At 34.4% G+C, this 72,089-nt stretch overlaps 2 protein-coding genes across 2 annotated transcripts; both read left to right on the top strand.

Moving 5' to 3' along the window:
- The first annotated feature begins 17,692 nt into the window (after nt 1–17,692).
- LOC131856107 (uncharacterized) lies at nt 17,693–24,855 on the top strand. Its single transcript, XM_059207419.1, has 12 exons — nt 17,693–17,896; nt 18,055–18,255; nt 22,334–22,414; nt 22,525–22,613; nt 22,778–22,852; nt 22,998–23,059; nt 23,164–23,226; nt 23,328–23,543; nt 23,664–23,780; nt 23,970–24,035; nt 24,124–24,219; nt 24,406–24,855. Exons 2-12 carry the CDS (start codon nt 18,133–18,135, stop codon nt 24,447–24,449), a joined length of 1,032 nt encoding a protein of 343 aa, XP_059063402.1. The 5' UTR covers nt 17,693–17,896; nt 18,055–18,132; the 3' UTR covers nt 24,450–24,855.
- A 26,460-nt stretch (nt 24,856–51,315) lies between these two features.
- Nucleotides 51,316–58,478, top strand: LOC131051012 (uncharacterized). Its single transcript, XM_057985350.2, has 12 exons — nt 51,316–51,519; nt 51,678–51,878; nt 55,957–56,037; nt 56,148–56,236; nt 56,401–56,475; nt 56,621–56,682; nt 56,787–56,849; nt 56,951–57,166; nt 57,287–57,403; nt 57,593–57,658; nt 57,747–57,842; nt 58,029–58,478. Exons 2-12 carry the CDS (start codon nt 51,756–51,758, stop codon nt 58,070–58,072), a joined length of 1,032 nt encoding a protein of 343 aa, XP_057841333.1. The 5' UTR covers nt 51,316–51,519; nt 51,678–51,755; the 3' UTR covers nt 58,073–58,478.
- The last annotated feature ends 13,611 nt before the right edge of the window (nt 58,479–72,089 follow it).

Here is a 72,089-nt window from a genome sequence, read left to right as displayed (position 1 = left end):
AGGGAGTTGGTTTTCTTATTTGCATAAGGAGGAAAACATACATGAGATACACTATAGGCAAAATTCAAGCTAGGCAACCTCCATCATCATTATCAAGCATTAAAGTCTTCTTCATTCATCCATTGGAGCAATATTACAACATTAATTTGCAAGCATGTGTGTGTGTTAGGGTTTTGTCATGTTACATGCCATTTAATGCAACACTTGTGATTACATTCAAGAAGCAAAGCAATCATCATCGACAAATTACAGATCTACAAGGTATACAATTCCATTATTTACATTTCAGCATTTGCAATTACTTTCTTTCAAGGTTGATTCCTCAACTAGGGTTTGACTAAGGCAAACCCCTATCCACAACCCTTCTCCCCTTCTTTTTTGTGTGTAGGTTGCAGGTGTGCAACTGTATTTTTTAGATTTGGACTCCACTTACAGAGGTGGAAAACCCCTTTTTCATTTCGCAAATTTTTCAGAGGACCATGCACACTTTCACTATAGTCCCAATGACTTTTCTCCAAATTTGCAGGGTAGATTCTTATTAATCTAATTAGATCAGATCCAAAGTTACAACGCGATCCCAAACTGGTAGCTCCTCATTTCACTCATTTTATCTCTTTGTTCCACATAGTCAACAAGTCAACTTTCCTATTTACAAAAGAGGGCATAACACACTTCAACCCTTGCATTCCACTTAGAATTCACATCCTTGCCTCCCTTGGATTTGGATCTAGTGGATTCAAGCCCCTCTTTTGAATGTAAAGTTTCCCCCAAGTAAAAATCATCCTAGTCACTTGCTTTCTCTCTCCTAGGTGGGGAGTCATTAGGGTTCAATTTTCTACTTTACAGACTCGGTCTCCTTCCTACACCCAATATTCCTCTTTTATATGGTGTAGTTCCACCTCCTTGCTCTTATTGAGAGAAGAGGCTTGCCTCTCCTCTTGTCCAACCTAAAAGACCTCAACCAAAACCTTCAACTATAAAAGAGGATATTGTTCCTCCTTTCATAAATATTTATATTCCTTCTCAATCTTCTACTAAGACTCAACAAAATCATTGTGCGAGAGACCACCAACAAAGGCATCATGCTTGAGCTCATGAAGTTGTTCCTCAAACCATTCAATATCCCAAGACACCAACAATTGATATGATTCCATTTTCTCCTAAGCAAGATGTTTAACCTACATCTCCAAATCATAAGTTGCACAAAACATGTGATGGTTTTACTCATATTCGTGTTTGTGCTCCTCTTTCTATAAATATTGATGAAGACATGAGTGAAAATGTTATTCATGATGGAAATACAACTCCTAATGCTTCTGATAGTGACTATGAATATGTTGATGTGGACAAGCATTTATCAACTGAATTTTCAAACACCCTAATCCTAGCTTCTAGAATTGAACAAAGAGATTTAGCCCATGAGATTAGTCCTTGTTTGGATCTTCTGTTAGCTCCATCTATGGTGCTTGATGTCGCTCCTCTGGTGTGTTGCTTGCCTTCCTGAAATAGCGATCAACAAGATTAAGAGGTGGATGTCATGCTAGATTAGTAATATTAGCAGTGTAGATCTTCTCCTTCGCTCCTCCCTTGATCTTTGTGACTATTCTTCTATGTGTATCCTTGCTCCTCTATTTTTCCCTTAATGTCTACTTGAGGACGATACAAAACATTGAGATCTCCTTTGGCCTCTTTTCATGTTGACTCAAAAGACACCCTTATATTCCCTTTCTTCCAAGGTAGAGTCTTTTCCTTGGGGAATATCGATTATTATATGCACATACATATATGATACACATGATTTACCATACAACATACTGACCCCAAGGAAAGAAAAACTACCTTGTGTTTTGCGTTCATTATCCTTGGGTTTATTCCTCGCCTGGGAGCTAAATCCTTGTGATAATGTTCTCCCTCTCTTCTATCTCTCTTGAGTGTATCCTATCTTAAAGAAAATCCCTCCCAATAACGCATGCACGGTCACTTTAATGTGGGGGCATACACTTTACTCGTATTTTCCTTCTTGATACTTAAAGTTATTTAGAGAACTGGGCTTTGCTTCATAATTTTGGTATCTTTGCTTTTCATGACTCATAGTGGGGGAACCTTGCTACTTGCAGTCATGGTTTTCCTTTCTTGATCTTCCCTTTTACTTTATCAATTGATGTCGTAAGATCCTTAGTCCACTGGGGGGCTTGGTGCATCTTGCCTCCTTGACGTGGTAGAAGTCTTTCAATCTTGTTTCCTCGTACTTTATCCATAGTATTGGCGTACACTTATACTCTCACTAAAGTGGGGGCTAAATGTAGTGTCATAAAATTGTGACCCTTTCAATTTGCGACCACATTAGGGTATTCATGTTGGCGATTCGAATCCCCAAGCCTGATTGGAGACCTGAGACTTTCTCATCCCCGAAAACTGCACTTTTTCTACCCTCTGCACTACCTAAACCTGCTTCTTGTCCTAAGACAAGGGGAGGACAGGGACATGGGTAGGGGAGTAGCGCCCTTGTCCTTGCCCTATTTTGGGGCCCCCTCTATCCTATCTTTGCATTGGACTTTGCATAAAGCGGGAAAACTTTCCCTATGTCAGCCTGTTACGAAAAATTAGTCAATTAACCCTAATTGACGAGTATATAAGTCACATTTTCCCTCTCATTTGCAAGAAATTTCAACAAGCGATAAGTTGGATAAATGATGAGGTGGGTATAAGTTCAAGCATTCCTTTCCAGCATTGAGCATTCTCAAGTCTCCCTTCAAGGCTAGGTGTTGCATTCAAGTCAAGGATTCAACCATTGAAGAGGAGATCCCTTTCAACATTCAATTCAATACAAGAAAATCTACCTTCATTCTATCTACAACCTCCCTTGAGGTGAATTAAATTTTAGCCTTTCATTTACATTTACTTGCAAGTACTTTCTTTCATCATTTGGTTAATTCCAAAAATGGGGCTTGACTTGAAGGAAAACCCCCAATCCCAACCCCTTTTCCTCTCTTTTATGTGTGTAGGTTGCAAGTGCGCAACTGTGTTTGTAGATTCATACTCCATTTGCATAGGCAAAAAAACCCTTTTCGTTTCGTAGATTTTTCGAAGGACCATGGACACTTTCAGCACGGTCCCAACAACTTTTCCTCAAATTCGCAGGGCATCTTCGTCTTAACATATTATAGCCAAATCTAGGTGCACAACTTCATCTCACACTTCTATCTCAAGTTATAATCAGTTTTTTGCTACTTTTACACTTAATCTTACAACACATAATTCAATCATTTTCCATTCTAAAAGAGGGGCTAGCTGGTCATTTCTATCTCATTATCAGTTCATACTAGTATTCAATCTCTTTTCCAAGAGATTGGACCTATTCAATTTCCCCCCTCTTTTAAAATGTAATGGGGATAAAGTGTTTGAAGGGAAATCCGTAGTGAAACTTTCATCTCTCCTCAGAGGGAAGAAAATATTTCCTCTTGATCTTTCCATCATTCACCATTACATGCCTTTATTGTCCTAGTTCCCAAAAAACAATCAATTGCATCCTTTGATTATATTCGGCCAATCTCATTGTGCAATACCATTTATAAAATCATTTCCAAAGTGATTGCTAACAGATTGAAATTGGTGTTTTAAGTCTGTTATTTCAGAGGAGTAGAGTGGATTTTCACCTAATAGGTCCATTGTTGAAGGCATCATTGTGGCACATGAGGCCATCCATTCGATTTGGGTTGCAAGAATGGTTAAAATGCTAGTTAAACTTGATATACAAAAATCTTATGACAAGGTATGCTGGAACTTTTTGTTTGCAACTCTTCGAAAGTTTGGTTTTTGTGAGGAATGGATTGCTTGGTTCAAAAGTTGTGTTTGTACTCCAAGTTTATTTGTCTTGCTAAATTCTAGTCCTTAGGGTTTTTTTGAAGTTTCTAGAGGCTTAAGACATGGTGATCCTTTGTCACCATTCCTATTTATTATCATGGCATAATTTTTAAGCTGATTGATCACAAAGAAATGGGATGAGGGTGTTTGAAAGGGTGTAAAAATTGCACAGGGGGTAAGGGTTGTCTCTCACCTCCAATTTGTTGATGACACTCTCTTATTTGGAGAGACGACACTAAGAGAAGCAAGGGCTTTGAGATGTACTCTAGATAACTATTCTAAATGGTCTGGTCAAAAGATAAACTAGCAAAAATTTGAAATTTTCTTTTTTAACACCCCTATGAGGAAGCAACTGGAGATCTCAAGTATTATGGGAATGCAAGTGGGCAGCTTACCAAGTAAATACTTGGGTATCCCTTTGTTGGGGGTGCAAGTAGGTCTGCTATATGGAAGAATTTAGTTGACTCTTGTATTTAGAGGATGGATGGCTGGAAAAGCAAATGGCTGACATCGGTGGGTCGTATCATGATGTTAAAAATGGTAATCTCCACAATTCCACTTTTCTCTATGATGTGTTTACAAATTCCTCAAAAGATTGTGAAGGTGATTGAGCTGAAAATGAGAAAGTTTTTTTGGAATGGAGCTCAGGAGGAGGATAAAATTTTGTTGCTGGCTTGGGAAAAAATATGTAGACCAAAGCAACAGGGGGGCAGGTCTACGTAATTGGAAGAAAATGAATGATGCTATGGGAGAAAAGTTAGTATGGGCTATATATAACAATCCACATGAATTATGGGTTCAAATCTTGCGGGCCAAGTATTTGGACCAGTCGGATGATTGGAGAATTTTCACAATTGCAAATCCACCGCGTGGGTCAGGTATTTGGAATTTTATTGTTTCATGCAAGAAGGTAAACTGATTATTTATCATGGTATATTGGTGATGGAAGGAATGCACGCTTCTAGTTAGATTCATGGGATGGTCATCAGGTTTTGTATAGTAATGAGAATATGATGGGGGCAGAAGATTATTGAAGGAAGTTTGGGGCACCAAAGTAAGGGATTATTTGGAACTCAGAAGAGTTTATGGGAGGAATGTATGGGGATGGAAATTGGTAAGAGAGGTATTACAAAACCCAGATCATATCAGAATTATGGAGAAAAATTTTTAAAATAGAAAAGTTTTTATATCTGATGGAAAAGATGTAGTAAAATGGCATGGAATACAATATGGTAATTATTCGGTCAAGATTGGATATCAACTCTTAGATAATAGAGAAGCGAGGGAAGAATGGAAAATGAGTTTATGATGGGGAAAAGAATGTCTCCCTAAGGTAGGTGCATTCACTTGGCTTGCAATTAGAGGTAGAATTTTAACTGGTGAGAGGAGGAAACAATTAGGGATGGTGGGGCCAAAGGAATGTGTAATGTGTGGTAAGTATGAAGAAGAGGTAGATCACCTTCTTTTGAAGTGTGATTTGGCTTATGCTTGTTGGAGGATGGTACAAGGAAAACTAGCATGGCATGGTCCTCTTCTTGGGGCTTTAAAGGATGCTTTTTTGTGCTGGTGGTATAAGGGTAGAAAATCTATTTTTTATTTTGTGTGGAAAATTAATCCATTAGTGATAGTGTGGAAGATTTGGAAAGAGTAAAACCGAAGAATTTTTTACGATAAAGGGAAATCAATTGAGAGGATTGTGGCCAAAATTGACACATCAATCGAAGAAGTGGTGGGAGCTGCAACATCTTAGCTAAGTGTGAAGAATGTAGTTCTATCAAAGGAGGATTCATGTCTTCAAAATTGTTGGCCAGGAATTAAATTCAAGCCCATTCACGGGCCTATGCGAGATGATCTATCATATTGCGATCCTCTAGAGCAGTTAAGTGAAAAATGGATTCCACCAAAGGAAGGGTGGATCAAGGCAAAATTTGATGGGGCATCCAACGGTAATCTAGGTGAGTCTAGTGCAGGGGTGGTGTTTTAGGATTGAAAGGGCAACATTGTTGCGTGGGGCACCAAGCGACTGGAAAGGGGTATGAATAATGCAGTTGAGGTGCAAGCAGCATCCTTAGTAGTTGAGTGGGGTTTGAAACTTGTCTTTAATAAATTACACCTAGAAGATGATTCATTGATTATTATAAATGCAATCACAAAGGGGGAAATGCAGGTCTAGATGCTAAATAAGTTTGTTCAAAAAATAACTCATGACATGAAGTATTTCAAAAATTTCAAGATATCCCATGTGTCCAGAGATGAAAATAGAGAAGTAGATGTATTGTCTAAATGGGCTAGTCTTCTCACTTGGAAGTACACAAATATCATCTGGAAGATATTCATAATCTTTTGATTGATGACATGAATGTAGTTACAACGCATTTGGCAACCACAGAAAATTTGGAGGATCAAAGTGGTAGTTGAAGGACATGGCAATAAACACGATCCTGAGATGTAGTTAATACCAGATTGTGTGGAAAGGCTGATAAGATATATTCTGATAGAGCATTTATGGAAATGTGGTGTTGAAACAGGTTTTTGGCAGCGATGAAGGTTGGCTTTCAACAGGTAGTTTGAATGCAAATCAAATTGAAATAAGGATTATGAGGGAGAGACATTATTATCATGCTATAGTGGTTTTATAGCTCTCATTAGCAGAAGAGCTGGTTTTTAGATTTGGAGGTGGCGACGCAGTAGATTTGAGGTAATGGAAGCAAACTTTACTTTCAAACGGAAAAGAAACTTGTGCCTTTTGTGGGAAAGGTGCTAAATAGACATATACATGGGTTATTCCTTTATAAAGATGAGAGGTTGTTGGAGGTGGTGAAGTTAATGTTGAGTGAGGATATTGTGCATATCAGACATAGGTATCAAACCAATATGGAAATCTACCCACTAATTATGGCGTGGGGGTTAGAATTTGAAGATACTGTTGACAAGGTTCAACGAATATTGAAGGAGTTAATTGCAGAGGAGTATTTGGTTGGATTGGAGTCTATTCTTGAATTGATCATTATGGGGGTTGGAATTGATGTTTCTGAAGGCATGGAGGAGCATGAGAACCCCATGCCTTTTGTGTGTTGGCTAGAGGATGAATTAAAAGAAAGATGTAGAGCAATGACATGGCATGGATGGGAAGCCTTCAAGACATTTGCAGGGCTTATGAGGGTGGAGGAAGCTCTTCATGCGGTACACAAGCTGGAAAGGGTGGAGATGCGACCTGAACTGCAACTGTAGGCATGCATAGAGGAAGCACGACAAATATTAGCCAAGTTCAATTAGGAGAATCTGCATGAGAGATAGTTGTTCAGATTTTATATTGTTTGGTCAACTCTAGAGGGGATTAGGTGGATATAGGGTATAGACTTCTTGCTCTCTTAGATGTTTGGAAGTAATGGTGCTTGGTAGACTAGTTCATTTTTCTTATCAAGTTTTGTAGTGTTTAATGGTGGATTTGGTGGGTTGAGTGTTGTATAAGTTTTTTTTCCTGTTGTTTATTTGAACAATGTATACTTTGATTTTTCTTATTAATATAAATATAAATTATTACTGACCAAAAAAAAAATACAATTGGAATCTAATGTTAAATAACCAAACCAATTCAGTTGCCACTTGATTCTTGCAGACCTCCTCAAGGTCAAGGTTGAGGTTCTTCATCTTTTTTCTAAACTCACAGAGCTGCTAGAGCTCTCCTTATCATTAGGTCCATTAGGAGCTCATAGTTCTTATTTCTTGGGGTAGAAGGAATATGATCTACCTCTTTACTCCATTTCTCTTCTTTCTCTAGTTGCAACTCAATAATGGATGGTTTCATCTATCTGAAAAAAGACACTTCTAATATAGAGAACCTTCTCTATCGCTAGATTGCAAAGCTTCTATCCTTTTACACTGGCAATATAGCTAATAAATATACACTCAACAACCTTGTTATTCAACTTAGATCTTTTTTCACTTGAAACATGAGCACAAGATTTGCAACCAAATACTTTGAGATGTCTCATCGAAGGCTTCTTTTCTAACCACACCTTCATAGGTGTCTTATCAACAAGTGTGGATGTAGGAGATCTACTTTCCAGATAGTAGTCAATGGCTATAGATTTGACCCAATTTTTTTGTTTGAATCCAAAACCACTATCCCTCTCCATCAACGTCCTATTCATCCTCTCTACAACTCCATTCTATTGAGGAGTGTATGGATTATTCTTTTTCTCTCTCAATCCGATGCTCCTTACAAAACCTATCAAATTTGTTGAATAAAAATCACTGTCATTGTCAGTCCTCAAACACTTATTCTTTCTACAAGTCTAATTCTCAACAAGAGCCTTAAACTCCTTAAACTAACTAAAGACTTCATATTTTCTTCTAATAAAATAAACAAACATCCTTATATTGTATTCGTCAATGAATGACATAAAATACATAGATTTAGAAATTGAAGGAACACTAACAAGACCTAAAACATCAGAATGTATCAACTCCAACAACCAAAAAGATTTGTGAGAACTAAAGTAAAATTAAGCATGGTTTTTCTTGCCATAAATGTAGTATTTACAAAAATAAAACTCAAGATTACAATCATCAAGCACCTAAATGAGGCGTTTATTATTTAGGGTTTTGAGACCCTTCTCATCAATGCTTGGTGCCATAACATTTTCTTCTCCAAGTGGAAGTTTTATCTCAAAAGAATTGACACACTTAGGCACCTAGAAAGCATGACCATCAGATGTAGAAATAATAAACCTCTTCATAACTCAATTTTATGTTGAGGATGAAGAATATAGAGCCCTTTTCTTTGGCTCCACAAAAGTACTATTGCACTATACCATGCATGAATCCAACTTATACAATGTGCCAATCCAAAAACCCTTAGTAAGCACCATTGAACCTCTAGTCATCTTATATCCACCTTGCGAGAAAACAACCTACACAACCACATCACTTAGTTTACTTACAAAAAGTAGCTTCTATGCCAAACCTAGGATATGAAAGACACAATTGATCCCATTCACTATTCTATCAAGGAATCTAATCTTGCCTCTCCCATGGCAAAAAATCTTTAAATGAGAGTCATCATCAAGATACACCTTCCCACTATAATATTCTTCATACTTTATAAACCAACCCCAATGTGAGATCATATGGAAATATGCACTCAAATATATCAACCATACATCTTCTAATGCATGCATTACTAAGGTTACGACAGAGGCTTCATCATCATCCTATGAAGATTTATCGAAATCTAACTCTTCTTTTTATTTTTCTCATCACATTCTTTATGGAAGTGACCAATTTTCCGCAATTCCAACACTTTGCCTTGCAATTTCTAAGAGACTTAAATCTCTCATGAGATTTGGATCTGTTTCTTTTATCTTTCTTGTCCTTCTTCTTATCTTTATCTTTTGATCTACCAAAAACTACAAGAGCCTCCCTAGCTTACTTAGAATTCTTACTCTACTTCTCTTCAAAAATTAATGATGTCACTACCTCACACATATTGAACTTGGTGGTTGTACTCTTGATATTTTTAACAAGGTGGTCCCATGAGTTTGGCAAAGAATTCAACAAAATCATGCACCTATCCTCCTCCTCAATCTTATCACCAATAGAACCCAACTGAGCAAATATCATATTGAATGTATTGAGATGATTAAAAATAGATCCTCCACCTTCCATCTTTAGAAAATATAGTTTTTTTGTAGGAAAGGCTTGTTTAGCATGGATTTAGCTTGATAAACATATCCAAGCTTCTTCCAAATATCTTTCACAATCTTCTCTTTGTAGACATTTAATAGGATAAAGTCTACCAAATAGAGCCTTATGAGGCCTTTAACTTTTTGATCTATCATATCCCAAACATCATGTGGTGTAGTTTGAGGCTTTATTCTAGACATTGCAACCCATAGATGTTGATCTATGAGCACATCTTCCATATTCAACTTCTATAGTTTGAAGTTAATGTCATTAAACTTTTCCATCTCAGTTGTTTAAGATGTGCTTCTGTCTTCTTCCTACACCAATATTTTTAAAATAATTTACAAAATCTCCCACTCAAACTAAGATTAGTATAAAAAAACTTGCTACCCAACAATGGAACCAAAATTGGCCAAGCTTTGATACCAACTAAAAGGAAGTAGTTGTGCAAAAAAATCTTCCTAACACTAATCCAGTGGGAGAGATAATACAAATTTTCTTACAAATCTCAAATTATTATAGGACGAGAAACACATGTAGGGAGAGATACACAACATGTAAATAGATAAACACAATAAACATAAGATATACATGGGGAAAATCCTTTTAGGAGAAAAACCCCGCACTCCAAAATCATAGTCTTTGTATTTCTAGTAAACTAATCATTTGTAACACAATATCAACACTAAGCTTCTTCAATAAGAGTATACAACCAACAACCCACAATCTAGATTGATTCTCGCATCATAACACTTCACCTACAAAATATAACATACATAATTCTCTCCTTTACAACCTTGTGTAGAGAAATACAACAAATTAGAAAGCTTCTCGATGGAGACAGAAGAGGGGGTCATGCAAAACACTTGGAACACTTTTCAACCACCTATAAGCATGCATGTGCACATCATACTTTTACTCCTCATCTAAGCCTCCTAAGTTGGGCACCCAAAATTTACTAAATTTAGGTGCAATATATTCTCTTACACATCTTACAATTATCATAAAAATAATCATGAGTGACAACACTTACAACTATAAGAGAATCCATCATAACTAACTAACAATAGTAGATTCTCTTACAACTTATCCTTGCCCAACTTGGATTCCCACCTTCTTCATGCAAATTTGTCTCTTAACACTTGTCCATTCTATCATAAAGTTGTCATAGGTAGGTGTGTCATAATAATTGTCATAAATTTATCATTACATGACACTAGTCACCCACCACACAAGAATCCAAGATCCTCTAAGTGGGATGCATACTTCCATATAAGGAAAAAATACTCTGTGTCACCTTTCTAATAGGATGACCAATCAACATGCCAACTCCCACTAGATGATGAAAGAGCATGTACAAACAAAATTGTCTACTAGGCTAGTGAAATTAAACCAAATGTTAAATAAATAAATCCAAATACCAATATTCAGACTTGCAACGGTTGAGACACCTTAATCCCAACACTATTTGATAATGATTCTGGGTACATATTATTGAATATCATGCTATTTTGATTTGAATACATTTGAGTTCCAAAATAAATGCCATGTTGCTTGCCATATAATGAGTTAATATGTAGTTTACCCACCAATGTGCTTCTTATTATCTGCATATTATTTCCTTCAAACTAAGACAAAATCTCCCTAATTTGACGAACCTATATAAAATCACTGCTAGGATATAACCATGCTATATCGATAAATGCATTGCATCTCTTATGTTCATCCATGCAATGAAATTGAGTGCTTATTTTATCCAAGTGTAGGGTATGCCAAACCTATTAGGAACAATGATATAATTATCTATTTTATCATAAAATTGAAAACCTCTTCCTACATTACAATTACCTCTTAAATTCCAATTGGGTACACCTATATTTGTAGATTCTTATGCATTCTCTTTGATTGAATTAGATCTCCACCAACGATAGGAGAAATTAACATAATCAAACTCAATGAGATCATATGATTCCATGGTCTTCTATTTTTTCATTACATACTCACCACAAATCTATGAACCCAATACATATCCTTGATTTTCATTAGTGATAACCATTGTGATAGTAGCATGTTTCATCCTCTGCCAAGAGGAGTTACAAAAATGCCTTGGTTACCAAGATCCCACTTCTTGGTGCATAGCTAGTTTTGAATTTTAGTAAAAGGATCTATGCGTCCTTTATTACACATGTTCTTAATTATTTTCCCATTTTTGGAGATTTTTCTTGGATGATAAGGGACACCAATCTGGTCCATTGCTATTTTGACTGGCGGAAATACAGTGTCAAGTGTGTACATGCTCTCATTTAAATATTAAATGGTACTCATGAGAGTGATTACAATGCTTGCATTTTTCCTCCTTAGTGAAATTAAGTGGACTAACCTATTTTTTAATTCTTGGGGAAGAGAAGGATAAACCATTCCATCTTGCAAACTTGAAACTACATGCTTTTTATTGGCAATGTGATGATCTAAATCATTGGAAATAAAAAAGTTATATTTTCTAACATTAGGCTCCATATCTCTCATTTGATTTTTACACTCTTGCAACCTTGGATCATCTTTAATATGCTTACTAGTAGTTTTAGACATGTAATGGATTTAAATACACATTTCCAAGGATAATTTCAATTACTATTTCTACATCTGGGATACAAGTTGTTATATCCCCATATAAGGAATTTTTTTATTTCTTATTGAAAGTGACGACTTCATTTTCTTTCATAATATATTGTTATTTATTCTATGATTTGTGATCCCCATTTTCTTCTTTGATTTAATCTTTGTTCTTCTCTTTTAGATCTTCACAAGATTTACCTCTTCTTTTTCTTCCTTATCAGGTACTTGGCATTGCGTATTCACAGTTACTTCTAGCTCATTTAAGTTATAGTCTTTATTATACTACCTCTATGAAGATCAATCATTCCTTAATAATGCATCCATGATCATTTGTGATTTCTTGTAAGAAAAATAATGCCCTTATCTTCTATGCTCATCACTAGTAACACACTTTTAACATCAAGGGATCTCTTATTCAACTCATGGCTATGAGGCAATAACTATTCAAGGATTGTTTCTCACTTGATGGTTTTGTGAGGTATCAATTTTAACTATTCTTCATCCTTTTAGCCTATTGAATATTTGTTGAATACTTAGCAATTCTTGCGAGGTTGTTTATGTTGAAATCCTCTTGATGGATCCTCATTTCCAAGTAACATTATTATGCAAAAAGAGATTTGTTTTTGAATATCAACATCAAGGCTTTTATGCCTTTCATGAAAGGCTTTGATGTCTTCAATTATCTAACTTTCTCTCCCATGCTTTCTTTTCTAAATTGGCCTTTACTCTTGTCACTATTGGCTCCTAAAGAGCTCATACCACCATACATTAGGTATTTAAAGAATCCTCCTATGAATCACATGAAGGATAGACAACTAGATATGATGCCACTGTAATATCTTGAAACAAAATAATAATACAAATCCAAGTTTTAACCTTTCACAAACACTTATTATTTGAATAATGACACTATTCGATCTTATTATTAAATCAGATCTTAGATGTCTCAAATTAACATTGTTATTTAAGCATTAACAATATCATTACATTATCAACAAAAAATGATAGACATACATCCTAATCTTCTTGTTATAATGAACAAACAAAGAAGGTGTAACTCTTAATCCTTTTTGTTTTCTGCTGGTTTTCTTGTGGTTTTGTTCTTTTCTGTTTCTCTTAGCTTTGCTGTTTAATTTCTGCTTGTAAAGGGTTTCGAGGCCCCTTCAAAACCTACTTTTTCCTTAATCAAAAACTCTTAATCCTTTCTCTCTTATAATGATATCTAAAAATATATGTAAAATAGACTGTAACTCTAATATATATGATATGAATAAACTATCATGAGCATACCCATGACAAACTATTAAAAAACATCAATACAATATAGTTAAATCTATGAACAATAAAGGTCACGTGTGATATTTGAGTGAGATTGTCCTCCAACAAAAGGGTGGCATCCTCCAATATTTGATACATCTATAAGTTTTCATCCTCAATTCCATACACTTGAGCTACATAAGTGCTTCAAATAGATTTTGAAGTGAACTTGGTTAAGTGGAGATGATGCCCCTTGAAAGGATGCATTCACCCCTCTATTCTTGTCATAATAATAATGGGTCAACCATAATGCAAATCAATAACTCTAAATTAAAAAAATGGTTATGGGTGGGAAAAATTCCCATTTTTGAAAGTTATGGTTCCAAAATTTACTATTAATAATATTATAACATGTGTTGGGGTGTTGTGGGGAGAACACAAATAAAGGCAATAATATTGAGGATCAAGGGTTGAAGATAACACAACTTATACCATAGGTTTGGAAGTCTAATAAATGGAAAGGAAGAGAAAAAGAAGGATAGAAGCCATAATATGATGGAGAATTTTTTAAAGTTTGATGGGGACCAATAAAATGTTGGAACTAGGATAAGAAAGTATGCCTAGATGGGGAATTCTGAAACTTCAAATATTGATAAACACTTAGAAGATTGAGTATGCTTTCTGATTTGAATTTGAATGAGAATTTAGGCTACAATACCTGGTCTTACGAACTTGTAATATTGTGGAATGCAAATGGACAATATGGAAATCTCATGAAAAAAGATGTTTGCCTCAAAAAAGTCACCTTGGTTTGATTTCAAATAAAATATATACATTTGTAAAAACTTGAACAATCATCAGAAGCCAAAATTAATAGTTGGATGTGAGACAAAAATTAACAAAACTGAAATTTCAGAAAAAAAAAAAAAAAAAGTATATTTGACTACTTGAACTTGGCAAGGTCATAAGTTTTTGGTCGATGGACAAAAAATTGAATCCGTTACATCATTAGAAAGATCTCAAAGAAATCTACTTTCATCCTAAAAATCAATGCCTTTGGCTATTAATTTTTACGAACCAATTGTTATAATTCATGATTGTTGAATTCCCACAAGCCCAGATAATCATCTGCAAGAATACCTGTTACATACAAAGGATAAATTGCGCAACAAATGAGAATATTGAAGACAATATCAAGAACTAAATGCTTGATTGAATATTGCTTGTATTGCTTGATTTACAATGAAGGACATGACATCCTTATAAAGAAATCTAATTCTAAAGATAGAAACCCTAAAATTCAATTAATAATTAATAGTGAATTAATTATTAATATAACTAAGGGATGCATGCATATTAAATAATTATTAAATGCCTAAAAAAGCTTCCTGAATTTATCTTAAGTGAAAAAAGAAAAGGTGACTTAATTAATTGAAAAATAAAAAATATCGATAAAATTGGATTTTGAATATTTTTCATCTCTACTTGTTTTGATAGCTCCTAACTGCTTCAAATCACCTTCAAATTCAAAGACTTTGAGGACCTTATAAGACACTAGGAGAAAGAAGAGGAAGAACACACACCCAAAATGGGCCATGGGAGATGTTGCGAATGAGAAATGAGAAATTTGGTCCATAACCTAGATTATTATAAATGAGGGGATATGATAGTTGGAATTGATAGATCTAGGGATACGAGTCGAAGGGCTAGCTATATGTGTAGTAGGTAAAGTTTGAACAACATGAGGGACATGCATGCCATGTGCATAAGCAAAAGGAGACATGCAGGATGGGTTGAAGCTCAAAGGAAAACTTGGAGGGGTAAGCAATGCATAAAACTATGATTTGAATTAGGGGTGGGGGACTCATACCACGAAGAAGATGGATAAAACTCAAAGATTAGGGAAACATGGTTCATTAAATGAGTAGTTTGTGTATCATGAATGATATAACCTATAGCCTTTTATTTCATCCATGCCACATGTTGTTTAGTTGGATGCATCTTGGTAACAACATCAATGATAAATGAAGTGAACTTCATCATCTATGGTAGCTAATTGATTTCACAAGGATTTCATTTTATCAACTCTCTCTTATTTCATTTGATTTCAACATATTTGATGAATATATTGATTATAATATCCCTCTTATTCATTAGAATCCAACATGTGATTATCATAATAATTGCAAGGATTTATGGTAGTCATGGTCATAGGATTAGAGTTTAACCTAACACTTTGATGAAAAGGATCTAATGGTCTTATTAGTATCTTAGACATGCAAAGATACACACAATGACTTGAAAAATAATACATACACATTATGACAAGTTCATAACAGAAAATGCTAGACAAACCAAAACAAGTCTATCCTAAAGGATATGTATGTATTATGTATGTGTGTGTGTGTGTGTGTGTGTGTGTGTGTGTGTGTGTGTGTGTGTGTGTGTGTGTGTGTGTGTGTGTGTGTGTGTGTGTGTGTGTGTGTGTGTGTGTGTGTGTGTGTGTGTATGCACATGTATATGCATGCATGTATGTATGTATGCATGTATGCATGCATGCATGTATGTATGTATGCATGTATGCATGCATGCATGTATGTATGTATGTATGTGTATATATGTATGTACGTATGTACGTACGTATGTATGTATGTATGTATGTACGTATGTATGTATGTACGTACGTATGTATGTATGTATGTGTATGTACGTATGCATATGTATGTGTATGTATGTGTATGTACATACATGTACATACACATACATACATACATACACATACATATGCATACATACATACACATACATATGCATACGTACATACACATACATATGCATACATACATACACATACATATGCATACATACATACACATATATATGCATGCATGTATGCATGTATGTATGTATGTATGTATGTATGTACGTATGTGTATATATGTATGTACGTATGTACATACGTACGTATGTATGTACGTATGTATGTATGTGTATGTATGTATGTATGTATGTATGCATATGTATGTGTATGTACGTACGTACGTACGTACGTATGTATGTATGTGTACATATGCATACATACATACATACATACATACGTACGTACGTACATACATACACATACATACATACATACATACATACATACGTACGTACGTACGTACATACATACACATACATATGCATACATACATACATACACATACATACATAGGGTAATAAAGTAAACCCTTTGTAAATGAATCAAAATATAAAACCTTAGATTCCTAAATGTATTCATAATTATAACTATAATTAAAGGCTTCAAAAATTAAGATTAAGAAACAATATTTTCGAGAAGGATTAAAGAGCTTACTTGTATTTGACATGTTAATGTAACCTTGGATTAGTTGAGACATTAAGATATCATGTTGTAAACTACAAACTAGCATTGGATCAATGATCAAGATCATGATTAGAAAGTTAGGATGCATTAGACTAGGCCACACTTGTGGTTTAGTCTTGAGACACTTTGCTCCTATGTTAGTCTATCCACTTTTGAATATCATTTTTAGATCTACAAGACCCATTTGTGTACACTCATACCTATGCTTAATAAATAGGTGGTTTTGAAACACACCTTTAAGGGCCTACTATAGATGGAGTTCAAAGACCATTAACTTTATTGCTAATAATTAACTTTGTATCCAATGAAGTAAGATTGAATACACACTAAAAAAATATATTGACACTGTCGTTGATGCACTTAAGATTGACATAAGATTAAGACTATCATTAATGTTCTAAACATGGATGAAAGATGCTAATATTTGATAATTGTTCGATGATTAAAATCTTAGAATGATGTTTTTAAATACATGTTCTAGACATACAACTAAGACCTTTAGTACACAAGCCCACATATAATAATTTGACTTGGGAGAGCTAAAGATTTAAGATTTCAAACTAAAAGATCAGATCATACAAACAATATAATCTAAAAACAAAACCCTACATATTTAAAACAACTCTATTTTATAAATAATAAATATAATATAATAAAATATATTTATAATTAAAATCAGCTGAGTAATTTTTTAATAAATTTAAACTCAAAATATAAAATATACACTTCTGTAATTTACATTATCCAATTCCCTCATAATCCCTAGTTTAGCTAAGGTCGACCCAAAACCGAAAGCCATGGGTGCTTTAGGATTTCACAATAGTGTGTAATTACGCGTGGATTTCATATTTGGAAAGGTCCCACTATAAGAGGGGCCCTAACCACACATCCTGGAAGCGGAGGTTGCTTGCATGAGAGGAGTAGTCGGTTTTACGAGCAGCTGCAGCTTTCCCTTCAATTGCTTCTCTCACTCTTAAAAAAATAAAGCAAACCCCACAATCAAAATCTACCAATCCAATCAAGCAAGCAGCTAAGAGCAAACAACTCGATCGAGACTTCTGCATCGGAACAAAAAACCGCAATCCGGTAGGTTTCTCAGTATTTCTCCTAAGTTCTTTGTGTCTGCCTTCAAAATCCAATGGATCTCGAGGCGGGTAGTTTTCTTAGTTGGTTTTTTCAGGTGGGTGTTATGGATTCGTTTGGTTTCATGGTTGTTTAAACTGGGTTGGTATTCCTTTTTGCAGTATTTGATCCGCTGAAGCTGTGGAGCTTGGGGTAGGGTTTAGGGTTTATCTGGAAGCAGAAGTGGAAGCTTTGGAACCATGGACAGATATCACAGAGTGGAGAAGCCTCGCCCCGATGTCCCCATTATGGATAACGAGATTCGTATAACTACCCAGGGGATGCCTAGGAACTATATTACATATGCAACAACTCTACTCAGAGTATGTACTGGGACCTTACTTTTGCTTTATGCTAGGTTATTTGTGGATTTATCATTGTTATGACTTGTCGTTTGTTACAACCAGGATTAGATAGATCATTGTGATTGAAGAATATGCTTTGTTGGTTTAGTTTTGGGTTCTTGTCCGGTCTACTGAAGATAGTTATTGTATTTGTTCCTATTTAATTTGTTGAGCCTGAGTAACTGACTTTTGAAGAAAGGTCATAATGCTCTCGGCTATGTTTCATATGCATTGTGCAGTCCCCTGGTCACGGGTTACATTCCAGTGAAGTATGTGTTTAATGAGAGTTATTTATGGATCGCTTTGGTTGTTGTGATACCACTATTGACTTTTATCGGTCTTCTCTCAGAATAGAGAACCCTGGGAACACTGTATGCTGTTTTTTGAATGGTGCATAAAGTTGTATTCGGGAAGCTTCCCTAATCATTACTGTATGTGTATTGGAAATTTACGTTAGATATCTATATTGCCATTTTGCTACATGCTACTGTTCAATTCATATATTCGCATTGTTTTCTTTGTGGGATTTTGCAATGTGGGTCACTCTGCATTTCTCTAATATCTGCAGTCAGTTTCGTAGATTTTTTGTTGTGTAGCAATCATCTGAATGCAAGCTCTGTACCATCTTTTAATTTAGGCAAGGGCTTTGTCTGGGAAGTTTTCTCAAATATGACCTCATTTGTATTGAAATTGTGTTTTGGACGATTATGAGCACATCGTTCTACTGACCACAATTTAATTTGATTGTTCCATTGCATTTTTTGTGGGTAAGTGCTGTCTTTGAAATTGGGTACAAGGCTGTATTCCTATTGTAGTTGCATGTTAAACGTCTTGTATAATATTTTGCTCTTGGTCGCAACTTAAATTTATCTTTTCATTTCTTTTTTGTGGGTTGCGCCATGGTAAATTTATTAGATCTTTGCTCTTAAGTAGATGATGCAATGTGAATTGTCCACAGTGCTTGGGCGTGGGAACATCAATATCAGTAATCATTCTTGTCCTAAGTGCATTGCATTTTGTAGATTTTGTCTTAGAGGATAGAACTCTCAATGTCAATCGGATTAACATTGTGAGTAACCAAGGCTATGTGACTCTTCACATTGTTGTGATATTTGCATCGGATTATGTAGATTTTCTTATAGAGGAGAGGACCTTCACATTGTTGTGATATTTGCATTGGATTATGTAGATTTTCTTATAGAGGAGAGGACACTTCATTGTGAGGTGGAATAAGTTTTAACTGAAATTCTAAATTAGTACTAAAATAGACTGAACTATGATGATACTAATTAAAATCAGAAACCTGTAATATTAACGATTATCCTTCACATAGGGTTTTTACATATAACTAGGGTTAACTCCTTTACACAGTATTTCCCAATATAACTAAGGGTAATCTCTACAGGCTTCTTTGGTAAGAATCCTATAAAACGCAATGCACAACAGATTGTGATTAGAGGTTACTATTATATTCAGCAAGAAACTCATTCCAAATGCCACATGCTAATGATCCTGATATATGGTACCATACCAAGATGTAACATCTAATATCATCTACTAACCTTTTCCAGCAAATTATAATATGTATATGGGTACACAACGGTATATCTTAGGAACAAAGACAAGAAAGACCGCATATCTTAGGAACAAAGACACAAATGAACATTGGAAGTTTGGCTGATCATGACATTATCCATGATATTGTTGGTCCTATAGGTCAGACTTAGATTTGATCTTTCCATTCCTTCTTTATAGGATATATAATGCAGAATGCCTAAGTCCTTCCTGGCTGTCCCTTTAATTCACTGGTTATCAAGTTGAGATTGTGGTGCATGACATTTGGTTTTAAATATAATGCCATAAAACACAGGCAATTGATTCATGCCTGCTAAATTTGGGATTTGATATAGGATCCCATATTAATATCAGTATTTGTATGGTGTGTGGTGAGATGCATATTCCATCTTAAGCCTGGGTACATCAGTATTTGTTGATTTAGAGATCGGAGTGGTGGAATCCAGTGTTTTATCGATTCAATGATTAATAAAGTGTTTCTCCAAGTTTCCTTTCATGTTTTGAACAAAATGTAAAAAGATTAAATAGACAATTGAAAACTTAGGTGATAACTGATAATTCAATGTCAATTGTCAAATCTTAAATGTTAAAAGATAAGTCAAAATGGTTTATATTATAGTAGTTTTGCTTGGAACAAAATGTATAATAAAATAGAATTTGAGAACACAGCTGATAATTTTGAGAAATCAACATCAATTGTTATATCCTAAATGCTAAAGATAAATCAAAATGGTTTATATCACATTAGCATTTCTTGGATTTGGGTGTGACTTGGCAAACCAAAAGTATGATGGAATTCAGTTTTTTGGGATTTAAATGTAAAAAATTCAGGAAAATTGTTTTTTTTTATCGGACACAACACTAAACAATTTTTAATTTTTGTTGTTTAAAACCAGAGCTGGGGTGTGTGCCCAGTGGGGTCACGTGGGCAGTGCCCTGGATGTGACCCCTATTGTGATACAAGGTGAGGCTGAGGGGCAAAGCCTCTCTTGCTAAGCCCAAATGAAGACCTTCAAGGCCACAGAAGCCCTCATGATGCATGCCATTTTTGGGTGTGAATGTGTAGCCCCATAAAAGGTTAGGGTTTCGATTTTTCTTATAAAATTTTAATTGGTTTTGTATAGTGGGATGTCCTAACTTCCTCTGGGCATCACAAGGATGCTGGGGATGACAGGTCATCTTTAAAACCTTTCAGCAGAAGTGTCCCCATCCTGGTGATGTTTCCCCAGAATTTTGACAGATTGGGGATGGTGAGGGGACATCGCTTAACAGGGACTGGGTAAAAGCCCCAGTTCTCTGGTTTAAGCACTATTGACTGATTTAAATGAACTTTTTACTGTTTGATGCTTTTGCATCTATGAAACAGTGCAGTGCCAACTGATCAAAACATGAAATTTATGTTAAATAATACATGCATATTGGCATTTAAGTTCATGTTTTGATGTAAAATGTAATACAATAATATAAAGAAAATAATTTTCTGCAAAACAAAGATCAATAGGTGAATACGGAGTAGGAGAGGTCAGATACATCAAGTATATCTGCTCCAGTGAAGACCTTCAAGGCCACGGAAGCCCTCATGATGCATGCCATTTTTGGGTGTGAATGTGTAGCCCCACAAAAGGTTAGGGTTTCAATTTTTATTAATAAATTTTAATTGGTTTTGTATAGTGGGATGTCCTAACTTCCTCTGGGCATCACAAGGATGCTGGGAATGACAGGTCATCTTTAAAACCTTTCAGCAGAAGTGTCCCCATACTGGTGATGTTTCCCCAGAATTTTGACAGATTGGGGATGGTGAGGGGACATTGCTTAACAGGGAAATGTGGGTAAAAGCCCCAGTTCTCTGGTTTAAGCACTATTGACTGATTTAAATGAACTTTTTACTGTTTGATGCTTTTGCATCTACGAAACAGTGCAGTGCCAACTGATCAAAACATGAAATTTATGTTAAATAATACATGCATATTGGCATTTAAGTTCATGTTTTGATGTAAAATGTAATACAATAATATAAAGAAAATAATTTGCTGCAAAACAAAGCTCAATAGGTGAATACGGAGTAGGAGGGGTCAGATACATCAAGTATATCTGCTCCAGTTGCTAGAGAGTATGGTTTTAACATTTTGATTTCTGGTATTGTAATGTTGCTTCTCTAGACTGGAAATAACGTTTTTCATGTTTGTGAAAGTAGAAGAATCCTGTATCTCATTTTCAAATTTAGAACTTTGTACGTGAAGGAAAAAGAGCTGGAAACAGCAATTGCAATTTTTCTTAAACTCAAATGTTCCAGTTTCCAATATTTTTGGCCTGGGATATTTTGCAAGTTTAAGAGAAATGCCTTTGATTAATGTGGATGTGATTATGCTCTATGGGGGATCTGGACCCTTGTTCCCCCCACTTCTCCTAGCATGATAGTTCTTATTTTCAATCTGGGCAATCTTATGGAAAGAAGTAATTGAATTTATGGTTTTCCATGCAGGAGAGAGGCGCATCTGAAGTTGTTTTGAAGGCAATGGGAAAAGCAATTAGTAAGACAGTAACAATTGCAGAAATTATAAAGGTATTGTAATATGTCCTTTTAATTTTCTAGCTATTTGTTCAGTTATTACAGATTAGCCTATAATCCGGATGTGTTTTTGAGTTTGCATGTTTGTGTGTCATACACTGCAGAGGAGGATTCCCAATCTTCACCAGAACACAACGATTAGCTCTGCTCCTATAACATATATGTGGGAACCTCTTGAAGAAGGTCTTTTACCGTAAGTCTTTCTAGAAAGTCTATTATTTCTGATCTCAAGTAATTGAGGACAATGAATTTCGTTTGTTCTATTTTAGTTCTAAGAAACTTGCGGCTTAACAATGAATTCCGTTTGTTCCATTCTAGTTCTAAGAAACTTGCGGCTTAATAGCTTTTTTCTTTCAGGTTGGAAACAACAAGGCATGTATCCATGATAACAATCACTTTGTCCACAATACAACTTGACACATCATCTGCAGGGTAAGCTTGATGCTATCCTCTCTTCCCCCAGAAGTATTTGTTTCTTTTTTCTGTACAAGAGGTACTTTTAGCATATGGTTGTTTGGATCCATTACGAAAATTCATTGTGCTTTTAATCTAAATTTAGTATGCAAACTTGTTACAGTTATCAACCACCACTGCCGGCTGATCAAGTCAAGCCTCTACCTGAATACGAATACGAGGGAGGTGAGTTTTCTTGTAATGAATTTATTTCGTTCTTATGAGGTATCTATATTTTCAACAACTTTGTTTATGTTCAACATAACTTACTTAGTAATTGATTTTCTTAGAGGATTCTCTTCAAGATGTGAAAGGCAAAGGTCGTGCACGTGGGAGGGGGACTGGCAGAGGAGGTATAGTATTCATGTTTTAATGTGAAGCTACCATTAACATTATATATTGTTAGCCTTGATTTTAAATGGCTGTATAGTTAATGTGGTTGACTTTGCTATAGGAAATGCTGCCTCCGGAAACTATCAGAATGGTGACACTGGAGCCTATCATGAGTCTCCAGATAATGGATGGAATCAAGGCCGTGGACGTTTTCGTGGCCGTGGTAGAGGTCGAAGTTTCCCTGGTCGTGGTAGAGGCTTTTATGGTGGTGCAGTGCAAGATAATAACTATAATGATTTTGGCATGGGTGGTGGCGATCTCCCCCCTCGAGGTCAAGGTATTTACCATTCTCTCTCTATATATTTGCCAGGAGGAGTCTTCTTCACTCTATACTGATGAATAGATTTCAATGCTCTTTTACCCAAAATAATGTATGCTTTTTGTTGTTGGATGCCAGGACGTGGTAGGGGCAGATCCAGTGGCAATGCACAATATGGCAATGGACAATATGGCAATGGTAATTTTAATGACAATGGTATGGGCACTATGGACTTCGCTCCACGAGGCAGGGGAGGTAATTTCTTTTCTTTTTTGCAACCTCTGTTTGTTGGTGCAGTTTACAACAGTCTATTCCTTTTACAAAATGGGCAGCAAAGTAATTTTATGAGGTTCATGGCTTGATATGGACTGAATATTTTTTCCATCTATTTGTTGTCCTTCACTTTTTAAATAACACTTTTTGACTTGCCTATTACCATGTCAGGCCGTGGCAGGGGCAGGTTTGGTGATGATGGTAATTATAATGACAATAGCTTTCGTAGAGGCCAAGGTGCATTTTTTTTCAGTTTCAATTGTATTTGTGAATTTGAATTGATTATTTTGTTAAGAACTTCTAATTAAGATTTTTAACGTGGCAGGTCGTGGTCGAGGTAGATTTGGTGGTAATGCTCAAGACGGTGGTTATTATAACGACTATGGGATGGCTGGAGGGGAAGTAGCTTCACGGGGCCGAGGTATATTATTTTTGTATCCGTTATAAGTTTATGGTTTTGGCAATGGTTAAAATTGTAATCTTCTGCTTTGTCTTAACTTCCTTTAGAAACACTGACAAAAACATTGAAATGGTTCTGCAGAAGTTTGTCTTGTTTTGTTTCTTGGTCTTGAAATTAACTTAGTTACTATTGTTTGTTGTCTTGTAGGGCGTGGCAGAGGCAGGGCACGAGGAAGGGGTGGCAGGAATTAATCCCCGTGGGCAGACCGAATGAACTATTTGCAAGGGAAAGTTGGATAATGTAGAACTGTGATTTTGATAGTTTGTGAATTTCTGCTGAAGGGGCAGGCAATTTCTTTTTTGCTGAAGCAGTTTCTACTGTAATGAGATTAAGGGACTGATGTACAAGCTTGAATGTGGATAGAATGTGGTTTTTAGGTTTCTTATATAAAGAGAAATGTTTGTATATCTTGCTCGTTTGTAGCACTGTCGGGCCTCTGTGTCAAATTAAGCAAGGTATATATATTTTTTCATTTCCGACTCTTCATTGTTGAAGTGGGTGTCCACCATATGGAAAAAATTTCTAAGTTGTAATTTTTTTTGCTATAACAGAGCATTAGGGCGGCAAAATATATTTGACACATTACCATTTGATTTACAGTGTAATTGTAATTATAGGATCTAATTAATCATTGTAGTTGACAATTATTTCTTTAGGAGGAAGGACGAGTTGTAGATATGTTAACGAATTATTCCTATAAACATTAACAGAAGGGATTCAGAGGCACATGAGATTTACATTCTTGTGCTATTCATGCTATCTCGACTTAATTTCTTTAAACATTCTTTTTTTTGATCGGTATATCTTAAAATAGCCTTACCAATCTGGAGTAAATATGATTTTTCCGAGGCATGTTAAGTTCGCTACTAAATCATTTTGTTAATTTATTTACTTAATTTTTTATTTAGTTTGATTAGAAGCTATATATATTAGTGTCATAATAGCTATGTTATTTGTACGTATAAATATATACAAGAGTGTATATAAACATGTGGATAATCTTTATGTTTTTGATTAATAAAGCTGCGTTAATTAGGGTGTTGATAAGTTCGCTATTAAATCATTTTGTTAATTTATTTAGTTAATTTTTTATTTAGTTTGATGAAGCTATATATATTAGTGTCATAATAGCTATGTTATTTGTACATATAAATATATACAAGAGTGTATATAAACATGTGGATAATCTTTATGTTTTTGATTAATAAAGCTGCGTTAATTAGGGTGTTGATCCTTAACATAGCCAAGACTATCAAATTTACAAAAACAGTAGGCAAGGGTGTTGACCCTTAAAACACATGGTCCAAATGCAGTAAAAGAAACAACAAAACAGGGATAAGTGAAAAAGCCTATCAAACTTGCAACAACCCAAAAACTAGCTCAAATATGGGGAGAATCATTCGAGCCAAGGCAATTTGGGGGGTTGGGGGGTGGGGTGGAGATTTTCCCTTCCACCTGCAATGAGCAATATCTATCATTAAGACTATCAAAAGAAAGATAATCCCTATGTTATGAGTGTAATTAAGTACAAGATTATACACATCTATATAAGTTATGTATAATGATATTGTATTATCAAAGATAGCATATATGATTATATATCAATTATTTAAAATATTTGAAGGAAAAAACTTTCACACTTGTAGTTTAATTTACACAATTCAATAGAAAATGACGAGTTTTTAAAAAATAACAACTTTGAAAGAAAACCTAGATGAAGGCGAGAAAGGTGATTTCCTTGATGGAAGTTAGTGGAGGTTTAGGATTTTATTTGTAGCCTCAATGGTGCCAATGGATTTGGTTGTGGTTGAGGAAACCTATAAGCTTTTGTCGCAAGAGTGAGATTAGGTAAGTGATGACAATTTGTTCTCAATAGAAGATTTTAGAATGGGCATGGAAGAAATTGAAGATGGAATTTCCAAATATTAACTCGCCTAAAAGGAAAATGTGTTGCTCGTTCTTTGATAGGTTAATTAAAAGCTCTTTAAATCTTAGATGGACATAAACTTACATAAATGTTTTGTTAGTGCCTCATCTTTTTTGTCTATTAGATGGTGCATGGATGTGGTATGGATATGGTTGTATGGTTTTACCTTGGAATATTACACTATAAAGGATGTCCTCAAGATATTAGGCATGGTTGGTGAGGTAGGGAAAGTAGAAGTGAATATTCCACCAAAATGGTGTATCTAGGGTAGTAATTTAGAGGGATGGGAATCTACCTCTACCCAAATGTATGCTTAATGTTGTCTTATATTATTGGTTGATTATCTTGTGATTGTTTGATTATGGACAACTCTGTTTGAAAGTAGGTGTTATTTTCAAATGTATAAAATTGAAGTAAAAATGATGATGAAATGTTATGTTGCACATGCCTTGGCTATAGTTTTATGGACTAATCTATTGATGAGACTCGAGTGTGAATGAGGTAGAAGTGTCCTAGCCACCTGACAATGATTAGCATGATGGGAAACCAATGCACACACATGTTGTTGCATACATATTATATTTTGAATGACCTTAGTAAATGTTTATGTTAATATGAAAATGTAGTCTAATTTGAACGTTATGTTTTAAATGATGTTTATTGATATATAAATTTGTTTACATTGTGTTTGTTTTAAATGACTATATATATATATATATATAATTGTTATTTATATAAAAATCAAAAGTTGAAGGTGAGCCACATGGGCCGAAATTCATAAGTTAAACTTGAGCTCCAAAAGAAATGGAAGCACCAAGCATGCCTTAACAAAGGCACCAAAACCTCATTAAAAAAAGGAAGCAATCTTTTAAGGGAGATGCACAACGATAACATTTGATGGATATACACAGCGAAACCAATCTTTTTACCAAGTAAATCCACAAGGAATAGAGGCGCCACTTCAAACGCCAGATTGGGCATTTTGGTTCCACTAATCTGCGCTTTTACAATAGAGATTTTTAACATTCCTATTCCACTTACCAGTATGTATAACTTACTTGGGATTTCTTACCTAAGTCTTTAATTCGGGTGAAAATATGGTGTTTTTTTTAGTGAGTTTCTAGATCTATATATTGTTGCCTTGATGGCTTTTGACATACATATATATATATACACACACAATGTGTATATGTATCATATATATATAAATATAAATATGCTCACTATTTAGAAAAATACAGAAAGAATCTGTTGTTTGCATTCCTCGGCATGAAAAATATTGAAGTATTAGCATCTCTGTTCTGATTTTTAAATTATCATATATAGATATACTTATGTCTGCATGTATATATGTCTGTATATCAATACATATAAGTATATACATACATATATAGTGTGAATATATGATTGAATGTGAAGAATTATTTCTTTTCCAAATCTTTATTTCAGATTATATTATGAGTGTAGCATGAAATCGAATTTCTATTTTAGATTTTATTATGTCTGTACTATGAACTCAGATTTGTTTATGCGCATGAAATCAACAAATTGGTCTTTTTCTATATATGTCTGAAATCTCTTTATTTCTATTACAAAAACATCATGATTATGGTTAGAAAATTACGAATTTAGATAGTATATGTATTTGCATGAAATTCATATCAAGAAATCAATATGCATAAAAGGGTCACGTGGATCTTATTTTTCTTGTGCATAAAATGTAATATATAATCACACATATCTTGTGTGATTTCACAGCAGGAAATGAATACATTTCGTATTATTATGATTATCATTTGCAAATTAACTCCTTCCTTGGGAAATGAGGAGGGAGTCTATAAGGTCAAGTTAGGCTACAAAGTACTTAGAGAGGTGAACAACATTCTTAAGAGGTCTTGGTTAGGTTGATTTGGTGCAATGCAACATCACCTAAGTGCAACTCCTTTGTATGGCTTGCAATTAAATCACTTAAGTGTAACTCTTTGTATGACTTGCAAAATAAAATAAAATATTATTTTAATAATCTAATGAATAGGAGTTTTCATGGTCCATCGAGATGTTTTTTGTTTGAAGAAGAATATGAGACAATGGATCATTTTTTGTTGCATTAGTTTTTTTCTACATAGGCCTCTAAAGAGAAACAAATTCCTACATTTCTCTGAGTATGTTATTCTATTGTCAAACCAACACAAGAAATGCTACTTATGTTCTCAATTATGTAACGAAAGTTATTCAATTTTGGAGAATTTTGAAATCAGATTGGACAATTGTGCAGATGATCAAGCCATCGTGTACTATCATCAACCATTTTTAGGACCTTAGGTTGCCTTTGATAATTTAAACAAAGACTAATAAAACTTGTTTATCATTAACATCCTCTAAGGTTGCGACTATTCAATTTCTCTTCGGTCGGTTCAAAATAACATCCTTTCAATTTTTATAAAGATATAACAACTTCAATATATAAAGAATTAGCTTTTATTAGACTCCACCTAATAAAATCTTAGATATTAAATTTTCTTTTATTAATGGTTTGATTAATAAAATCTGTCTAGGTTTCATATTAATAAGCTTATAATCAATTATGTTATTGGAGTTTAGAATTAATATTTAGAGTTTGTTGTAGATATTTGTAATTCATGCGCTTTTCATCTATTTTTATAAAAATATATGTCATGTCTCTCTATCAATAATGAGCAAATTGCAATTGAAATGATGTTTGATTGAATTTCCATGTCAAATGTTGTGAATTCTATTTTCCTTAACTAAAAAAATTCTACTTTTATAGACACATAAAATTTAATAAAGAGATCAAGACAAACAAAAACCCCCATTTTAAAACCTAATATCAAGCCAAAGAAAATTAAAATTAATTTGATTATTGGAGTCTTACATATCCCTTTAACGAGACACAACACTAAATTTTCTAAAAAACTTGATCTAGTAAGAAAAGCACAATTTCCTTTAGAATTGACACTAAAAAGATCGTGTTAATGTAGTTCTATTATAATAGAACAATATTGAGTTAAATAGATTATGAAATTTAATACTTAAACATCATAAACACCTAGTAATCAAATAGTTAACAATCACAATCCTATGCAATATAAATTTAAAAAAAATAAAATGAAATATTCTTGAAAAATATCACCTACGAAAATGAATAGTTAGAATTTTCTTACTTGGCCTTGATAAATTATTTTAAAACAATAGAAAAGGCACACTAGATAGCAGCAATACATACTTAAAAGCCTAACCTACTTTGATACCATGTTACAAATTAGGATCCTAGGATACTAATAATTATAAACAAGATATAAAATAAGTGCTTTAAGAATCATAATATCATTATTTAACACGTTAAACAATATATAAATGGGGAAAACCCTTCCAGATAAAAAAACCCATAAAACATCGTTTCATTAAAACACTTACAAATGTAGTCTATCATAAAATTGACTAAACCTTGGGACACTCCTTCAATATTTCCACATGGTCAATAATTCTTCTCCATAGTGATACAACTCACTACAAATCTCCAAATTCACACATCTTTCAAGTGAGAGAGAATAGGAAGAAGGATGACTTCACTAGTTATGTCTTTTCAATAACCCATTCACAAATATTCAATAATCTAATAGTTATTAGATTATAACTATTTCAAATTAGATATTTTTATAAAACATATAATATATAAGATTTTATCTTAGAACATTAAGGATATGACTCCTATAACATTATTATCTAATAATTACCCATGTTTCACAAGACAGTAAGTTTCAAACTTAGCTAAGGTGCAATCATTCACGACAACAATAACTATCTCTACCTCTATTTTATCTTGTTGGCCCTTGGCCAGCCTTTATTTGTTAAGGATATTAATGCCCCAAACATTCCATGATATGAGTCTCATGACAAGGAGGACTCCCTTTTCTGATCTCAAAAATGGTGTAATCTTCACCTAACCCTCTGCTTTTCCATCTGCCTCATGCTTTTCTTGATTAGTTTTTCTACCAAGATTTTTTTGTCTCCATAGTCCGGGGATGTTGTTCTGGCTTTTCTCCGATTGATGCCCAATTTCTCAACTGTGGCAATCTTTTAGAACTTCCTTTCTGAGAGGTTTTGAGGAGGCGAATCCATTTATTCAATGTCCATATCTACCTTCTCTTCCTGGTTAAGACATGCTTCATCTTTCATAAACTCCTCCTTAGTTTCTTTCTCTTTGAGGTTTAAACGTTGCTAACCGGGTGTTCCGAAAAGGTCAACTAATAATTCTATTGATCCCTTATCTATGTTTTCTAAACCATTATCAGAACAAGCTTGAATTGATCCAGGGTAAATATTACTGTCGTACTTCTTTCCCTCTATTCCTTGAACCTCCAACTCATTCCCCATACCAGTAGAAATCCTGAGAGGATCAAAAGATAAGTTTCCTTCCGGTAGGGGTCGGGTCTGAGAAAGTGTCTAGGGCTATATCAATGTTGGATCTCTTTGCCATTGATTTTGAAGAACCAGCCTCTGAGGCCGCCCCTGCTAATAACTTGTGGGCTGCCAAAATTCCCCATTGCTAGATTGTTTTTTTATGCTTCCTTAATCAGCGTGTTTTCCATTTCTTTTGAAATCTTCTTCATCTTTACTGCCTTCTCCTTCGAAGTAGCCTCAATCTTGTTTTTGTCTGAGGGATTTTCTTCTTCACGAATCTTCAAATTGCGCATGGGGCTTCATCATCACTTTGCTGTGTTCTAAAACAACCTTATGTTTCCATGAACCTCCTTCAGTAATGATTTCCAGTTCTTCCCACATTTCTTCCTCTGGATCCACTTCCAAATAGATTCAAACGAAAGATCTATCCTCATCTCCATGAATATGATCATCTATTTTGACTAGGGACCCTAATTCTTGGGTGATTGCTTTCAATGCCTCTTCGCTCCAATATCCAACCAAGCCCATTTAGGAGATTTGCCAATCTTTTGATTGATTGGGTTAAAATTTGGCTCCCAATCTTTGATGTAAAATCCTTGGTCTCCTTTGGTGATTTATTCTTTGAACTCCTCAGATCTACATTCTATAAGGAAAAAATCATTGAGCAAGGCCTTTATTGAAATTCGATCACCCCAGTGATCTTTCCACCATTCAATAATCCGATCTTTGGTAGGACCCTGCCCCGTCCATTTAACAAAAAATCCTCGGGCTTTTAAGTATGTATTGCTGTTTTCTATGATTTGCGAGGGTATAATTATTGCCTTGGATCTTGCTGCTCTAAATGCAGGGAGATTCTGGTCTTTGATCTTCGCATGGGTTTTGAATTTTTTTTTGATTCCGCCCATTCCTATGGTTATTTCTCCACTGATTGGGAGGATGGTCTTATGATCGAAAGACATCATTGCTGGGTTAAAACCTTTGCTTCTTGACTTCCCTGCGTCACCTGAATTAGATCTCTTCCCCAGAGGAATGTGATTCAATCATTTGACAAATGAAGGAGCGAAATCCATGCCTTCAGCTCTCCCTTCCTCGCGATGGAGATCCACTTCCAAGCTTTCAAATCAGTTGTAATCTGTTCTTTCTGGTTTGTGAAGATCCTTTGTTCTGAAGTGCAAGAAACCTCTGCACCGTGCCATTTTTTCCATAAGATTTACTACAGTTTTGCTGTTATGGTTTTTTATTAGTAAAGGAGCATTAATTAGGGTGTTGATCTTTCATATTGTCAAAAACCATTAACCGCATATAAACACATAAAAAATCATGATGTTGGCAACAAGAACAACAATCCAAAAAATCATGATGTTAGCAACAAGAACAACAATCCGAAGGCAGTAAACAAAACAAAGTCGGATAGGCCAAAGAGAACCCTATCAAACCGAAAAAAATCCAAAACCCCAATCAAGAAATGGGAGAGACACCCAAACCCGGAAAAAGAGGGGTTTGGGGGAGGGGAGAATACTTCCCCTTCCGCCTACGTGAAACAACTCCAGCGGTGTTGTTATTGTTAACTAAGTACTCCATCACTGAATAAAGGTGATAATTTGATATCGAAATTATATAGGATCCTTCAATTTTTGATGAATATTTTTATTCAATAATAAAGTTAAATTTACTCAAAATGCCATAGTTTCAATAGGACATTAACATTTCTCTATTTTTTTAAAATTAAAAAAATTATATTCTTAAAAGAAGATTCTCTCCTCTAGTGCATCATATATTTTTTAAACAATTTAAATATATTTCAATATTTTCTTGAATTTTTAATTAGGCTCGTGTTTAATTAGAATAATTAACTTACAATAAGTTTTTAAAAATTGTAATAAAACGAATAAAAATATCAAAAGAATGTATTTTTAATCTTAGACATTGAGTTTTACAAAATGGCATTTTCATATTTCTATGAAAATACCATTGGTTGGAGAAATCTTGGTTGAAGTTGATATTTTGTTGAATTGCCCCAAAAGATGGATTAGACTGTCACATGACATACCATATAGATAATTTCAAGTGAAAAAGTCGGTAGAAAATATTTTACCCAAAATTTCTAGTTAAAAAATAGTCATATAAATTGAACATAGCTTGAATTTAAATAATATAATATATCAATTTAATAGTTTCAAGTGAAATATTTTCAACTAGAACTCTATGTCCCAAGTGGTTTTGAGCAAAATAGTTTTCCTAAAATAATTTTTTTTGGCATAAAGTGTGACACATGTCAACAATTTCATCCTTGTCGTAGGACATTCTATATATTCTTTGCACATAATTGCAAATTGTTCATTCACATTGTCATAGAAAATTACAAGAGCATTTCAAAGAAGAACAACCTTTTATTTTAGTGAGTCATTACTCATTGTTAGAATCTTGCATGTTTTGACATTCAATTTATTTCTATATATATTGTGAAAAACATGGGCCTTGATTAAGGCACAAGGAAGAGGTACACTTCAATCCTAGCATAAAATTTTTCAAAAGGTGTTCATTAATGTCATAAAAAATCCAACTTAGGCATTGCAATAGAGGCACACAATTTTAGAGTGGGCAATAGGATTGTATAAATTAAAGAATATAGATTATGAGTTTATAATTGTACCACTAATTTCATCCAACTATGTATTGGGTCTAATAACACATTTTTTTTCTTCCAAAGGAGGCATCTCAAATTTAAATTTATAGTATATAATAGTTAAAGAGATATTGACCAAATTGCACTACATCAACACTTCATCATCATTTTCTCTAAATTTTTCATTTAAAATCAACATTCACCAATCTTAGTTGTGGGGTTCTAAGAAAATAGGAAGAACATAATTATAAAGCTGACTAAAATCATGCATCGACTACCCACACAAGGTGGTAGTAGGCTTAAGTAAGACATAAAATAAAACTAGAAAAAAAGAAGACCAAAATTCATCTTGCAAACTAAGTGACCTTTACCCTCACAAGTGTGTGACTAGTTGAAGCACAACAAGAAACCATATAAAGTGAAATAAAAAAATACCAGAATCTAACACCATTTAACACTAAATTTGGGGAGTTTATGCATCCTTTGATTACCAACTCCTAACATCAAAGTTTTAATTTCACTATTCTATTAAAGAAATTCACAGATCACCATTTTGTTGCTACCACCAACAACTCGAGCTTTGTTGGCATTTGCATGAAGATTGCATTAATGATTTGTTATATTGTCATTGATGTCAATTCACCAGTAATGATGCTGTTGTAATGTTGTTTTGTAACCGGTGGGAAGAGCTAGTGAAAGGAAACTGTAACCGGTAGGTAAGTTTGTGGAGTGAACCAGTATTGCTAAGTATTGGAGAGTTGAACTGGTAAACCCTACCTGTTGTTTCGATAAACCCTAACCGATTAAGTTTGGTGAATTAGTTATATCAGTTTATGATTTGATGATGAGTGGTAATGATTATGACACGTATGCATATTGTATGAAGAGAGTTTCAAAGTGATTTTGGCACGTTGAGCTAATGGTTTTTTGTCTTGGGAATGAGCAAGTATACTGCATGTAATGCAAAGCGTGTAATGAGTTACTAAGTTAGATGAAGCGGTGATCAAGGAGCGGTCGAGGCTTTCTTGAGTGATGTGTAGAGATTGTTATGTAATCCAACGGTCATACTTGAACCGACTTGTTTGTAATCTCTATGAGAATTAGGTTTTTGTTGTGTTACCAACCTAGTTGATTTGTTTATAAGGTCGATGAGTTGTTTAGTTTTAGTGTTGGCAAAGTTGAATTGAGTGTGTGATTGTTGAAACAGATGATGTATTTGCAGTTTGAGTAAAAGGTAGATAGGAGCATGAAAAGGATCTGAACAAGCAAGTGTAGTGCTATTCTAATAGATCAACAAACTCCTGTTGTTTTCTAACAATTACAACAGATTGAAATCCCCTAACCGGGTAAGCTCTAACAAGCTTGGTGTTATTCAAATCCTCTAACAAGGTGATCCATTAGCTTGGATTCTAAATCCTTTACCAAGGTTACTCCTTAGAGGGTATTGCTTCTAACAAGGCATTATAGTCAATCCCTTGACCGGGTGGGCCCTAACAAGATCAATTCTTAATAGGACTTTGTAAAGCTTTAACAGGGTTGGCTCCTAACAGGGTGAACTTCAGAAGAGTTCAAAATTCTTGTGAGTCTCATCTCACTGTGGTTTTTCCCATTTGGGTTTCCACATCAAAAATATTGTGTCAAGTGGTGAATGTTTTATTATGGTTGATTTGCTTAACTACTTAATCCACTTTGATAAGTCATGATAACTGACAACAATATGAAGTTTTACTTATATCAGTAAAAGTATTTGGATGTTTGTATGTTACAAGTTGATTACTATTATCTATTGTAACAGTCAACTGGTTTAGCTTGACAGTGATATTGCATTGATAGTTCTAAGTTTACTTTGAGAGTTTGATTTTGAGATTGGTGAAGTTTTATCAGTTTTTCTATCTACTGATTCACCCCCCCTCTCAGTAGTTGACCGGATCCTTGTGCTTTCATCATACCATCAATTGGTATCAGAGCATCTCAGGTCCTCTAAGGTCTAAGCCTAACAACTTGAGGTAAAGATCTTGTAGATCATGATGAAGAAGGAAGGTCTGAAGTTTAATAGAGAGAACTATAGGATATGGAGTGACAAAATGAAAATTTATATCAAGAGTCTTGGAAATCAATACTGGGAACATGTTAATACTCAATATGTTGCACCTACTGGGATTATGACTGATGATTAGAAGAAAGAGCAAAAAGAAAACAATCAAGTACTGGAGGCTATTATCAGTTCTTTATTTGATGCTGAATATGTTAATGTTCATGGTCTGGAGACTGCACATGAGGTGTGGAAGAAACTTGAAGATATTTATAGCGGTGATGAACATGTGAATATTTCCAATGAAGAGAGTCTAAGAGGGAAGTTTGATGACATACAGACGGCTGGAGGTGAGAATATCCAACAATATGGTTAGAGGATAAAAGAGATAGTTGGTGAGATCAAGAGTGATGGTGGTAAAATGGATGATGCCACAGTGGTTAGTAAGGTATTGATAACCCTGCTACTGGTCTACGCTATCTGAGTTGCAACCATTCAGGAATTGAAATCTATTGACAAAACCAAGGTAACCCTTGACTCCATCATTGGTAAGCTTACTGCTTTTGAATTAAATGGTTATGATGGTAGTATTCAAAAATCTGAATCAACATTTAGAGCTTCTGTTTCTAACCCATCTATGAGAAAAAGTAGAGATGTTAGTCACAATTATGAATCTAGATCCAACAAAGAAGTTGATGAAGAAGACAGTTTGGTTGAGCTTGAAGCATTGTTGGCGAAGCAGTTGCCCAGAGGTACCGACAAATATAGAGGTAAATTACCTTTGAAATGCTTTGCATGCAACAAGATTGGACAAATAGCTGCTAACTGTCCTAATGGTGATAACGAGCACAAGCAAGACAAGTTCAAGAAGTACAAGGGAAAAGGCAAAAGAGATTGTCTTACTGCAGTTGATGGTGGTATCACTGATGAGGAATCTGATGGTAATGCTAATGAAGACATTGTGTTTGTAGCCATTAAAGAAGAACCATCTGATCAGAAAGATTTAGTTTCACGAATGGATAATTCTGATGAATGGACCATTGATAGTGGTTGTTCACATCACATGATCGGTGACCGGAGACAATTTATTTTTTTGAATGAATTTGATGGCGGAGTTGTAAGATTTGGTAATGACTCACCCTGCATGGTTAAAGGTAAGGGAACTATTTCTCTTAATGGAAAGAGCAGTGCAGATGATGTCTACTGGGTTGAAGGTCTAAAGCACAATCTGTTGAGTGTTTCCCAGCTCAATGACAAAGGATATCCACTGGAGTTTAAAAATGGCATGTGCAAAATCTATGGGAGCAAAGGTGAATTGATTGCAACCAACAAACAAACTAAAGGTAACTTGTTTCACCTGAATCCTAAAGTCAACAACTGTTTAATTGCTAAAGTAGATGAAAGTTGGCTTTGGCATACGATATTTTGTCATTTTAATTTTGATAACATTGTTAGTGAGCAAGTCAAAGATAGTGAGAGGTTTTCCTCAATTGGACAAACCGGTTAATGCTCTATGTAAGGAATGCCAGTTGGGAAAGATGACATCCTCAACTTTCAAGAGCAAGTCTTTTTCAGCAGAGCATCTATTAGATTTGGTTCATATAGACCTGTGTGGACCAATAAAGACAAAGTATTCAAGGTGATAGATATTTCATGATCTTCACTGATGATTGCTCAAGGATGATGTGGGTCACATTATTGAAGGATAAAATAGAGGCATTTGGTAAGTTCAAGGCATTAAGGGCCTTAGCTGAAAAGGAGAGTGGAAAGAAGATAAAGTGCCCAAGGACAGATCAAGGTGGAGAATTCACTTCTGAGGAATTCACTAGATATTGTGAAGAGAATGGTATCAAACGACAAATTTTTGCACCAAGGACACTACAACATAATGGTATTGTAGAGAGAAACAACCGACCAGTTGTTGAAGTTGCTAGGACAATGTTGATACAAGGAGGTGTAGCGAAAACCTTTTGGAGAGAATCTGTCAGCACAACTGTCTACACAATGAACATGATTTTGGTAAAAAGAGGTAAGGACAAGACTCCTTATGAATACTGGTATGGTAGATCACCTAATGTTGGTTATTTTAAGATATTTGGTAGAAAATGTTTTATTAAGAGAGGTGACTATATTAGCAAGTTTGAGGCTAAAAGTGATGAAGGTATATTTATTGGTTATTCCACCAAGAGTAAGGCCTACAAGTGTTTTAACAACCGGACACAAAATCATAGAAAGTTCGGATGTTCGAGTGGATGAGTATCTTGAAGTGTCAGGGGAAACTAGTGTAGAGAAAAAGGATGAAGATCCTTGCATTTTATTTTTGGAACCAGAACCTGAAACCGGCAAAGCAAATACTGATGTTCTAGTTCAACTAGAACAAGTAGATTCAGAAGAAGACGATGATAATGAAGATGAACCTGAAGATAATGATCATGTTATTCAGAGGTATGTGAGACTCAATCACAATCCTGAGTAGATTATTGGAGATAAGGATGCTGGAGTGTTGACCAGAAGAAGAATCAGAGAGAATTCTTGCATAATCTCCACTATTGAGCCTAGAACTACTAAGGAAGATTTTGGTGATGATCATTGGGTTAAAGCTATGGAGGAGGAGCTTGAACAACTTGAGAAGAACAACACATGGACTCTAGTACCCCAACCGGTAAATAAAAATGTGATAGGTACTAAGTGGGTTTTTAGGAACAAGTTGAATGAGGATGGTGTTGTAGTTCGCAACAAAGCTAGATTGCTTTGCAAAGGTTATACACAAGAATAAGGAGAAGATTATGGTGAGACTTTTGCACCAGTGGCTAGATTGGAAGGTGTTAGGACTTTATTGGCTTTTTCAACTCATAAAGGATTCAAAGTATATCAGATGGATGTGAAATTTGCATTTTTGAGTGGAATACTGAAAGAGGAAGTATACATTGAGCAACTAGATGGTTATATTTTAACTGATGAGAAAGACATGGTATGCAAGTTGCATAAGGTATTATATGGATTAAAGCAAGCATTGAGAGCATGGTATGAAAGGCTTCATTGACACCTGATGAAGATAGGATTTCAGAGAACCAGTGAAGACAACAACATATATCTCAAATTTGAAGGAGATAAAATACTGGTTAGTGAAGTGTTTGTAGATGATATCATATTTGGAGGAAATGATGACATGAACAATGAATTTGCAAATGAAATGAAAAGTGATTTTGAAATGTCTCTCGTAGGAGAGATAAATTTTTCATAGGTTTGCAAATACAACAAATGAAGAGTGGTATTTTCATCACATAGTCTAAACATGTGAAAGAGATATTAAAGACATTTGGTATAAGTGACTGTAAACTAGTTGGGACACCAATGGTTACAGGTTGTAAGTTGTCTAAGGAAGATTAGGCCACACCTGTTGATGAGAAAGAGTACAGGTCAATGATTGGAAAATTGCACTATGTTGTTCACAACAGACCAGATATAGCTCATGCAGTTGGTCTAGTTGCAAGATTTCAGAAGAATCGGAAGGAAACACATTTGATAGCAACCAAGAGGATTTTCAAATATTTGAAAGGTACTGTTGACTATGGATTATGGTATTCATATGAAGGAAACTTTGATTTGAAGGTGTATACAAATGCAGATTGGTCAGGTAATGTTGATGACCGGAAAAACGTAATCGGTGGAGCATTCTTTCTTGGAGGAAGACTTGTTTCATGGAGTAGCAAAAAGCAGAGTTGTATTTCACAGTCTATTGCTGAAGATGAGTATGTTGCAGCTTATATGAATAGTACCCAAGCTATCTAGATGAGGCACATTTTGGAAGGTTTTAAGATGAAGTTTATAGAACCTGTAAAGATCTTATGTGACAATACTGGTGCCATACATATTTCAAAGAACCCTGTCTTGCACGCATGAACCAAGCACATTGAATTGAAGTATCATTTCTTGAGGAAAAAAGTGCAGAGTAAAGATGTGACCTTAGAGCATGTTTCTACCAAAGAGAAACTTGTAGATATCTTTACTAAACCTCTACCTAAGACTACTTTTGAGTATCTTAGAAGTCAGCTAGGGGTTGCACCCCTTCATGAGGTAAATTGAGCATGATGTAGATTACATTAGTCCCAGACGTACTTGCAGAATTTTACAGTAGGATTGGTGTAGAAGTAGAGTTATTCCACAAGGGGAGCATCAAGTTGCATGTTGTTGATGCTGAACAATGAAGTTTTACATTGCATGTTTTACTTTCACTTTGGTATTGTTGTCAAAGGGGGAGAAGAACTATGTGATTATTGTGAGAAGAATTGTATGATTGACAAAGGCAAGATGTACATCCAGCTAGTAACTGAAGACAAGCTGTAAACAAGATGAAGACAAGGAGAGTACATGGTAAAATGTAAACCAGAATTCCTATTCACAATCACAACAATCAATGGTATTGATATTTGTATTTCCATCAATGCCAAAGGGGGAGATTGTTGGCATTTGCATAAAGATTGCATTGATGATTTGTTATATTGTCATTGATGTCAATTAACCGGTAATGATGTTGTTGTAATGTTGTTTTGTAACCGGTAGGAAGAGCTAGTGAAAGGAAACTGTAATCGATAGGTAAGTTTGTGGAGTGAACCAGTATTCCTAAGTATTGGAGAGTTGAACTAATAAATCCTACCTATTGTTTTGATAAACCCTAACCGATTAAGTTTGGTGAATTGGTTATATTGGTTTATGATATGATGATGAGCGGTAATGATTATGACACGTATGCATATTTTATGAAGAGAGTTTCAAAGTGATTTTGGTGCATTGAGGTAACAATTTTTTGTCTTGGGAATGAGCAAGTATACTTCATGTAATACAAAGTGTGTGATGAGTTACTAAGTTCGATGAAGCGATGATCAAGGAGCGGTCGAGGCTTTCTTGAATGATGTGTAGAGATTGTTATGTAATCCAATGGTCATACTTGAACTGACTGGTTTGTAATCTCTATGAGAATTAGGTTTTTGTTGTGTTACCGACCTAGTTGATTTGTTTATAAGGTTGATGAGTTGTTTAGTTTTAGTGCTGGAAAACTTGAATTGAGTGTGTGGTTTCCAAATCGGATGATGTATCTGTAGTTTGAGTAAAGGTAGATAGGAGCATGAAAAGGATTTGAACAAGCAAGTGTAGTGGATTTGAATATTGAAGGAGTTAATTGCAGAGGAGTATTTGGTTGGATTGGAGTCTATTCTTGAATTGATCATTATGGGGGTTGGAATTGATGTTTCTGAAGGCATGGAGGAGCATGAGAACCCCATGCCTTTTGTGTGTTGGCTAGAGGATGAATTAAAAGAAAGATGTAGAGCAATGACATGGCATGGATGGGAAGCCTTCAAGACATTTGCAGGGCTTATGAGGGTGGAGGAAGCTCTTCATGCGGTACACAAGCTGGAAAGGGTGGAGATGCGACCTGAACTGCAACTGTAGGCATGCATAGAGGAAGCACGACAAATATTAGCCAAGTTCAATTAGGAGAATCTGCATGAGAGATAGTTGTTCAGATTTTATATTGTTTGGTCAACTCTAGAGGGGATTAGGTGGATATAGGGTATAGACTTCTTGCTCTCTTAGATGTTTGGAAGTAATGGTGCTTGGTAGACTAGTTCATTTTTCTTATCAAGTTTTGTAGTGTTTAATGGTGGATTTGGTGGGTTGAGTGTTGTATAAGTTTTTTTTCCTGTTGTTTATTTGAACAATGTATACTTTGATTTTTCTTATTAATATAAATATAAATTATTACTGACCAAAAAAAAAATACAATTGGAATCTAATGTTAAATAACCAAACCAATTCAGTTGCCACTTGATTCTTGCAGACCTCCTCAAGGTCAAGGTTGAGGTTCTTCATCTTTTTTCTAAACTCACAGAGCTGCTAGAGCTCTCCTTATCATTAGGTCCATTAGGAGCTCATAGTTCTTATTTCTTGGGGTAGAAGGAATATGATCTACCTCTTTACTCCATTTCTCTTCTTTCTCTAGTTGCAACTCAATAATGGATGGTTTCATCTATCTGAAAAAAGACACTTCTAATATAGAGAACCTTCTCTATCGCTAGATTGCAAAGCTTCTATCCTTTTACACTGGCAATATAGCTAATAAATATACACTCAACAACCTTGTTATTCAACTTAGATCTTTTTTCACTTGAAACATGAGCACAAGATTTGCAACCAAATACTTTGAGATGTCTCATCGAAGGCTTCTTTTCTAACCACACCTTCATAGGTGTCTTATCAACAAGTGTGGATGTAGGAGATCTACTTTCCAGATAGTAGTCAATGGCTATAGATTTGACCCAATTTTTTTGTTTGAATCCAAAACCACTATCCCTCTCCATCAACGTCCTATTCATCCTCTCTACAACTCCATTCTATTGAGGAGTGTATGGATTATTCTTTTTCTCTCTCAATCCGATGCTCCTTACAAAACCTATCAAATTTGTTGAATAAAAATCACTGTCATTGTCAGTCCTCAAACACTTATTCTTTCTACAAGTCTAATTCTCAACAAGAGCCTTAAACTCCTTAAACTAACTAAAGACTTCATATTTTCTTCTAATAAAATAAACAAACATCCTTATATTGTATTCGTCAATGAATGACATAAAATACATAGATTTAGAAATTGAAGGAACACTAACAAGACCTAAAACATCAGAATGTATCAACTCCAACAACCAAAAAGATTTGTGAGAACTAAAGTAAAATTAAGCATGGTTTTTCTTGCCATAAATGTAGTATTTACAAAAATAAAACTCAAGATTACAATCATCAAGCACCTAAATGAGGCGTTTATTATTTAGGGTTTTGAGACCCTTCTCATCAATGCTTGGTGCCATAACATTTTCTTCTCCAAGTGGAAGTTTTATCTCAAAAGAATTGACACACTTAGGCACCTAGAAAGCATGACCATCAGATGTAGAAATAATAAACCTCTTCATAACTCAATTTTATGTTGAGGATGAAGAATATAGAGCCCTTTTCTTTGGCTCCACAAAAGTACTATTGCACTATACCATGCATGAATCCAACTTATACAATGTGCCAATCCAAAAACCCTTAGTAAGCACCATTGAACCTCTAGTCATCTTATATCCACCTTGCGAGAAAACAACCTACACAACCACATCACTTAGTTTACTTACAAAAAGTAGCTTCTATGCCAAACCTAGGATATGAAAGACACAATTGATCCCATTCACTATTCTATCAAGGAATCTAATCTTGCCTCTCCCATGGCAAAAAATCTTTAAATGAGAGTCATCATCAAGATACACCTTCCCACTATAATATTCTTCATACTTTATAAACCAACCCCAATGTGAGATCATATGGAAATATGCACTCAAATATATCAACCATACATCTTCTAATGCATGCATTACTAAGGTTACGACAGAGGCTTCATCATCATCCTATGAAGATTTATCGAAATCTAACTCTTCTTTTTATTTTTCTCATCACATTCTTTATGGAAGTGACCAATTTTCCGCAATTCCAACACTTTGCCTTGCAATTTCTAAGAGACTTAAATCTCTCATGAGATTTGGATCTGTTTCTTTTATCTTTCTTGTCCTTCTTCTTATCTTTATCTTTTGATCTACCAAAAACTACAAGAGCCTCCCTAGCTTACTTAGAATTCTTACTCTACTTCTCTTCAAAAATTAATGATGTCACTACCTCACACATATTGAACTTGGTGGTTGTACTCTTGATATTTTTAACAAGGTGGTCCCATGAGTTTGGCAAAGAATTCAACAAAATCATGCACCTATCCTCCTCCTCAATCTTATCACCAATAGAACCCAACTGAGCAAATATCATATTGAATGTATTGAGATGATTAAAAATAGATCCTCCACCTTCCATCTTTAGAAAATATAGTTTTTTTGTAGGAAAGGCTTGTTTAGCATGGATTTAGCTTGATAAACATATCCAAGCTTCTTCCAAATATCTTTCACAATCTTCTCTTTGTAGACATTTAATAGGATAAAGTCTACCAAATAGAGCCTTATGAGGCCTTTAACTTTTTGATCTATCATATCCCAAACATCATGTGGTGTAGTTTGAGGCTTTATTCTAGACATTGCAACCCATAGATGTTGATCTATGAGCACATCTTCCATATTCAACTTCTATAGTTTGAAGTTAATGTCATTAAACTTTTCCATCTCAGTTGTTTAAGATGTGCTTCTGTCTTCTTCCTACACCAATATTTTTAAAATAATTTACAAAATCTCCCACTCAAACTAAGATTAGTATAAAAAAACTTGCTACCCAACAATGGAACCAAAATTGGCCAAGCTTTGATACCAACTAAAAGGAAGTAGTTGTGCAAAAAAATCTTCCTAACACTAATCCAGTGGGAGAGATAATACAAATTTTCTTACAAATCTCAAATTATTATAGGACGAGAAACACATGTAGGGAGAGATACACAACATGTAAATAGATAAACACAATAAACATAAGATATACATGGGGAAAATCCTTTTAGGAGAAAAACCCCGCACTCCAAAATCATAGTCTTTGTATTTCTAGTAAACTAATCATTTGTAACACAATATCAACACTAAGCTTCTTCAATAAGAGTATACAACCAACAACCCACAATCTAGATTGATTCTCGCATCATAACACTTCACCTACAAAATATAACATACATAATTCTCTCCTTTACAACCTTGTGTAGAGAAATACAACAAATTAGAAAGCTTCTCGATGGAGACAGAAGAGGGGGTCATGCAAAACACTTGGAACACTTTTCAACCACCTATAAGCATGCATGTGCACATCATACTTTTACTCCTCATCTAAGCCTCCTAAGTTGGGCACCCAAAATTTACTAAATTTAGGTGCAATATATTCTCTTACACATCTTACAATTATCATAAAAATAATCATGAGTGACAACACTTACAACTATAAGAGAATCCATCATAACTAACTAACAATAGTAGATTCTCTTACAACTTATCCTTGCCCAACTTGGATTCCCACCTTCTTCATGCAAATTTGTCTCTTAACACTTGTCCATTCTATCATAAAGTTGTCATAGGTAGGTGTGTCATAATAATTGTCATAAATTTATCATTACATGACACTAGTCACCCACCACACAAGAATCCAAGATCCTCTAAGTGGGATGCATACTTCCATATAAGGAAAAAATACTCTGTGTCACCTTTCTAATAGGATGACCAATCAACATGCCAACTCCCACTAGATGATGAAAGAGCATGTACAAACAAAATTGTCTACTAGGCTAGTGAAATTAAACCAAATGTTAAATAAATAAATCCAAATACCAATATTCAGACTTGCAACGGTTGAGACACCTTAATCCCAACACTATTTGATAATGATTCTGGGTACATATTATTGAATATCATGCTATTTTGATTTGAATACATTTGAGTTCCAAAATAAATGCCATGTTGCTTGCCATATAATGAGTTAATATGTAGTTTACCCACCAATGTGCTTCTTATTATCTGCATATTATTTCCTTCAAACTAAGACAAAATCTCCCTAATTTGACGAACCTATATAAAATCACTGCTAGGATATAACCATGCTATATCGATAAATGCATTGCATCTCTTATGTTCATCCATGCAATGAAATTGAGTGCTTATTTTATCCAAGTGTAGGGTATGCCAAACCTATTAGGAACAATGATATAATTATCTATTTTATCATAAAATTGAAAACCTCTTCCTACATTACAATTACCTCTTAAATTCCAATTGGGTACACCTATATTTGTAGATTCTTATGCATTCTCTTTGATTGAATTAGATCTCCACCAACGATAGGAGAAATTAACATAATCAAACTCAATGAGATCATATGATTCCATGGTCTTCTATTTTTTCATTACATACTCACCACAAATCTATGAACCCAATACATATCCTTGATTTTCATTAGTGATAACCATTGTGATAGTAGCATGTTTCATCCTCTGCCAAGAGGAGTTACAAAAATGCCTTGGTTACCAAGATCCCACTTCTTGGTGCATAGCTAGTTTTGAATTTTAGTAAAAGGATCTATGCGTCCTTTATTACACATGTTCTTAATTATTTTCCCATTTTTGGAGATTTTTCTTGGATGATAAGGGACACCAATCTGGTCCATTGCTATTTTGACTGGCGGAAATACAGTGTCAAGTGTGTACATGCTCTCATTTAAATATTAAATGGTACTCATGAGAGTGATTACAATGCTTGCATTTTTCCTCCTTAGTGAAATTAAGTGGACTAACCTATTTTTTAATTCTTGGGGAAGAGAAGGATAAACCATTCCATCTTGCAAACTTGAAACTACATGCTTTTTATTGGCAATGTGATGATCTAAATCATTGGAAATAAAAAAGTTATATTTTCTAACATTAGGCTCCATATCTCTCATTTGATTTTTACACTCTTGCAACCTTGGATCATCTTTAATATGCTTACTAGTAGTTTTAGACATGTAATGGATTTAAATACACATTTCCAAGGATAATTTCAATTACTATTTCTACATCTGGGATACAAGTTGTTATATCCCCATATAAGGAATTTTTTTATTTCTTATTGAAAGTGACGACTTCATTTTCTTTCATAATATATTGTTATTTATTCTATGATTTGTGATCCCCATTTTCTTCTTTGATTTAATCTTTGTTCTTCTCTTTTAGATCTTCACAAGATTTACCTCTTCTTTTTCTTCCTTATCAGGTACTTGGCATTGCGTATTCACAGTTACTTCTAGCTCATTTAAGTTATAGTCTTTATTATACTACCTCTATGAAGATCAATCATTCCTTAATAATGCATCCATGATCATTTGTGATTTCTTGTAAGAAAAATAATGCCCTTATCTTCTATGCTCATCACTAGTAACACACTTTTAACATCAAGGGATCTCTTATTCAACTCATGGCTATGAGGCAATAACTATTCAAGGATTGTTTCTCACTTGATGGTTTTGTGAGGTATCAATTTTAACTATTCTTCATCCTTTTAGCCTATTGAATATTTGTTGAATACTTAGCAATTCTTGCGAGGTTGTTTATGTTGAAATCCTCTTGATGGATCCTCATTTCCAAGTAACATTATTATGCAAAAAGAGATTTGTTTTTGAATATCAACATCAAGGCTTTTATGCCTTTCATGAAAGGCTTTGATGTCTTCAATTATCTAACTTTCTCTCCCATGCTTTCTTTTCTAAATTGGCCTTTACTCTTGTCACTATTGGCTCCTAAAGAGCTCATACCACCATACATTAGGTATTTAAAGAATCCTCCTATGAATCACATGAAGGATAGACAACTAGATATGATGCCACTGTAATATCTTGAAACAAAATAATAATACAAATCCAAGTTTTAACCTTTCACAAACACTTATTATTTGAATAATGACACTATTCGATCTTATTATTAAATCAGATCTTAGATGTCTCAAATTAACATTGTTATTTAAGCATTAACAATATCATTACATTATCAACAAAAAATGATAGACATACATCCTAATCTTCTTGTTATAATGAACAAACAAAGAAGGTGTAACTCTTAATCCTTTTTGTTTTCTGCTGGTTTTCTTGTGGTTTTGTTCTTTTCTGTTTCTCTTAGCTTTGCTGTTTAATTTCTGCTTGTAAAGGGTTTCGAGGCCCCTTCAAAACCTACTTTTTCCTTAATCAAAAACTCTTAATCCTTTCTCTCTTATAATGATATCTAAAAATATATGTAAAATAGACTGTAACTCTAATATATATGATATGAATAAACTATCATGAGCATACCCATGACAAACTATTAAAAAACATCAATACAATATAGTTAAATCTATGAACAATAAAGGTCACGTGTGATATTTGAGTGAGATTGTCCTCCAACAAAAGGGTGGCATCCTCCAATATTTGATACATCTATAAGTTTTCATCCTCAATTCCATACACTTGAGCTACATAAGTGCTTCAAATAGATTTTGAAGTGAACTTGGTTAAGTGGAGATGATGCCCCTTGAAAGGATGCATTCACCCCTCTATTCTTGTCATAATAATAATGGGTCAACCATAATGCAAATCAATAACTCTAAATTAAAAAAATGGTTATGGGTGGGAAAAATTCCCATTTTTGAAAGTTATGGTTCCAAAATTTACTATTAATAATATTATAACATGTGTTGGGGTGTTGTGGGGAGAACACAAATAAAGGCAATAATATTGAGGATCAAGGGTTGAAGATAACACAACTTATACCATAGGTTTGGAAGTCTAATAAATGGAAAGGAAGAGAAAAAGAAGGATAGAAGCCATAATATGATGGAGAATTTTTTAAAGTTTGATGGGGACCAATAAAATGTTGGAACTAGGATAAGAAAGTATGCCTAGATGGGGAATTCTGAAACTTCAAATATTGATAAACACTTAGAAGATTGAGTATGCTTTCTGATTTGAATTTGAATGAGAATTTAGGCTACAATACCTGGTCTTACGAACTTGTAATATTGTGGAATGCAAATGGACAATATGGAAATCTCATGAAAAAAGATGTTTGCCTCAAAAAAGTCACCTTGGTTTGATTTCAAATAAAATATATACATTTGTAAAAACTTGAACAATCATCAGAAGCCAAAATTAATAGTTGGATGTGAGACAAAAATTAACAAAACTGAAATTTCAGAAAAAAAAAAAAAAAAAGTATATTTGACTACTTGAACTTGGCAAGGTCATAAGTTTTTGGTCGATGGACAAAAAATTGAATCCGTTACATCATTAGAAAGATCTCAAAGAAATCTACTTTCATCCTAAAAATCAATGCCTTTGGCTATTAATTTTTACGAACCAATTGTTATAATTCATGATTGTTGAATTCCCACAAGCCCAGATAATCATCTGCAAGAATACCTGTTACATACAAAGGATAAATTGCGCAACAAATGAGAATATTGAAGACAATATCAAGAACTAAATGCTTGATTGAATATTGCTTGTATTGCTTGATTTACAATGAAGGACATGACATCCTTATAAAGAAATCTAATTCTAAAGATAGAAACCCTAAAATTCAATTAATAATTAATAGTGAATTAATTATTAATATAACTAAGGGATGCATGCATATTAAATAATTATTAAATGCCTAAAAAAGCTTCCTGAATTTATCTTAAGTGAAAAAAGAAAAGGTGACTTAATTAATTGAAAAATAAAAAATATCGATAAAATTGGATTTTGAATATTTTTCATCTCTACTTGTTTTGATAGCTCCTAACTGCTTCAAATCACCTTCAAATTCAAAGACTTTGAGGACCTTATAAGACACTAGGAGAAAGAAGAGGAAGAACACACACCCAAAATGGGCCATGGGAGATGTTGCGAATGAGAAATGAGAAATTTGGTCCATAACCTAGATTATTATAAATGAGGGGATATGATAGTTGGAATTGATAGATCTAGGGATACGAGTCGAAGGGCTAGCTATATGTGTAGTAGGTAAAGTTTGAACAACATGAGGGACATGCATGCCATGTGCATAAGCAAAAGGAGACATGCAGGATGGGTTGAAGCTCAAAGGAAAACTTGGAGGGGTAAGCAATGCATAAAACTATGATTTGAATTAGGGGTGGGGGACTCATACCACGAAGAAGATGGATAAAACTCAAAGATTAGGGAAACATGGTTCATTAAATGAGTAGTTTGTGTATCATGAATGATATAACCTATAGCCTTTTATTTCATCCATGCCACATGTTGTTTAGTTGGATGCATCTTGGTAACAACATCAATGATAAATGAAGTGAACTTCATCATCTATGGTAGCTAATTGATTTCACAAGGATTTCATTTTATCAACTCTCTCTTATTTCATTTGATTTCAACATATTTGATGAATATATTGATTATAATATCCCTCTTATTCATTAGAATCCAACATGTGATTATCATAATAATTGCAAGGATTTATGGTAGTCATGGTCATAGGATTAGAGTTTAACCTAACACTTTGATGAAAAGGATCTAATGGTCTTATTAGTATCTTAGACATGCAAAGATACACACAATGACTTGAAAAATAATACATACACATTATGACAAGTTCATAACAGAAAATGCTAGACAAACCAAAACAAGTCTATCCTAAAGGATATGTATGTATTATGTATGTGTGTGTGTGTGTGTGTGTGTGTGTGTGTGTGTGTGTGTGTGTGTGTGTGTGTGTGTGTGTGTGTGTGTGTGTGTGTGTGTGTGTGTGTGTGTGTGTGTGTGTGTGTGTGTATGCACATGTATATGCATGCATGTATGTATGTATGCATGTATGCATGCATGCATGTATGTATGTATGCATGTATGCATGCATGCATGTATGTATGTATGTATGTGTATATATGTATGTACGTATGTACGTACGTATGTATGTATGTATGTATGTACGTATGTATGTATGTACGTACGTATGTATGTATGTATGTGTATGTACGTATGCATATGTATGTGTATGTATGTGTATGTACATACATGTACATACACATACATACATACATACACATACATATGCATACATACATACACATACATATGCATACGTACATACACATACATATGCATACATACATACACATACATATGCATACATACATACACATATATATGCATGCATGTATGCATGTATGTATGTATGTATGTATGTATGTACGTATGTGTATATATGTATGTACGTATGTACATACGTACGTATGTATGTACGTATGTATGTATGTGTATGTATGTATGTATGTATGTATGCATATGTATGTGTATGTACGTACGTACGTACGTACGTATGTATGTATGTGTACATATGCATACATACATACATACATACATACGTACGTACGTACATACATACACATACATACATACATACATACATACATACGTACGTACGTACGTACATACATACACATACATATGCATACATACATACATACACATACATACATAGGGTAATAAAGTAAACCCTTTGTAAATGAATCAAAATATAAAACCTTAGATTCCTAAATGTATTCATAATTATAACTATAATTAAAGGCTTCAAAAATTAAGATTAAGAAACAATATTTTCGAGAAGGATTAAAGAGCTTACTTGTATTTGACATGTTAATGTAACAACTTGGATTAGTTGAGACATTAAGATATCATGTTGTAAACTACAAACTAGCATTGGATCAATGATCAAGATCATGATTAGAAAGTTAGGATGCATTAGACTAGGCCACACTTGTGGTTTAGTCTTGAGACACTTTGCTCCTATGTTAGTCTATCCACTTTTGAATATCATTTTTAGATCTACAAGACCCATTTGTGTACACTCATACCTATGCTTAATAAATAGGTGGTTTTGAAACACACCTTTAAGGGCCTACTATAGATGGAGTTCAAAGACCATTAACTTTATTGCTAATAATTAACTTTGTATCCAATGAAGTAAGATTGAATACACACTAAAAAAATATATTGACACTGTCGTTGATGCACTTAAGATTGACATAAGATTAAGACTATCATTAATGTTCTAAACATGGATGAAAGATGCTAATATTTGATAATTGTTCGATGATTAAAATCTTAGAATGATGTTTTTAAATACATGTTCTAGACATACAACTAAGACCTTTAGTACACAAGCCCACATATAATAATTTGACTTGGGAGAGCTAAAGATTTAAGATTTCAAACTAAAAGATCAGATCATACAAACAATATAATCTAAAAACAAAACCCTACATATTTAAAACAACTCTATTTTATAAATAATAAATATAATATAATAAAATATATTTATAATTAAAATCAGCTGAGTAATTTTTTAATAAATTTAAACTCAAAATATAAAATATACACTTCTGTAATTTACATTATCCAATTCCCTCATAATCCCTAGTTTAGCTAAGGTCGACCCAAAACCGAAAGCCATGGGTGCTTTAGGATTTCACAATAGTGTGTAATTACGCGTGGATTTCATATTTGGAAAGGTCCCACTATAAGAGGGGCCCTAACCACACATCCTGGAAGCGGAGGTTGCTTGCATGAGAGGAGTAGTCGGTTTTACGAGCAGCTGCAGCTTTCCCTTCAATTGCTTCTCTCACTCTTAAAAAAATAAAGCAAACCCCACAATCAAAATCTACCAATCCAATCAAGCAAGCAGCTAAGAGCAAACAACTCGATCGAGACTTCTGCATCGGAACAAAAAACCGCAATCCGGTAGGTTTCTCAGTATTTCTCCTAAGTTCTTTGTGTCTGCCTTCAAAATCCAATGGATCTCGAGGCGGGTAGTTTTCTTAGTTGGTTTTTTCAGGTGGGTGTTATGGATTCGTTTGGTTTCATGGTTGTTTAAACTGGGTTGGTATTCCTTTTTGCAGTATTTGATCCGCTGAAGCTGTGGAGCTTGGGGTAGGGTTTAGGGTTTATCTGGAAGCAGAAGTGGAAGCTTTGGAACCATGGACAGATATCACAGAGTGGAGAAGCCTCGCCCCGATGTCCCCATTATGGATAACGAGATTCGTATAACTACCCAGGGGATGCCTAGGAACTATATTACATATGCAACAACTCTACTCAGAGTATGTACTGGGACCTTACTTTTGCTTTATGCTAGGTTATTTGTGGATTTATCATTGTTATGACTTGTCGTTTGTTACAACCAGGATTAGATAGATCATTGTGATTGAAGAATATGCTTTGTTGGTTTAGTTTTGGGTTCTTGTCCGGTCTACTGAAGATAGTTATTGTATTTGTTCCTATTTAATTTGTTGAGCCTGAGTAACTGACTTTTGAAGAAAGGTCATAATGCTCTCGGCTATGTTTCATATGCATTGTGCAGTCCCCTGGTCACGGGTTACATTCCAGTGAAGTATGTGTTTAATGAGAGTTATTTATGGATCGCTTTGGTTGTTGTGATACCACTATTGACTTTTATCGGTCTTCTCTCAGAATAGAGAACCCTGGGAACACTGTATGCTGTTTTTTGAATGGTGCATAAAGTTGTATTCGGGAAGCTTCCCTAATCATTACTGTATGTGTATTGGAAATTTACGTTAGATATCTATATTGCCATTTTGCTACATGCTACTGTTCAATTCATATATTCGCATTGTTTTCTTTGTGGGATTTTGCAATGTGGGTCACTCTGCATTTCTCTAATATCTGCAGTCAGTTTCGTAGATTTTTTGTTGTGTAGCAATCATCTGAATGCAAGCTCTGTACCATCTTTTAATTTAGGCAAGGGCTTTGTCTGGGAAGTTTTCTCAAATATGACCTCATTTGTATTGAAATTGTGTTTTGGACGATTATGAGCACATCGTTCTACTGACCACAATTTAATTTGATTGTTCCATTGCATTTTTTGTGGGTAAGTGCTGTCTTTGAAATTGGGTACAAGGCTGTATTCCTATTGTAGTTGCATGTTAAACGTCTTGTATAATATTTTGCTCTTGGTCGCAACTTAAATTTATCTTTTCATTTCTTTTTTGTGGGTTGCGCCATGGTAAATTTATTAGATCTTTGCTCTTAAGTAGATGATGCAATGTGAATTGTCCACAGTGCTTGGGCGTGGGAACATCAATATCAGTAATCATTCTTGTCCTAAGTGCATTGCATTTTGTAGATTTTGTCTTAGAGGATAGAACTCTCAATGTCAATCGGATTAACATTGTGAGTAACCAAGGCTATGTGACTCTTCACATTGTTGTGATATTTGCATCGGATTATGTAGATTTTCTTATAGAGGAGAGGACCTTCACATTGTTGTGATATTTGCATTGGATTATGTAGATTTTCTTATAGAGGAGAGGACACTTCATTGTGAGGTGGAATAAGTTTTAACTGAAATTCTAAATTAGTACTAAAATAGACTGAACTATGATGATACTAATTAAAATCAGAAACCTGTAATATTAACGATTATCCTTCACATAGGGTTTTTACATATAACTAGGGTTAACTCCTTTACACAGTATTTCCCAATATAACTAAGGGTAATCTCTACAGGCTTCTTTGGTAAGAATCCTATAAAACGCAATGCACAACAGATTGTGATTAGAGGTTACTATTATATTCAGCAAGAAACTCATTCCAAATGCCACATGCTAATGATCCTGATATATGGTACCATACCAAGATGTAACATCTAATATCATCTACTAACCTTTTCCAGCAAATTATAATATGTATATGGGTACACAACGGTATATCTTAGGAACAAAGACAAGAAAGACCGCATATCTTAGGAACAAAGACACAAATGAACATTGGAAGTTTGGCTGATCATGACATTATCCATGATATTGTTGGTCCTATAGGTCAGACTTAGATTTGATCTTTCCATTCCTTCTTTATAGGATATATAATGCAGAATGCCTAAGTCCTTCCTGGCTGTCCCTTTAATTCACTGGTTATCAAGTTGAGATTGTGGTGCATGACATTTGGTTTTAAATATAATGCCATAAAACACAGGCAATTGATTCATGCCTGCTAAATTTGGGATTTGATATAGGATCCCATATTAATATCAGTATTTGTATGGTGTGTGGTGAGATGCATATTCCATCTTAAGCCTGGGTACATCAGTATTTGTTGATTTAGAGATCGGAGTGGTGGAATCCAGTGTTTTATCGATTCAATGATTAATAAAGTGTTTCTCCAAGTTTCCTTTCATGTTTTGAACAAAATGTAAAAAGATTAAATAGACAATTGAAAACTTAGGTGATAACTGATAATTCAATGTCAATTGTCAAATCTTAAATGTTAAAAGATAAGTCAAAATGGTTTATATTATAGTAGTTTTGCTTGGAACAAAATGTATAATAAAATAGAATTTGAGAACACAGCTGATAATTTTGAGAAATCAACATCAATTGTTATATCCTAAATGCTAAAGATAAATCAAAATGGTTTATATCACATTAGCATTTCTTGGATTTGGGTGTGACTTGGCAAACCAAAAGTATGATGGAATTCAGTTTTTTGGGATTTAAATGTAAAAAATTCAGGAAAATTGTTTTTTTTTATCGGACACAACACTAAACAATTTTTAATTTTTGTTGTTTAAAACCAGAGCTGGGGTGTGTGCCCAGTGGGGTCACGTGGGCAGTGCCCTGGATGTGACCCCTATTGTGATACAAGGTGAGGCTGAGGGGCAAAGCCTCTCTTGCTAAGCCCAAATGAAGACCTTCAAGGCCACAGAAGCCCTCATGATGCATGCCATTTTTGGGTGTGAATGTGTAGCCCCATAAAAGGTTAGGGTTTCGATTTTTCTTATAAAATTTTAATTGGTTTTGTATAGTGGGATGTCCTAACTTCCTCTGGGCATCACAAGGATGCTGGGGATGACAGGTCATCTTTAAAACCTTTCAGCAGAAGTGTCCCCATCCTGGTGATGTTTCCCCAGAATTTTGACAGATTGGGGATGGTGAGGGGACATCGCTTAACAGGGACTGGGTAAAAGCCCCAGTTCTCTGGTTTAAGCACTATTGACTGATTTAAATGAACTTTTTACTGTTTGATGCTTTTGCATCTATGAAACAGTGCAGTGCCAACTGATCAAAACATGAAATTTATGTTAAATAATACATGCATATTGGCATTTAAGTTCATGTTTTGATGTAAAATGTAATACAATAATATAAAGAAAATAATTTTCTGCAAAACAAAGATCAATAGGTGAATACGGAGTAGGAGAGGTCAGATACATCAAGTATATCTGCTCCAGTGAAGACCTTCAAGGCCACGGAAGCCCTCATGATGCATGCCATTTTTGGGTGTGAATGTGTAGCCCCACAAAAGGTTAGGGTTTCAATTTTTATTAATAAATTTTAATTGGTTTTGTATAGTGGGATGTCCTAACTTCCTCTGGGCATCACAAGGATGCTGGGAATGACAGGTCATCTTTAAAACCTTTCAGCAGAAGTGTCCCCATACTGGTGATGTTTCCCCAGAATTTTGACAGATTGGGGATGGTGAGGGGACATTGCTTAACAGGGAAATGTGGGTAAAAGCCCCAGTTCTCTGGTTTAAGCACTATTGACTGATTTAAATGAACTTTTTACTGTTTGATGCTTTTGCATCTACGAAACAGTGCAGTGCCAACTGATCAAAACATGAAATTTATGTTAAATAATACATGCATATTGGCATTTAAGTTCATGTTTTGATGTAAAATGTAATACAATAATATAAAGAAAATAATTTGCTGCAAAACAAAGCTCAATAGGTGAATACGGAGTAGGAGGGGTCAGATACATCAAGTATATCTGCTCCAGTTGCTAGAGAGTATGGTTTTAACATTTTGATTTCTGGTATTGTAATGTTGCTTCTCTAGACTGGAAATAACGTTTTTCATGTTTGTGAAAGTAGAAGAATCCTGTATCTCATTTTCAAATTTAGAACTTTGTACGTGAAGGAAAAAGAGCTGGAAACAGCAATTGCAATTTTTCTTAAACTCAAATGTTCCAGTTTCCAATATTTTTGGCCTGGGATATTTTGCAAGTTTAAGAGAAATGCCTTTGATTAATGTGGATGTGATTATGCTCTATGGGGGATCTGGACCCTTGTTCCCCCCACTTCTCCTAGCATGATAGTTCTTATTTTCAATCTGGGCAATCTTATGGAAAGAAGTAATTGAATTTATGGTTTTCCATGCAGGAGAGAGGCGCATCTGAAGTTGTTTTGAAGGCAATGGGAAAAGCAATTAGTAAGACAGTAACAATTGCAGAAATTATAAAGGTATTGTAATATGTCCTTTTAATTTTCTAGCTATTTGTTCAGTTATTACAGATTAGCCTATAATCCGGATGTGTTTTTGAGTTTGCATGTTTGTGTGTCATACACTGCAGAGGAGGATTCCCAATCTTCACCAGAACACAACGATTAGCTCTGCTCCTATAACATATATGTGGGAACCTCTTGAAGAAGGTCTTTTACCGTAAGTCTTTCTAGAAAGTCTATTATTTCTGATCTCAAGTAATTGAGGACAATGAATTTCGTTTGTTCTATTTTAGTTCTAAGAAACTTGCGGCTTAACAATGAATTCCGTTTGTTCCATTCTAGTTCTAAGAAACTTGCGGCTTAATAGCTTTTTTCTTTCAGGTTGGAAACAACAAGGCATGTATCCATGATAACAATCACTTTGTCCACAATACAACTTGACACATCATCTGCAGGGTAAGCTTGATGCTATCCTCTCTTCCCCCAGAAGTATTTGTTTCTTTTTTCTGTACAAGAGGTACTTTTAGCATATGGTTGTTTGGATCCATTACGAAAATTCATTGTGCTTTTAATCTAAATTTAGTATGCAAACTTGTTACAGTTATCAACCACCACTGCCGGCTGATCAAGTCAAGCCTCTACCTGAATACGAATACGAGGGAGGTGAGTTTTCTTGTAATGAATTTATTTCGTTCTTATGAGGTATCTATATTTTCAACAACTTTGTTTATGTTCAACATAACTTACTTAGTAATTGATTTTCTTAGAGGATTCTCTTCAAGATGTGAAAGGCAAAGGTCGTGCACGTGGGAGGGGGACTGGCAGAGGAGGTATAGTATTCATGTTTTAATGTGAAGCTACCATTAACATTATATATTGTTAGCCTTGATTTTAAATGGCTGTATAGTTAATGTGGTTGACTTTGCTATAGGAAATGCTGCCTCCGGAAACTATCAGAATGGTGACACTGGAGCCTATCATGAGTCTCCAGATAATGGATGGAATCAAGGCCGTGGACGTTTTCGTGGCCGTGGTAGAGGTCGAAGTTTCCCTGGTCGTGGTAGAGGCTTTTATGGTGGTGCAGTGCAAGATAATAACTATAATGATTTTGGCATGGGTGGTGGCGATCTCCCCCCTCGAGGTCAAGGTATTTACCATTCTCTCTCTATATATTTGCCAGGAGGAGTCTTCTTCACTCTATACTGATGAATAGATTTCAATGCTCTTTTACCCAAAATAATGTATGCTTTTTGTTGTTGGATGCCAGGACGTGGTAGGGGCAGATCCAGTGGCAATGCACAATATGGCAATGGACAATATGGCAATGGTAATTTTAATGACAATGGTATGGGCACTATGGACTTCGCTCCACGAGGCAGGGGAGGTAATTTCTTTTCTTTTTTGCAACCTCTGTTTGTTGGTGCAGTTTACAACAGTCTATTCCTTTTACAAAATGGGCAGCAAAGTAATTTTATGAGGTTCATGGCTTGATATGGACTGAATATTTTTTCCATCTATTTGTTGTCCTTCACTTTTTAAATAACACTTTTTGACTTGCCTATTACCATGTCAGGCCGTGGCAGGGGCAGGTTTGGTGATGATGGTAATTATAATGACAATAGCTTTCGTAGAGGCCAAGGTGCATTTTTTTTCAGTTTCAATTGTATTTGTGAATTTGAATTGATTATTTTGTTAAGAACTTCTAATTAAGATTTTTAACGTGGCAGGTCGTGGTCGAGGTAGATTTGGTGGTAATGCTCAAGACGGTGGTTATTATAACGACTATGGGATGGCTGGAGGGGAAGTAGCTTCACGGGGCCGAGGTATATTATTTTTGTATCCGTTATAAGTTTATGGTTTTGGCAATGGTTAAAATTGTAATCTTCTGCTTTGTCTTAACTTCCTTTAGAAACACTGACAAAAACATTGAAATGGTTCTGCAGAAGTTTGTCTTGTTTTGTTTCTTGGTCTTGAAATTAACTTAGTTACTATTGTTTGTTGTCTTGTAGGGCGTGGCAGAGGCAGGGCACGAGGAAGGGGTGGCAGGAATTAATCCCCGTGGGCAGACCGAATGAACTATTTGCAAGGGAAAGTTGGATAATGTAGAACTGTGATTTTGATAGTTTGTGAATTTCTGCTGAAGGGGCAGGCAATTTCTTTTTTGCTGAAGCAGTTTCTACTGTAATGAGATTAAGGGACTGATGTACAAGCTTGAATGTGGATAGAATGTGGTTTTTAGGTTTCTTATATAAAGAGAAATGTTTGTATATCTTGCTCGTTTGTAGCACTGTCGGGCCTCTGTGTCAAATTAAGCAAGGTATATATATTTTTTCATTTCCGACTCTTCATTGTTGAAGTGGGTGTCCACCATATGGAAAAAATTTCTAAGTTGTAATTTTTTTTGCTATAACAGAGCATTAGGGCGGCAAAATATATTTGACACATTACCATTTGATTTACAGTGTAATTGTAATTATAGGATCTAATTAATCATTGTAGTTGACAATTATTTCTTTAGGAGGAAGGACGAGTTGTAGATATGTTAACGAATTATTCCTATAAACATTAACAGAAGGGATTCAGAGGCACATGAGATTTACATTCTTGTGCTATTCATGCTATCTCGACTTAATTTCTTTAAACATTCTTTTTTTTGATCGGTATATCTTAAAATAGCCTTACCAATCTGGAGTAAATATGATTTTTCCGAGGCATGTTAAGTTCGCTACTAAATCATTTTGTTAATTTATTTACTTAATTTTTTATTTAGTTTGATTAGAAGCTATATATATTAGTGTCATAATAGCTATGTTATTTGTACGTATAAATATATACAAGAGTGTATATAAACATGTGGATAATCTTTATGTTTTTGATTAATAAAGCTGCGTTAATTAGGGTGTTGATAAGTTCGCTATTAAATCATTTTGTTAATTTATTTAGTTAATTTTTTATTTAGTTTGATGAAGCTATATATATTAGTGTCATAATAGCTATGTTATTTGTACATATAAATATATACAAGAGTGTATATAAACATGTGGATAATCTTTATGTTTTTGATTAATAAAGCTGCGTTAATTAGGGTGTTGATCCTTAACATAGCCAAGACTATCAAATTTACAAAAACAGTAGGCAAGGGTGTTGACCCTTAAAACACATGGTCCAAATGCAGTAAAAGAAACAACAAAACAGGGATAAGTGAAAAAGCCTATCAAACTTGCAACAACCCAAAAACTAGCTCAAATATGGGGAGAATCATTCGAGCCAAGGCAATTTGGGGGGTTGGGGGGTGGGGTGGAGATTTTCCCTTCCACCTGCAATGAGCAATATCTATCATTAAGACTATCAAAAGAAAGATAATCCCTATGTTATGAGTGTAATTAAGTACAAGATTATACACATCTATATAAGTTATGTATAATGATATTGTATTATCAAAGATAGCATATATGATTATATATCAATTATTTAAAATATTTGAAGGAAAAAACTTTCACACTTGTAGTTTAATTTACACAATTCAATAGAAAATGACGAGTTTTTAAAAAATAACAACTTTGAAAGAAAACCTAGATGAAGGCGAGAAAGGTGATTTCCTTGATGGAAGTTAGTGGAGGTTTAGGATTTTATTTGTAGCCTCAATGGTGCCAATGGATTTGGTTGTGGTTGAGGAAACCTATAAGCTTTTGTCGCAAGAGTGAGATTAGGTAAGTGATGACAATTTGTTCTCAATAGAAGATTTTAGAATGGGCATGGAAGAAATTGAAGATGGAATTTCCAAATATTAACTCGCCTAAAAGGAAAATGTGTTGCTCGTTCTTTGATAGGTTAATTAAAAGCTCTTTAAATCTTAGATGGACATAAACTTACATAAATGTTTTGTTAGTGCCTCATCTTTTTTGTCTATTAGATGGTGCATGGATGTGGTATGGATATGGTTGTATGGTTTTACCTTGGAATATTACACTATAAAGGATGTCCTCAAGATATTAGGCATGGTTGGTGAGGTAGGGAAAGTAGAAGTGAATATTCCACCAAAATGGTGTATCTAGGGTAGTAATTTAGAGGGATGGGAATCTACCTCTACCCAAATGTATGCTTAATGTTGTCTTATATTATTGGTTGATTATCTTGTGATTGTTTGATTATGGACAACTCTGTTTGAAAGTAGGTGTTATTTTCAAATGTATAAAATTGAAGTAAAAATGATGATGAAATGTTATGTTGCACATGCCTTGGCTATAGTTTTATGGACTAATCTATTGATGAGACTCGAGTGTGAATGAGGTAGAAGTGTCCTAGCCACCTGACAATGATTAGCATGATGGGAAACCAATGCACACACATGTTGTTGCATACATATTATATTTTGAATGACCTTAGTAAATGTTTATGTTAATATGAAAATGTAGTCTAATTTGAACGTTATGTTTTAAATGATGTTTATTGATATATAAATTTGTTTACATTGTGTTTGTTTTAAATGACTATATATATATATATATATAATTGTTATTTATATAAAAATCAAAAGTTGAAGGTGAGCCACATGGGCCGAAATTCATAAGTTAAACTTGAGCTCCAAAAGAAATGGAAGCACCAAGCATGCCTTAACAAAGGCACCAAAACCTCATTAAAAAAAGGAAGCAATCTTTTAAGGGAGATGCACAACGATAACATTTGATGGATATACACAGCGAAACCAATCTTTTTACCAAGTAAATCCACAAGGAATAGAGGCGCCACTTCAAACGCCAGATTGGGCATTTTGGTTCCACTAATCTGCGCTTTTACAATAGAGATTTTTAACATTCCTATTCCACTTACCAGTATGTATAACTTACTTGGGATTTCTTACCTAAGTCTTTAATTCGGGTGAAAATATGGTGTTTTTTTTAGTGAGTTTCTAGATCTATATATTGTTGCCTTGATGGCTTTTGACATACATATATATATATACACACACAATGTGTATATGTATCATATATATATAAATATAAATATGCTCACTATTTAGAAAAATACAGAAAGAATCTGTTGTTTGCATTCCTCGGCATGAAAAATATTGAAGTATTAGCATCTCTGTTCTGATTTTTAAATTATCATATATAGATATACTTATGTCTGCATGTATATATGTCTGTATATCAATACATATAAGTATATACATACATATATAGTGTGAATATATGATTGAATGTGAAGAATTATTTCTTTTCCAAATCTTTATTTCAGATTATATTATGAGTGTAGCATGAAATCGAATTTCTATTTTAGATTTTATTATGTCTGTACTATGAACTCAGATTTGTTTATGCGCATGAAATCAACAAATTGGTCTTTTTCTATATATGTCTGAAATCTCTTTATTTCTATTACAAAAACATCATGATTATGGTTAGAAAATTACGAATTTAGATAGTATATGTATTTGCATGAAATTCATATCAAGAAATCAATATGCATAAAAGGGTCACGTGGATCTTATTTTTCTTGTGCATAAAATGTAATATATAATCACACATATCTTGTGTGATTTCACAGCAGGAAATGAATACATTTCGTATTATTATGATTATCATTTGCAAATTAACTCCTTCCTTGGGAAATGAGGAGGGAGTCTATAAGGTCAAGTTAGGCTACAAAGTACTTAGAGAGGTGAACAACATTCTTAAGAGGTCTTGGTTAGGTTGATTTGGTGCAATGCAACATCACCTAAGTGCAACTCCTTTGTATGGCTTGCAATTAAATCACTTAAGTGTAACTCTTTGTATGACTTGCAAAATAAAATAAAATATTATTTTAATAATCTAATGAATAGGAGTTTTCATGGTCCATCGAGATGTTTTTTGTTTGAAGAAGAATATGAGACAATGGATCATTTTTTGTTGCATTAGTTTTTTTCTACATAGGCCTCTAAAGAGAAACAAATTCCTACATTTCTCTGAGTATGTTATTCTATTGTCAAACCAACACAAGAAATGCTACTTATGTTCTCAATTATGTAACGAAAGTTATTCAATTTTGGAGAATTTTGAAATCAGATTGGACAATTGTGCAGATGATCAAGCCATCGTGTACTATCATCAACCATTTTTAGGACCTTAGGTTGCCTTTGATAATTTAAACAAAGACTAATAAAACTTGTTTATCATTAACATCCTCTAAGGTTGCGACTATTCAATTTCTCTTCGGTCGGTTCAAAATAACATCCTTTCAATTTTTATAAAGATATAACAACTTCAATATATAAAGAATTAGCTTTTATTAGACTCCACCTAATAAAATCTTAGATATTAAATTTTCTTTTATTAATGGTTTGATTAATAAAATCTGTCTAGGTTTCATATTAATAAGCTTATAATCAATTATGTTATTGGAGTTTAGAATTAATATTTAGAGTTTGTTGTAGATATTTGTAATTCATGCGCTTTTCATCTATTTTTATAAAAATATATGTCATGTCTCTCTATCAATAATGAGCAAATTGCAATTGAAATGATGTTTGATTGAATTTCCATGTCAAATGTTGTGAATTCTATTTTCCTTAACTAAAAAAATTCTACTTTTATAGACACATAAAATTTAATAAAGAGATCAAGACAAACAAAAACCCCCATTTTAAAACCTAATATCAAGCCAAAGAAAATTAAAATTAATTTGATTATTGGAGTCTTACATATCCCTTTAACGAGACACAACACTAAATTTTCTAAAAAACTTGATCTAGTAAGAAAAGCACAATTTCCTTTAGAATTGACACTAAAAAGATCGTGTTAATGTAGTTCTATTATAATAGAACAATATTGAGTTAAATAGATTATGAAATTTAATACTTAAACATCATAAACACCTAGTAATCAAATAGTTAACAATCACAATCCTATGCAATATAAATTTAAAAAAAATAAAATGAAATATTCTTGAAAAATATCACCTACGAAAATGAATAGTTAGAATTTTCTTACTTGGCCTTGATAAATTATTTTAAAACAATAGAAAAGGCACACTAGATAGCAGCAATACATACTTAAAAGCCTAACCTACTTTGATACCATGTTACAAATTAGGATCCTAGGATACTAATAATTATAAACAAGATATAAAATAAGTGCTTTAAGAATCATAATATCATTATTTAACACGTTAAACAATATATAAATGGGGAAAACCCTTCCAGATAAAAAAACCCATAAAACATCGTTTCATTAAAACACTTACAAATGTAGTCTATCATAAAATTGACTAAACCTTGGGACACTCCTTCAATATTTCCACATGGTCAATAATTCTTCTCCATAGTGATACAACTCACTACAAATCTCCAAATTCACACATCTTTCAAGTGAGAGAGAATAGGAAGAAGGATGACTTCACTAGTTATGTCTTTTCAATAACCCATTCACAAATATTCAATAATCTAATAGTTATTAGATTATAACTATTTCAAATTAGATATTTTTATAAAACATATAATATATAAGATTTTATCTTAGAACATTAAGGATATGACTCCTATAACATTATTATCTAATAATTACCCATGTTTCACAAGACAGTAAGTTTCAAACTTAGCTAAGGTGCAATCATTCACGACAACAATAACTATCTCTACCTCTATTTTATCTTGTTGGCCCTTGGCCAGCCTTTATTTGTTAAGGATATTAATGCCCCAAACATTCCATGATATGAGTCTCATGACAAGGAGGACTCCCTTTTCTGATCTCAAAAATGGTGTAATCTTCACCTAACCCTCTGCTTTTCCATCTGCCTCATGCTTTTCTTGATTAGTTTTTCTACCAAGATTTTTTTGTCTCCATAGTCCGGGGATGTTGTTCTGGCTTTTCTCCGATTGATGCCCAATTTCTCAACTGTGGCAATCTTTTAGAACTTCCTTTCTGAGAGGTTTTGAGGAGGCGAATCCATTTATTCAATGTCCATATCTACCTTCTCTTCCTGGTTAAGACATGCTTCATCTTTCATAAACTCCTCCTTAGTTTCTTTCTCTTTGAGGTTTAAACGTTGCTAACCGGGTGTTCCGAAAAGGTCAACTAATAATTCTATTGATCCCTTATCTATGTTTTCTAAACCATTATCAGAACAAGCTTGAATTGATCCAGGGTAAATATTACTGTCGTACTTCTTTCCCTCTATTCCTTGAACCTCCAACTCATTCCCCATACCAGTAGAAATCCTGAGAGGATCAAAAGATAAGTTTCCTTCCGGTAGGGGTCGGGTCTGAGAAAGTGTCTAGGGCTATATCAATGTTGGATCTCTTTGCCATTGATTTTGAAGAACCAGCCTCTGAGGCCGCCCCTGCTAATAACTTGTGGGCTGCCAAAATTCCCCATTGCTAGATTGTTTTTTTATGCTTCCTTAATCAGCGTGTTTTCCATTTCTTTTGAAATCTTCTTCATCTTTACTGCCTTCTCCTTCGAAGTAGCCTCAATCTTGTTTTTGTCTGAGGGATTTTCTTCTTCACGAATCTTCAAATTGCGCATGGGGCTTCATCATCACTTTGCTGTGTTCTAAAACAACCTTATGTTTCCATGAACCTCCTTCAGTAATGATTTCCAGTTCTTCCCACATTTCTTCCTCTGGATCCACTTCCAAATAGATTCAAACGAAAGATCTATCCTCATCTCCATGAATATGATCATCTATTTTGACTAGGGACCCTAATTCTTGGGTGATTGCTTTCAATGCCTCTTCGCTCCAATATCCAACCAAGCCCATTTAGGAGATTTGCCAATCTTTTGATTGATTGGGTTAAAATTTGGCTCCCAATCTTTGATGTAAAATCCTTGGTCTCCTTTGGTGATTTATTCTTTGAACTCCTCAGATCTACATTCTATAAGGAAAAAATCATTGAGCAAGGCCTTTATTGAAATTCGATCACCCCAGTGATCTTTCCACCATTCAATAATCCGATCTTTGGTAGGACCCTGCCCCGTCCATTTAACAAAAAATCCTCGGGCTTTTAAGTATGTATTGCTGTTTTCTATGATTTGCGAGGGTATAATTATTGCCTTGGATCTTGCTGCTCTAAATGCAGGGAGATTCTGGTCTTTGATCTTCGCATGGGTTTTGAATTTTTTTTTGATTCCGCCCATTCCTATGGTTATTTCTCCACTGATTGGGAGGATGGTCTTATGATCGAAAGACATCATTGCTGGGTTAAAACCTTTGCTTCTTGACTTCCCTGCGTCACCTGAATTAGATCTCTTCCCCAGAGGAATGTGATTCAATCATTTGACAAATGAAGGAGCGAAATCCATGCCTTCAGCTCTCCCTTCCTCGCGATGGAGATCCACTTCCAAGCTTTCAAATCAGTTGTAATCTGTTCTTTCTGGTTTGTGAAGATCCTTTGTTCTGAAGTGCAAGAAACCTCTGCACCGTGCCATTTTTTCCATAAGATTTACTACAGTTTTGCTGTTATGGTTTTTTATTAGTAAAGGAGCATTAATTAGGGTGTTGATCTTTCATATTGTCAAAAACCATTAACCGCATATAAACACATAAAAAATCATGATGTTGGCAACAAGAACAACAATCCAAAAAATCATGATGTTAGCAACAAGAACAACAATCCGAAGGCAGTAAACAAAACAAAGTCGGATAGGCCAAAGAGAACCCTATCAAACCGAAAAAAATCCAAAACCCCAATCAAGAAATGGGAGAGACACCCAAACCCGGAAAAAGAGGGGTTTGGGGGAGGGGAGAATACTTCCCCTTCCGCCTACGTGAAACAACTCCAGCGGTGTTGTTATTGTTAACTAAGTACTCCATCACTGAATAAAGGTGATAATTTGATATCGAAATTATATAGGATCCTTCAATTTTTGATGAATATTTTTATTCAATAATAAAGTTAAATTTACTCAAAATGCCATAGTTTCAATAGGACATTAACATTTCTCTATTTTTTTAAAATTAAAAAAATTATATTCTTAAAAGAAGATTCTCTCCTCTAGTGCATCATATATTTTTTAAACAATTTAAATATATTTCAATATTTTCTTGAATTTTTAATTAGGCTCGTGTTTAATTAGAATAATTAACTTACAATAAGTTTTTAAAAATTGTAATAAAACGAATAAAAATATCAAAAGAATGTATTTTTAATCTTAGACATTGAGTTTTACAAAATGGCATTTTCATATTTCTATGAAAATACCATTGGTTGGAGAAATCTTGGTTGAAGTTGATATTTTGTTGAATTGCCCCAAAAGATGGATTAGACTGTCACATGACATACCATATAGATAATTTCAAGTGAAAAAGTCGGTAGAAAATATTTTACCCAAAATTTCTAGTTAAAAAATAGTCATATAAATTGAACATAGCTTGAATTTAAATAATATAATATATCAATTTAATAGTTTCAAGTGAAATATTTTCAACTAGAACTCTATGTCCCAAGTGGTTTTGAGCAAAATAGTTTTCCTAAAATAATTTTTTTTGGCATAAAGTGTGACACATGTCAACAATTTCATCCTTGTCGTAGGACATTCTATATATTCTTTGCACATAATTGCAAATTGTTCATTCACATTGTCATAGAAAATTACAAGAGCATTTCAAAGAAGAACAACCTTTTATTTTAGTGAGTCATTACTCATTGTTAGAATCTTGCATGTTTTGACATTCAATTTATTTCTATATATATTGTGAAAAACATGGGCCTTGATTAAGGCACAAGGAAGAGGTACACTTCAATCCTAGCATAAAATTTTTCAAAAGGTGTTCATTAATGTCATAAAAAATCCAACTTAGGCATTGCAATAGAGGCACACAATTTTAGAGTGGGCAATAGGATTGTATAAATTAAAGAATATAGATTATGAGTTTATAATTGTACCACTAATTTCATCCAACTATGTATTGGGTCTAATAACACATTTTTTTTCTTCCAAAGGAGGCATCTCAAATTTAAATTTATAGTATATAATAGTTAAAGAGATATTGACCAAATTGCACTACATCAACACTTCATCATCATTTTCTCTAAATTTTTCATTTAAAATCAACATTCACCAATCTTAGTTGTGGGGTTCTAAGAAAATAGGAAGAACATAATTATAAAGCTGACTAAAATCATGCATCGACTACCCACACAAGGTGGTAGTAGGCTTAAGTAAGACATAAAATAAAACTAGAAAAAAAGAAGACCAAAATTCATCTTGCAAACTAAGTGACCTTTACCCTCACAAGTGTGTGACTAGTTGAAGCACAACAAGAAACCATATAAAGTGAAATAAAAAAATACCAGAATCTAACACCATTTAACACTAAATTTGGGGAGTTTATGCATCCTTTGATTACCAACTCCTAACATCAAAGTTTTAATTTCACTATTCTATTAAAGAAATTCACAGATCACCATTTTGTTGCTACCACCAACAACTCGAGCTTTGTTGGCATTTGCATGAAGATTGCATTAATGATTTGTTATATTGTCATTGATGTCAATTCACCAGTAATGATGCTGTTGTAATGTTGTTTTGTAACCGGTGGGAAGAGCTAGTGAAAGGAAACTGTAACCGGTAGGTAAGTTTGTGGAGTGAACCAGTATTGCTAAGTATTGGAGAGTTGAACTGGTAAACCCTACCTGTTGTTTCGATAAACCCTAACCGATTAAGTTTGGTGAATTAGTTATATCAGTTTATGATTTGATGATGAGTGGTAATGATTATGACACGTATGCATATTGTATGAAGAGAGTTTCAAAGTGATTTTGGCACGTTGAGCTAATGGTTTTTTGTCTTGGGAATGAGCAAGTATACTGCATGTAATGCAAAGCGTGTAATGAGTTACTAAGTTAGATGAAGCGGTGATCAAGGAGCGGTCGAGGCTTTCTTGAGTGATGTGTAGAGATTGTTATGTAATCCAACGGTCATACTTGAACCGACTTGTTTGTAATCTCTATGAGAATTAGGTTTTTGTTGTGTTACCAACCTAGTTGATTTGTTTATAAGGTCGATGAGTTGTTTAGTTTTAGTGTTGGCAAAGTTGAATTGAGTGTGTGATTGTTGAAACAGATGATGTATTTGCAGTTTGAGTAAAAGGTAGATAGGAGCATGAAAAGGATCTGAACAAGCAAGTGTAGTGCTATTCTAATAGATCAACAAACTCCTGTTGTTTTCTAACAATTACAACAGATTGAAATCCCCTAACCGGGTAAGCTCTAACAAGCTTGGTGTTATTCAAATCCTCTAACAAGGTGATCCATTAGCTTGGATTCTAAATCCTTTACCAAGGTTACTCCTTAGAGGGTATTGCTTCTAACAAGGCATTATAGTCAATCCCTTGACCGGGTGGGCCCTAACAAGATCAATTCTTAATAGGACTTTGTAAAGCTTTAACAGGGTTGGCTCCTAACAGGGTGAACTTCAGAAGAGTTCAAAATTCTTGTGAGTCTCATCTCACTGTGGTTTTTCCCATTTGGGTTTCCACATCAAAAATATTGTGTCAAGTGGTGAATGTTTTATTATGGTTGATTTGCTTAACTACTTAATCCACTTTGATAAGTCATGATAACTGACAACAATATGAAGTTTTACTTATATCAGTAAAAGTATTTGGATGTTTGTATGTTACAAGTTGATTACTATTATCTATTGTAACAGTCAACTGGTTTAGCTTGACAGTGATATTGCATTGATAGTTCTAAGTTTACTTTGAGAGTTTGATTTTGAGATTGGTGAAGTTTTATCAGTTTTTCTATCTACTGATTCACCCCCCCTCTCAGTAGTTGACCGGATCCTTGTGCTTTCATCATACCATCAATTGGTATCAGAGCATCTCAGGTCCTCTAAGGTCTAAGCCTAACAACTTGAGGTAAAGATCTTGTAGATCATGATGAAGAAGGAAGGTCTGAAGTTTAATAGAGAGAACTATAGGATATGGAGTGACAAAATGAAAATTTATATCAAGAGTCTTGGAAATCAATACTGGGAACATGTTAATACTCAATATGTTGCACCTACTGGGATTATGACTGATGATTAGAAGAAAGAGCAAAAAGAAAACAATCAAGTACTGGAGGCTATTATCAGTTCTTTATTTGATGCTGAATATGTTAATGTTCATGGTCTGGAGACTGCACATGAGGTGTGGAAGAAACTTGAAGATATTTATAGCGGTGATGAACATGTGAATATTTCCAATGAAGAGAGTCTAAGAGGGAAGTTTGATGACATACAGACGGCTGGAGGTGAGAATATCCAACAATATGGTTAGAGGATAAAAGAGATAGTTGGTGAGATCAAGAGTGATGGTGGTAAAATGGATGATGCCACAGTGGTTAGTAAGGTATTGATAACCCTGCTACTGGTCTACGCTATCTGAGTTGCAACCATTCAGGAATTGAAATCTATTGACAAAACCAAGGTAACCCTTGACTCCATCATTGGTAAGCTTACTGCTTTTGAATTAAATGGTTATGATGGTAGTATTCAAAAATCTGAATCAACATTTAGAGCTTCTGTTTCTAACCCATCTATGAGAAAAAGTAGAGATGTTAGTCACAATTATGAATCTAGATCCAACAAAGAAGTTGATGAAGAAGACAGTTTGGTTGAGCTTGAAGCATTGTTGGCGAAGCAGTTGCCCAGAGGTACCGACAAATATAGAGGTAAATTACCTTTGAAATGCTTTGCATGCAACAAGATTGGACAAATAGCTGCTAACTGTCCTAATGGTGATAACGAGCACAAGCAAGACAAGTTCAAGAAGTACAAGGGAAAAGGCAAAAGAGATTGTCTTACTGCAGTTGATGGTGGTATCACTGATGAGGAATCTGATGGTAATGCTAATGAAGACATTGTGTTTGTAGCCATTAAAGAAGAACCATCTGATCAGAAAGATTTAGTTTCACGAATGGATAATTCTGATGAATGGACCATTGATAGTGGTTGTTCACATCACATGATCGGTGACCGGAGACAATTTATTTTTTTGAATGAATTTGATGGCGGAGTTGTAAGATTTGGTAATGACTCACCCTGCATGGTTAAAGGTAAGGGAACTATTTCTCTTAATGGAAAGAGCAGTGCAGATGATGTCTACTGGGTTGAAGGTCTAAAGCACAATCTGTTGAGTGTTTCCCAGCTCAATGACAAAGGATATCCACTGGAGTTTAAAAATGGCATGTGCAAAATCTATGGGAGCAAAGGTGAATTGATTGCAACCAACAAACAAACTAAAGGTAACTTGTTTCACCTGAATCCTAAAGTCAACAACTGTTTAATTGCTAAAGTAGATGAAAGTTGGCTTTGGCATACGATATTTTGTCATTTTAATTTTGATAACATTGTTAGTGAGCAAGTCAAAGATAGTGAGAGGTTTTCCTCAATTGGACAAACCGGTTAATGCTCTATGTAAGGAATGCCAGTTGGGAAAGATGACATCCTCAACTTTCAAGAGCAAGTCTTTTTCAGCAGAGCATCTATTAGATTTGGTTCATATAGACCTGTGTGGACCAATAAAGACAAAGTATTCAAGGTGATAGATATTTCATGATCTTCACTGATGATTGCTCAAGGATGATGTGGGTCACATTATTGAAGGATAAAATAGAGGCATTTGGTAAGTTCAAGGCATTAAGGGCCTTAGCTGAAAAGGAGAGTGGAAAGAAGATAAAGTGCCCAAGGACAGATCAAGGTGGAGAATTCACTTCTGAGGAATTCACTAGATATTGTGAAGAGAATGGTATCAAACGACAAATTTTTGCACCAAGGACACTACAACATAATGGTATTGTAGAGAGAAACAACCGACCAGTTGTTGAAGTTGCTAGGACAATGTTGATACAAGGAGGTGTAGCGAAAACCTTTTGGAGAGAATCTGTCAGCACAACTGTCTACACAATGAACATGATTTTGGTAAAAAGAGGTAAGGACAAGACTCCTTATGAATACTGGTATGGTAGATCACCTAATGTTGGTTATTTTAAGATATTTGGTAGAAAATGTTTTATTAAGAGAGGTGACTATATTAGCAAGTTTGAGGCTAAAAGTGATGAAGGTATATTTATTGGTTATTCCACCAAGAGTAAGGCCTACAAGTGTTTTAACAACCGGACACAAAATCATAGAAAGTTCGGATGTTCGAGTGGATGAGTATCTTGAAGTGTCAGGGGAAACTAGTGTAGAGAAAAAGGATGAAGATCCTTGCATTTTATTTTTGGAACCAGAACCTGAAACCGGCAAAGCAAATACTGATGTTCTAGTTCAACTAGAACAAGTAGATTCAGAAGAAGACGATGATAATGAAGATGAACCTGAAGATAATGATCATGTTATTCAGAGGTATGTGAGACTCAATCACAATCCTGAGTAGATTATTGGAGATAAGGATGCTGGAGTGTTGACCAGAAGAAGAATCAGAGAGAATTCTTGCATAATCTCCACTATTGAGCCTAGAACTACTAAGGAAGATTTTGGTGATGATCATTGGGTTAAAGCTATGGAGGAGGAGCTTGAACAACTTGAGAAGAACAACACATGGACTCTAGTACCCCAACCGGTAAATAAAAATGTGATAGGTACTAAGTGGGTTTTTAGGAACAAGTTGAATGAGGATGGTGTTGTAGTTCGCAACAAAGCTAGATTGCTTTGCAAAGGTTATACACAAGAATAAGGAGAAGATTATGGTGAGACTTTTGCACCAGTGGCTAGATTGGAAGGTGTTAGGACTTTATTGGCTTTTTCAACTCATAAAGGATTCAAAGTATATCAGATGGATGTGAAATTTGCATTTTTGAGTGGAATACTGAAAGAGGAAGTATACATTGAGCAACTAGATGGTTATATTTTAACTGATGAGAAAGACATGGTATGCAAGTTGCATAAGGTATTATATGGATTAAAGCAAGCATTGAGAGCATGGTATGAAAGGCTTCATTGACACCTGATGAAGATAGGATTTCAGAGAACCAGTGAAGACAACAACATATATCTCAAATTTGAAGGAGATAAAATACTGGTTAGTGAAGTGTTTGTAGATGATATCATATTTGGAGGAAATGATGACATGAACAATGAATTTGCAAATGAAATGAAAAG

This window comes from Cryptomeria japonica, chromosome 6 (genome assembly GCF_030272615.1).
Source record: "Cryptomeria japonica chromosome 6, Sugi_1.0, whole genome shotgun sequence".
Taxonomy (NCBI): Eukaryota; Viridiplantae; Streptophyta; class Pinopsida; order Cupressales; family Cupressaceae; genus Cryptomeria; species Cryptomeria japonica.
The sequence above is the reverse complement of the archived record's forward strand: the minus strand, read 5'-3'. Positions and strand labels throughout refer to the sequence as shown.

Excerpts from the sequence above, each read along its gene's own strand:
- LOC131856107 (XM_059207419.1), top strand. The coding sequence starts at position 18,133 with ATGGACAGATATCACAGAGTGGAGAAGCCTCGCCCCGATGTCCCCATT. Across the intron at positions 22,853-22,997 it reads CTTGACACATCATCTGCAGG|TTATCAACCACCACTGCCGG; the intron begins GTAAGCTTGATG and ends AACTTGTTACAG. Across the intron at positions 23,060-23,163 it reads TGAATACGAATACGAGGGAG|AGGATTCTCTTCAAGATGTG; the intron begins GTGAGTTTTCTT and ends TGATTTTCTTAG.
- LOC131051012 (XM_057985350.2), top strand. The coding sequence starts at position 51,756 with ATGGACAGATATCACAGAGTGGAGAAGCCTCGCCCCGATGTCCCCATT. Across the intron at positions 56,038-56,147 it reads CAATTGCAGAAATTATAAAG|AGGAGGATTCCCAATCTTCA; the intron begins GTATTGTAATAT and ends CATACACTGCAG. Across the intron at positions 57,843-58,028 it reads AGTAGCTTCACGGGGCCGAG|GGCGTGGCAGAGGCAGGGCA; the intron begins GTATATTATTTT and ends GTTGTCTTGTAG.